The sequence below is a fragment of the Nicotiana tomentosiformis genome, chromosome 6, assembly GCF_000390325.3.
Source record: "Nicotiana tomentosiformis chromosome 6, ASM39032v3, whole genome shotgun sequence".
NCBI lineage: Eukaryota > Viridiplantae > Streptophyta > Magnoliopsida > Solanales > Solanaceae > Nicotiana > Nicotiana tomentosiformis.
Genome location: NC_090817.1, coordinates 140,234,912 through 140,306,782, shown reverse-complemented (window position 1 = coordinate 140,306,782; position 71,871 = coordinate 140,234,912). Strand labels below are relative to the sequence as shown.

At 40.0% G+C, this 71,871-nt stretch overlaps 4 protein-coding genes across 6 annotated transcripts; 2 read left to right on the top strand and 2 right to left on the bottom strand.

The window, feature by feature from the left end:
- The first annotated feature begins 13,704 nt into the window (after positions 1 to 13,704).
- LOC104113437 (protein LURP-one-related 7) lies at positions 13,705 to 17,221 on the top strand. Of its 2 annotated transcripts, none has more exons than XM_009623599.4 (3): positions 13,705 to 14,208; positions 15,605 to 15,817; positions 16,854 to 17,221. In XM_009623599.4, the coding sequence occupies exons 1-3, from the start codon at positions 13,972 to 13,974 to the stop codon at positions 16,998 to 17,000; spliced, it is 597 nt and encodes a 198-aa protein (XP_009621894.1). In that variant the 5' UTR covers positions 13,705 to 13,971; the 3' UTR covers positions 17,001 to 17,221. The 2 variants fall into 2 exon arrangements, with proteins under 2 accessions (XP_009621894.1, XP_018632274.1); XM_018776758.3 differs by having other exon boundaries at positions 13,716 to 14,208; positions 15,605 to 15,827; positions 16,854 to 17,018.
- Positions 17,222 to 17,529: 308 nt separating this feature from the next.
- On the bottom strand, positions 17,530 to 23,806 carry LOC104113438 (uncharacterized). 2 transcript variants are annotated; one of them, XM_009623600.4, is made up of 7 exons: positions 23,363 to 23,805; positions 22,825 to 22,988; positions 21,505 to 21,716; positions 20,598 to 20,852; positions 20,399 to 20,485; positions 18,585 to 18,757; positions 17,530 to 18,051 (listed from the first exon to the last, which is right to left on the bottom strand). In XM_009623600.4, exons 1-7 carry the CDS (start codon positions 23,716 to 23,718, stop codon positions 17,940 to 17,942), a joined length of 1,359 nt encoding a protein of 452 aa, XP_009621895.1. In that variant the 5' UTR covers positions 23,719 to 23,805; the 3' UTR covers positions 17,530 to 17,939. The 2 variants fall into 2 exon arrangements, with proteins under 2 accessions (XP_009621895.1, XP_070034008.1); XM_070177907.1 differs by lacking the exon at positions 20,399 to 20,485 and having other exon boundaries at positions 23,363 to 23,806.
- Positions 23,807 to 25,160: 1,354 nt separating this feature from the next.
- On the top strand, positions 25,161 to 30,012 carry LOC104113439 (U2 small nuclear ribonucleoprotein B''). The gene is made up of 5 exons (XM_009623601.4): positions 25,161 to 25,335; positions 26,643 to 26,815; positions 28,404 to 28,488; positions 29,055 to 29,137; positions 29,395 to 30,012. Exons 1-5 carry the CDS (start codon positions 25,260 to 25,262, stop codon positions 29,674 to 29,676), a joined length of 699 nt encoding a protein of 232 aa, XP_009621896.1. The 5' UTR covers positions 25,161 to 25,259; the 3' UTR covers positions 29,677 to 30,012.
- A 28,504-nt stretch (positions 30,013 to 58,516) lies between these two features.
- On the bottom strand, positions 58,517 to 59,684 carry LOC104109927 (uncharacterized). The gene is made up of 2 exons (XM_009619320.4): positions 58,924 to 59,684; positions 58,517 to 58,781 (listed from the first exon to the last, which is right to left on the bottom strand). The coding sequence occupies exons 1-2, from the start codon at positions 59,579 to 59,581 to the stop codon at positions 58,702 to 58,704; spliced, it is 738 nt and encodes a 245-aa protein (XP_009617615.1). The 5' UTR covers positions 59,582 to 59,684; the 3' UTR covers positions 58,517 to 58,701.
- Positions 59,685 to 71,871: the final 12,187 nt, after the last annotated feature.

Here is a 71,871-nt window from a genome sequence, read left to right as displayed (position 1 = left end):
GTCACCCACTATGTCACTGCAGTGAAAAGCAACGACCTCGCCAAAGAACAAGTGTCATCCATATTGCTGAAATAGCTTGGTGAAACCCTGACCGGGGGAGCGCTAACTTGGTACTCACAATTACCTGCGTGTTCCATAGAAATATTCGAGGAGATGGCCGACAAGTTCGTCACCGCCTATGCCAGGGCTAAGAAAGCAGAGGAGAGGGTGAACGACATATTCGCCATTAAACAGTCACCTGTTGAAGGACTCAGGGATTTCCTTTCCCGATTTAACTGTGTGAAAATGACTCTCCCAAATGTATTGGAGGGGATGGCGGTAGCCGTTTTCCAAAATGGGCTAAGCAGGAATGGTTCGAGGGCGACCAGAAAATCTAAGTTGACTCATGAAATACCCCCAATCTCTTGGGATGAGATACACAACGCCTACTGTGCCGAGGTAAGAGCAGACGAGGACGGCCTCAACGGACCTACCCAATGGTTGACCTCAGTCCAAATGGAGTCGAGGAAAGACCGCATAAACGATAATAGAAGAGATCACGCAGGCCCGCCGCCCAACCGGGAAAGGCACCAACCATATGTCAGAACCGCCGCCATACCATCCCCCCGTCATGGCGACGGTCCATCCAGGCCACAGACTGGGACTCACCGAAATGAAAGAGGTATGCCTCCATTACTATCTGCTCACAATTTCTGTGTTTCTTCTTCAGAAATAATCTATACCCTGGAGAAGCTCGGCCCGAAAGTGAAGTGGCCGCAAAAGATGAAGTCCGACCCAAACGCCAGAAAGTCAAATGCCCTCTGCGAATTCCACCAGGAACGAGGTCACAAGACCGAGGACTGCATCACTTTAAGGCAAGAGGTCGTGAACATGCTCCACAAAGGGCATTTGAAAGATTTGATGAGCGACCAAGGAAGGGCAAACTTTGCTCGAAGACGCGAACAACATCAGGGTCCGCCGAAGCCACTCTCCCCAGCCGCAGCATCCAAATGATCATCGAAGGAGGCGACGATGCATCGTTCATCAACGTGAAGTTCACAACCACCCATAAGCTGAAACGATCAATCACCCATGAATGGTATGACGACCTCGAAGAAAGTATCATCTTCGACGAGTCAGATACCCACAGTTTGACCTTTCCTCATTACGATGCTCTTGTTATTACTTTACGCATTTCAGATACCGGTATAAAATGCATTATGGTCGATGACGGAAGCGGCGCGTGCATTATCCACCCTCGAGTTCTCGCACAAATAAGGCTCGAAGATAGGATAGTGCCACGCTGCATCACACTAACGGGTTTTAACAATGCAGTTGAGCGGACGTCCGGAGAAATCACGCTACTCGTTCTGGCCAGTGGTATCACTTTGGAAACTACGTTCCACATTATGGATCAAGACACGGTGTACAACGCCATCATAGGACGGCCTTGGATACACCTCATGAGAGCCATCCCCTCTAGCTTATATCAGGTCGTCAAGTTTCTCACGCCGTGGGGAGTATTCAACATCTGTGGCGAGCAACGCACGACCCAAGAATGCTACCGCATCGCCCAAGACTGCACATACACGCAATAATTGAAGGGCAAAGGTGAAGATGCATAGTAATTATCGAGGTCGGGGTCAGGTGGTGACGAAGGAAAAGATGTCATCAAGGATCCCAAAGTCGTAGACGCAACGGGGTCAACTGTGGAGGACCTCGACCTCGTGCAACTCGATCAAAATGACCACAGCAAAAAGGCCTATATTGGCCACAAACTCCAAGAACCAAGTAAATTTCATCAATTCTTAGCTAACAATGCAGACTTGTTTGCTTTTTCTCATGCAGAGATGTCGGACATCCCAAATGAGATAGCAACACACAAGTTGAATGCCAACCTATTCTACCCCCCATTGCGGCAAGTTAGAAGAAAATTCAATGCCGCGATAAATGATGTTGTCCGCGAGGAGGTGGAAAAATTGCTCGAAAATGGCTCTATCATAAAGTCAAAATATCCCCAATGGGTCGCCAACGTGGTCATGGTAAAAAAGAAAAACGGGAAATAACGGATGTGCGTAGACTTCACAGATCTGAACAAAGCATGCCCGAAAGACTCATTCCCACTGCCCCATATTGACCAACTCATCAACGCAACGGCCGGGCACGAGCTATTAAGTTTCCTAGACGCCTATTCAGGTTATAACCACATCCTCATGGAGGAATAAGATCAGGAAAAAACCACTTTCATCACCCACTAGGGGACGTACTGCTACAGGGTTATGTCGTTCGGGTTGAAAATCGTCGGGGCGACATATCAGAGGCTGGTGACCAAAATGTTCAAATATCAACTCGGCAAAACCATGGAAGTATATATAGACGACATGTTGGTCAAGTCGAAAAGAAAGGAAGACCACATCGATCAGTTGAGGGAAGCCTTCGACATACTCAGGCGGTACGGCATGAAATTGAACCCCGAGAAATGCTCCTTCGGTGTAACCTCGGGAAAGTTCCTCGGCATCTTAGTATCACAGCGAGGCATCGAGGTTAACCCTGACCAAATCAAGGCTATAGAGGGAATACCAGAGAACCTGACCAGCAAGAAGCAGGTGCAGAAGTTGACCGGTAGTATAGCCGCCCTGTCAAGATTCATCTCACGATCTTCTGACAGGTGCCATAAATTTTTCGGCGTACTCAAAAAAGAAAATAGACTCCAATAAAATTCCGAGTGCGTCGATGCCTTAAAGGAACTAAAGGCATACCTGTCTTCGCCCCCGCTGCTTACTAAGGCGGAACCCGGAGAACGTCTCATCATCTACTTGGTCGTGTCCGATGTTGCGGTAAGTGCAGTCCTGGTCCAAGAAAATAAAGGTACGCAATCTCCAATCTACTATATTAGCAAAACTTTGGCCGACGCTGAAACGAGGTATCCCCACCTCGAGAAGCTGGCCCTAGCCTTGGTTGTAGCTTCACGGAAACTTAGACCTTATTTCCAGTGCCAACCCATCTCAGTGGTCACGACCTTTCCTCTTAGGAGTATCCTGCACAAACCCCGAGTTGTCAGGTAGGTTGGCCAAATGGGCCATAGAATTGAGCGAGCACGATATAACCTATTAGTCGCGAATGGCGATAAAGTCGCAAGTACTTGCCGACTTCGTCGCCGACTTCAGTGCAAAAATAATGCTCGAAGTCGAAAGGGAAGCCGCCAGTACTTCCCCCAAAATACACGACCTATGGATTCAGTACACCGATGGCACCTCTAACGCGTCAGGATCTGGACTGGGACTCGTGCTCTAGGTCCCAACAGGCAAAATAATTCCAGTCCATACGGTGCCCTAATATGACTAACAATGAGGTTGAGTATGAGGCCGTGATTGCAGGGTTAAAATTGGAACTCAAGTACGGAGCATGACGAGTAGTCCTACGATGTGACTCACAACTCGTCATCAATCAAGTCATGAGGACTTTCCAAATCAAGGAACAAAGGCTACAAAAATACCAGGCCGAGATCTGCAAACTATTACCCGAGTTTGACGAATGCTAGCTCGACCAAATACCACTAGCACAAAACATCGAAGCGGACGGCTTCTCCAAACTAGCAGCGACCACTAAAAGCATAACTGGAGAAGGGAACGTGGTTACTCTCCTCCACTCGCCAATCGACCAAATCGAGGTATGTACTATTAACCTAACTCGGGACTGGCGCAATCGTATTGTCACATACCTGCAGGATGGTGTGCTTCCAAATGACAAAAAAAAGCCAGAAAAATACGAATGCAAGCAGCAGGTATAGCGTCATCAATAACGACTTGTACAAAAGGACGTATGGCGGCCCTCTAGCAAAATTCTTAGGACCAAACCAGACACGGCGCATCCTAGAAAAGGTCCACGAAGGTCATTATGGGGCTCACACCGACAATCGAGCCCTAGTCAGATGCCTCATACGGGTAGGCTACTACTGGCCCACAATGAAAAAGGAATCCGCTGACTTCGTTAAAAAATGCGAACCATGCCAAAAATACGCCCCCATAATCCACCAAGCAGGCCTCCACTCAGTCAAATGGGGAATGGATATCGTCGGCCCCCTCCCAGCAGGACGAGGTAATGTGCGATTTCTTTTAATTTTAACTGACTATTTTTCTATGTGGGTGGAAGCAGGTACGTTCGCAAGAAGTGATCGCCTTTATATGGAGGAACGTTGTATGCCGTTTCGGCATTTTCAAAGAAATCAGTTGTGACAACGGACCTTAATTCACGGAAAAGAAGGTCGCCGAGTTCTTCGAGAAATGGCACATCAAATGAATACTCTCCACACCATATCATCCCACAGGCAACGGACAAGCGGAATCCTCCAACAAGTCGATATTGAATATCATGAAGAAGAAGCTCGAGAACGCCAAGGGACTGTGGCCGGAGTTGCTGCCGGAAGTGCTATGGGCATACCGCACTACTCCAAAGATAAGCACAGGAGAAACACCGTACTCACTAGTCTATGGGACTAATGCAGTGATACCAGTCGAGGTTGGAGAACCAAGTCTAAGGTACTCACATGAGAGTGGACCAAGCAACGACGAAAGTAGAAGGCAAGACCTTGACGAGGCCGAAGAATGAAAAGACGTGGCTTACGTAAGAATGGTAGCCCAGAAACAACAGGCAGAGCGGTACTATAACAAAAACGCCAAGGTCAGACCGCTCAAAGTCGGGGACTATGTACTCAAAGCCAAAATACATGCGAGCAAGGATCCACGGGAAGGAAAACTGGGGACCAATTGGGATGGCCCGAACAAAATTACGGCGGTAGTAAGCAAATGGTCGTTCCAGCTAGAAACAATGGAAGGAAAATTATTACCAAACAATAGGAACGTCGCCCATCTCAAATACTTCAACTTCTAAGGACAAATGTTCTCCGAGCCATACTCTTTTTCCCTCACCTGAGTTTTGTCCCAATTAGGTTTTCTCGGGGAAGTTTTTAACGAGGCGACGGAGAGGACATCTCGAAGTTAAGTACAAGTTTATTGCTCGACCTCTCAACTACTTCTCCAGGTCGACCGATGAAGGGACTAGATATGTTGGGACTTCTCCGATGTATGTATAAGAAAAACAAAAACATGTAAACTTCTCCAATGTATGTATAAGCAAAGAAAAGTATGCAAACACATTATGTTCACCAGTCTCCACCAACTTTAAACACTACACCAATCCAGGAACTCACATTCGACCTCGTTCGAATTACCTACGATTAACATTCGACCTCGCTCGAATCAACTCACATTCGACCTCGCTCGAATTAATTATGAGTAACGTTCGACCTCGCTCGAATCAACTTACATCCGACCTCATTCAAATTAATTACGAGTAACATTCGATCTCGCTCGAATTAACTCACATTCAACCTTGTTCGAATTAATTATGAGTAACATTCGACCTCGCTTGAATCAACTCACATTTGACCTCGTTCGAATTAATTACGAGTAACATTCGACCTCGCTCGCATCAACTTACATTCGACCTCATTCGAATTAATTATGAGTAACATTTGACCTCGCTCGAATCAACTCACACTTGACCTCATTCGAATTAATTATGAGTAACATTCGACCTCGTTCGAATTAAATACGAGTAACATTCGACCTCGCTCGAATCAACTTGTATCCGTCGTCATTCGAATTAAATATGAGTAACATTCGACCTCGCTTGAATTACCACACATTGACCTCGTTCGAATTAGTAAAGAATTATATTCGACCACACTCGAATTCAACTCATACTCAACCTGACTTGAGTTCAATTTACAAGTTAACTTCGTTTAAGTTAATTATGGCGGCATGGGACTTCACCCAAATTCAATCAAAGATGTACTCGACCATGTTCGAGGTAGCACATACTGACACAATTCTTCTAAAGAAATCATTTGAAGAAAAACGTTCGAAGAAAAGTAAAAGATCCAATAACGTACGGCAAAAGGTTATAATCATTCCATTCCAAAAAGTATATTACAAAGGGCCAGAAAGACGCCCACACACAAGAAAGGAAGAAGAAAACGAAGTAAAAAGTACTACTACATGCTGTCCCCACCTTCATCGCCATCGCCCTCTCCACCATCTGTGTACTCGTCATCATACCAAGCGTCCTGCTCGATCCCGTCCAGTTCGTCCTCGCCACTATCCGACATCAGCGTAGTAGGGTCGAAACCATAGGCAACTCGAGCTTCACGCGTCTTAGTACAATCACCCTCAAACTCAAGCTCAGTAACTCTCTTAGCCGCCATCAAATCCCTAAAAATGTCCAACTGGGCCTCGACATGGATCCAATTTTCATATGAATCCCGCGTCACATCGGGAAAGGAGGAAGTGTGAGAGGAGGTCGGTCGAGCCAACAACTGCACCTTCTCAGCCTTAAGAGTGGCGACCTTATCATTCAAATTGGAGATCTCCCCTTCAAGTCCGCCAATTCGCTCATCGAGCCGCGCCTCCCTAAGTGTGGCCGCCTCAGTCTCACTCGCCCGTTCGGATTGGAGGACACGAACGGCCTCCTCCATCGCCGCCACTTTGGCCAGAGTCACCTTCCTGGCTTCCTTGACCTTGCCTAATTCTATCGTCGCATCAACCAGATCGTCGCTCAAGGCATTGAACTGGGTCGAACTTTGCTCAAGCTCAGCATATAGGGATACCAGTTTGGTCTGAAGATCTGCGCATTCCGCTGCAAACCCCTGCTCACCTCAAGCTCATCCTCCTTGGCCCTAAGCGACCCCTCGAGCTCGCTGCACTTTCGAATAACCCTCACAAGCTCTTCGTCTTTTTGCTTCAACTCGTCTCTAAGAGCCTGGAAGCTTCCATCTATGCCGAGCAGAAGACATAGCGCACGATGTTTAGAGCGGTACTCACGGTACTTCGACTCCATTTTCTTGAAGATAGCCCTTCTCCTCTCTTCTCAACGGGCACACTCGATCTCCAAAATGAGGTTCTAGAAAATAGGAAACATGAGAAAAGAGTTAGTGAAAATAAAGGAGAGAAAGAGAAGATGCAAAGAGCAGTAACTAGAATACTTATCCGCGAGGCCATTCTCGATATGCCCAACGAAAGGGCGTCGTCGTCTAACGTCTGCAACGTCCTCTCCTCAGCACGAGAACACAACGAACCCAAGTCAGGGACTATGCTCTCTGTGCACTTCAACAGATCTAGGTCGAGGGGGATGATTATGCTGTGGGTGGTCCCTTCTGTCCTCACCTCCCCCCGGGTAAACACTTTGTTGTACATCCTGACCTCTTCAGGGTCGATGTTGGAACCAGATTCGTAACCATATACGGCTACGTTCTTCCCCCTCACCTCGGCAGAAGAAGGGATACCGGCATGCCCCGACGGTGATGGATCACTCGATGGCATGACCTCAACCTCCTCAGCTCGTTCATCTCTTTCCCCAATAGCATCAGGCAAGTCGACAATGTTCACATTTTCCGAAGAGGGCTGAATATCAGTGTCCAAGGACGCACCGCCCTCGGACGCAACCACAGCCTGGTCGGGACCACCCACTGTTAATCCCTTGGTCTCCGCCACCTCACCGCTAAACTCTATCTTCCGCCTCTTTATTAACGAAGCTACTTCCTCTTCGCTTGGTGACGACTCGTTCACCAAGTGCAAAATAGAAGAAGTAGAAATCCCCACCGATAGAGCCGTTGTACGGAGGCTAGGTTTACGTGTAACCGGAGTCGGGGAAGGATCCACAGTCTGAGTAAGCTCGCCTACGGCCACAGCGAGCAACGACCCTGTGGAAGCACCTGACTGGAGGAAGGCGGGGGTAGGAGCTTTCTTCTTCGTTGAAGTCATCCGACCTGATACCAAAGAAATTCAGCTGAACAAAAAAAAGAAATTATGATTAACGCAGAATCAACAAAGGCCAAATCGAAGAATCACCAGTTGCAGAAGGCCTGTGACCAAATTTCTTGTGGAATAACGACCACTCGCGAACCCCCACCGTGCAGGGCAAAATCTGGCTCACCAGTCTCGAATGTCGGCGACCAACGTGGGAGGCTCCCTTTCGGCTGCATAAAAGAAGAATAAGATCAGTAAGGTCGTCGACAAAACAAAACAAAACAAAATGAGATAAGAGATCAGTTGAAAGAGGTACTTACGAGCAAAGTTCCAAACTTCGGGGAATCCACTGGGATTCGTCACCACGTGCTCAATTTTGATGTAAAAGAAGTGAAAATTAAAACGACGGTTAGCTCTGTCGTCCATCTTCACGATAAATCCTTTGGTCCCACGATGGCGAAGATGCAACATTGTACCTCTGAGGAAGTTCGGTGCGAAGAGGTGTAGCAGGTACGAATCGAAACTCCACGGTTGGCCAGCTCAGCATACTTCGTCAGCATCAGAAAAAGTTTGTAGATGTACGGAGAGAGTTGGGCCGGGCAAACTTGGTAATATCGGTAGAATTCCTCCGCCAATGGAGGAAGAGGAAGAGAATAGCCCACCCGGAATGGATACGCATAAAAGGCGCAATACCCGAGATGGTGGATTTAAACCACGTCATTACCGGTCGGAATCAGGTCGATGTAGGCGGGAATATTGTACTTGGCCCTTAGTTCGGCCAAGCCGACTTGGTCTAGTTCGAAGAGTACGGGCTCAGGTTCTTCTGTCGCTGATTTTGAGAAATCCGACCTGGATTTATCGTTGCGAAGAATAATCTTGTCCACGGTAAGAAAGTTGTCGTCATCAGCAACGACAACAATATCGTCGTCATGAGGAGGCATCCTCACCGACAACGGCGTTGGTTCAGATAAAATATCAGAAACATGTGAGGTGGTTGCCATCTTTGGTTAATCGCAAGTATTGAGAATATGGTCTCAAAGAGAAGCAGAAATTGCTCAAACCAGAGATTGTAAAAACTAGAGGCAAGTCGAAATAAGAACGCAGGAAGGAAAAGAGAGTGATGAAGAGTGAAAGCTTAGAAAATGGGAGAATGTAAAGTTTGTCTTAAGAGGCTCTCCACCGGTATTTATAAGAGAACAATCACCCGAATCGAGAACGCCAACTGTCAGTTGTACGGGAATTGAAATGGCAGAGGCACAGGAAATGATGCGGCGCATTGGGAAGACGCGTAATGATGATTCTTACAACAATGATGTCACCCTAAGCTGACGTCACAACGAGTTGTGGTTCTTGAAGCGCCATGTTGCCACCCCGTGCAAACTCCTTTCCACTCAATCCCCTCTATCTGAATTTTCCAAGCACGACCGCTGATGTCCGCTCAGCGAGGTCAACCAAAGGACGACCTTGTTAAGCGGATGGACTAACTGTATGGGTCAAAATCATATTGAGGATCAAGTCGTGCAGAAAAGGACGATGATCAACTCGCAAATTGTTACGAGTGGCGTGGTCGTGGTCGTGGTCGACCAGTAATCTCATGAGTCGAACAACTCAACAACCAGCCGTGGTCGAGGTCGAGCATAGAACTAGAAGTAACGACTAGTGTCATATTGGGATCCTTAGAGGGAATATTCTACCGAATATCCTCTCTGTTTGTACTTTTAGGGTTCTTTGGGAATATCCCATGTAAATAGAAAGAAAGAAGGGGAAAAATGCATGTAGTATTCCATATGATAAGAACACTGGTAAAAGGATAAGCTCTCATATAAAATATAAAGAACTACTTTTAACAGAGATTTAACCTTTTTGTGAACTATTCTATTGTCATCTCCATCATATCCAAGCAAGTGTATAATATTCTATCACACTCGTGTCATTCATCATTGTGAGAGGAAGGAATCCTTCACCTTCTTCAATATTGGGTGAATCTTCCCCTCTATTTCCATTTATTTCCATTTAATGTTATTTATTGCTTGTTCTCTTTACATATTATTACATCTGGTCACATTTATTGTCCGCAGCTTCATTCAACTATATTGTTGTTCGTGTTATCCATCTTAGATCTAGGAGTATTAGCTCTAATTAGAATTGACCCACCTCAATAACTCATGATTTAGTTTAACCGGGTGATTAATATGTTTTGGTCAAACAATGGTCGCTTGAGTTGCCTCATTGATTTCGAGCTCTGTTCGTGCAACAGAGTTGGAATAATGAAAGAAACCATTAGTAGTTTTTTACTTTCGTGGAAATTTGAACCTATGGTCATTACTTTAAATGTCTTTTTTACCTGTAATGTTTATAATTTTAACATTAAAAACATTAATAAATAAAATTTTGACGCTCTCGTGTTTCAAAAGGTTTTTATTTCATAAAAGTGAGATTTGTAATATAGTTTCAGATTTATTTTTAATCTATCAAGTCACAAATATATCTGCTTTCATAAAAATTGGAATTTATGGTTTTAAAAATAAAGTAAATTGTTTGCTACAACCAATCAAAATAGTAGAGTTGTACAAAGTTTTATGTATTCAGAGAATTGACGGGTGAGATGTACTTAGTAATTTGAGTTCCAACCAAAGCAAAAAGTATAAATAATATTTCTAACTAAACCAAAAGTATAATAATTTTTCTAACCAAACTAAAATATAATTTGATGAATCAACTTTAACTTTCAAATAAATAACTCAACCATAGTATGTTTTTGTCTTTAAAAATTTAGTGGAATTTCAAAAAGAAGTTTAGACATTTATATCTGCAAAGCTTTGATTTAATTGAGTTGAATCGTCAAAAAAGGCAAAGAATCAAAGATAAGTATGAAAAATATGTCTTGTATTTACGATTCTGCTAGAGATCAAGCATAAAATTTGCCAACACTTGAAATCAACTACTAACGACAGTAGGTGCGCCAATCGATATTCGAAAACCGACTAAATCGATTGAACCATATCATATCGAACCGATTTTTAGGTTTCTTTTAAAAAAATTGTAAATTTTTATATAAATCTATAACCGTACCGATAATTAGGGTAAGTTTTTTATTTTATAAAAATAAACCGAAAAAATACCGAAATGTACCGAATAAATTTTACATGTGAAAAATATATTTATATAGTAAGTTTAAAGTAATAATGCATTAAATTTTTCTTTGGGACTTGGAATTATGAAAATTGTTACAAACCAACAAGTAATTAAACTCAAAATACTAAATCTTTAAAACCTATTATGCTACTTCTACCTAAACTAAGTTATTTCAAGTATCTTCATTAGCAAGACACAAAGTATTCTACCGATTATGAGTAGCAACCTATAATATATTGAATATGTTTCCTTTCATATAATTTAAATTTATCTTTTTGAATATTTAATCTTCTATAGACTTTATTCTTGAGTCTTAGCTTGGTTAATATCTTTCCACTCGTGTGATTTATATTTTTTTTTGCCTTTGCTTGGTTTCTTTTACGTTATTGTAGAATAGTTGATGGATCTATACTCTAGCCATCTTTCATTTTTTTAAAAATTTATCGTCCTTTAAACAATAAAAATGTCTAGAGAGTTTTGCTAAGTCCTATAAAAGAACATATATTATTGCATTTCACTTCTACTTGTGAATTTTACATGATATATAAAAATAATATCGAAAATAACCGAACTGTACCGATACCGAAGAGAAACCGACGTGATTGAGATGGTTTTGAAAAGTTTAATTTTGGTTATACATAATAGAACCGAAAAATTGATATGGTATAAATTCTATAAAATAACCGGCCGAACCGAACCATTGACACCCCTAAACGACAATGTTTATATGGACCTCAAAAATCGGGGGAAAAATAAAATAAAAATAACCAGATTTAGAGTTGGTAATTGAAAAATAGCCAAAGTTTCAGAAGTAATCGAAATTTAGTAATTTTTTCATGTAACGATAAAATCTGAACAAAAATATCCTTAAAAATTATTTTTACACATGAGCTTCTAGCATAATGAGTTCCAATATATTATGCTGGAAGTTTATATGCAGAAACTCCATATTCTGGCATATTATGCTGGAACTTTCCGTGTGTTAGAGTTCCAACATAGCATGCTAGAAGTTTATACGCATGAGCTCTATAATCCAACATATTATGCTGCAACTTTCCGTGTTTCAACAAAATAGTGGCTATTTCTCAATGACTTTATGAGCACTATTATTTTCAATTATCAGTCCGAAAACTAACTAGCCCGTGCTATTTTTGGCCAAAAAAAAAAGAAAAAAAGAAAAGAGAGATGAAGCATAACTCTACAAAATATCACGACGAGTCATCACAAAAAAATAAAAATAGCTAGCTAATATTTCTTCAATGAAATTGATTATCATGTGAAGGAAAATATACACAACTTTCGCCTTGTAATTTAATGTATTACAAGTAGGGGTGGGCATTTGGTATTTCGGTTCGGTATTTAAGAATTTCGATTCGGTATTTCGGTATTCGGTTTATCAATTGTGTATACCAAATACCGTATCAAAGTATTTCGGTACGGTTCGGTATTTCTTATTTTGGTTCGATACGGTTTCGGTTTAATAATCGTTAAATAAGCAACACTAACGAATGAAAATAATCGCTAAATTCAACACTAAGCAGTAAGCAACAGTGCACAATTCAAGGCAAGACTAACGAGTGAAAGTGTGCAAGTGCAACAGTGCACAATTCAAACTTCAAAGCTAATGCAATAACGATTAAAGAGTGCACAATTCTGTGCAACAATGCACTGTGCACAATGATTAACAAGTGCAACATCTTCACAGTGCACAATTCAAACTTCAAAGGCTCAAAGCTGCCAATTCAAAGTGCACATTACACAATTCAAAACTGCCAACAGTGCACAATTCAAAGCTACCAATTCTTCCTAAGTCACAAATAGCCACAATTCAAATCTGCCAATTTTGCCTAACTCACAAATGACCACAATTCAAGTTTAACACAGTGCAGCAAAATTAAACAAAAAATAGAGACTCTAACAGTGTAACAGTAGCAACAGAATTAACTTAATCTTAAATTATACTCCAAAATTCAATACTACAGCTACATCAAAATTCATATCCCAAAATTCAAAATAACATTCCTTCTCCAACAGTACAACTATTATTATAAAAAAACTGAAGATTGAAGAATGAAAAGTTATGAACCTGTTGAAGAGTTGAAGATTGAAAAATGAAGGTAAAAAATGAGGAAACCAGCAATCACACTTGAGAGTCGTCGGCGCCGAGGTCGTGAAGTCGCTGTGACATCGTCTGACTTGTCTCTATCGCGCCGAGGTTCTCACTTCTCTGAGTTCTCTCTCACAGTCACAGTCACAGTCACAGTCGGTCTCTATTCTCTTAAGTTAGGTTTCTGCTTCTCCCTTTCTAATTTCCTATAGTGAAGTGAAACTAGGGAAAGACCAAAGAGGGTAAGAGTTGGGCCTTATTGGGTTGGGCTGGGCACTAGGGCAGTGTAGAGAATTAGAGATACAACATATTGGGGTGAGCTGGGCAGTATAGGTCCAACATAAAATTCTTTAAAAATTCGGTATTTCGGTATACCGAATTTTCAAGATCCTAATACCGAGGACCGTATCGTTATACCGAAATACCGAAAATATAATACCGAATTATACCGAAATACCAAAACAACCGAAATCAAAATACCGAATTAATTCGGTCCGGTTCGGAATTCGATTTTTCGGATTTTATGCCCACCCCTAATTACAAGCAGCTATTGTTTCGTATAAATAATACTACTAGTAACAACTTATAATAACTATATTGGTTAATTTAGACTTTTAATCATTTAGCTTACAATTGTTTTGAGTCTTTTTCTGTTGCCAAAATATTGTTATTTAGTCTTTACCAAAACGCTTATAGCCTTATACAAGCCAAAGATGCTTGTACCGGACATCCTCTGGACCCTCCTCCACTCCAATGCCAAAAGAAATTTTAAAAAGTTAAATTCTTCCAAATATTAATTTGATTCTTATCCAACCAAAAAGCTGGCGATCGCCAGTCATTTCCACCACCATCTCCAAATTTCCAGCTCTTCAGTACAATTCTAACACAAAGTTACATCTTTTAGTGGAGTATTCTTCCATATACAAGATTTAATTAAGCTGGTTAATGGGAACTACTACCACGCCAGATGAGTGGCCGCCGAATGCGGAATTCCCATTTGATCTTTTTGTATGGAAGAAACACAAGGCTTTTTGGGATGCTGGAAATATCCAATTCACCGATTCTTTTGGCAATTTGTTCTTCAGAGTTGACCGTGGTCAATCGTCCGATTCATCAGCTCATAGTCAGAAACTAATTCTTGATGCATCTGATAATACCCTCATTCGCTTAGTTCCATTAGTTGTAAGTTTTCTTTATTGCTGCCTTTAATTTGTTGAGATCATGTTTTAGCTGCTTAATTTAGGAAGAATTAATTAATTAATTACTAAAAGGAAGCTCCTTTCTATGTGAAAATGGAAATTGAGAGTTTTAATGTTAATGGTGCTTGTTATTGACTCTATTAGGGGTCGTTTGGTTCGAAGACAAGTTATGTTGGAATTAGTTATACTTGGATTAGTTCTTATTGACTGTTTGGTATGTTATATTAATCCTCAGATTGTCAATTTTGGGATAACTTATCCTGAGATTACCATTCCACCCTCTGGCATGTATAAGTTATTCCGGTACTATTTTTATTCCAGGGATAACTTATCCCAAGAATAGTAACCAAACAAGGTATAAGGTGGTGCTAAAGTTTCATCCCAGGATTATTTTTGCTTATCCATCATACCAAACGACCCCTTAGAAGCTAATCAAGTGATCAGAAATTAAATTTACCGGGGTTATGTCAATAAACAATTGGTTTTCCCATTCGTTGTTTGTTTTCTTACTGAAAGAAGAAATCAAGTTTGTTTGGATGGGCAGATGAATTTGGATGAGTTGTAATTATCTTTATTCTGTGAATATAGCTGTCAGGATTACTGAAGATGAGTTTATTATTACAATTCTTTTTTATAACCGAGAAATCTAGCCCAACCCCGATTTTGCTCACAAGCTTCAAAAGTAGGTGGAGTATGAGCCCGCCCCTCTGCCCTGCTCTCACTTGATACCATGCTTCAGTCAGTTTCGTAACGTGTGCCTAACCCACAGTTCAAGTATTGCGTCCTTATCACCGAACCAAAGCCCTCTTGGGCTACTGAAGATCGCTTATTCTCCATTTTTAAGCTGGTCAAGTTCAGTATTGATTGGCAATAAAAAAGCTCAGTATTCATGGTCTTTTCCCCAACACTAGAACTACAATCTTTCTAGCGGTTGATATTTGTTGTTGGCGCTTGCTATTTTTTGAGCTGAACACTCAACTAAAACTTTTCAGAGGTGTCCAATCTTCTATAGACATTCTGCGGCTAGAGATGTGTGAAGAGGTCATTCGACATTCGAGGTATAACTGTATTTGGCGAATGATCTGCACGAGAGTTCCTTGTAGAAAATAATATGCAAGTTTGACACGTTAACGGGAAAGAAAGTGGTGCAAGTTAGACTTGGGAGGGTTACAAGTCACCTTTATTTTTTTATTTTTTTGTGATAACCATGTAGAAAGGTATATTCTGAGTTATTGAAGAATCTTAATGCATTGACATTATCTCTTAACTAACCAAGGAAAGAGATTTTTGTATGCTTGTTTATCTTCTTAATCTCTTTTCATTTACTACTTTGAATCTAAGATGTAGTTTGATGCTATTTCTTTCTGTCTTTCTTGTAGAAAGGATTATGGCAAGGCTTTATGGTAAATGATACTGAAGAGAAGGAGTTGATGTTCAGTGTGAATAGGACTCTAAATACATTTACTACTCTAGAGTTTGATATATTCCTTGGTGATGGACTTGGTGAAGGCAAAGAGGCTGATCTCAAGATGAAAGGTTCTGCCTTCAAGAGATCCTGCACCATCTACAAAGGCAATTCCATAGTAGCTGAGGTATATTACGGTATAAGCAACTGAACTAGTCGAGGTAGAATTATATGATACATGTGCTAGTGGGAGGTAGCAGGGACCCGGTAGAATAGTTGAGGTGCGCACAAGTTGGCACAAACACCATTGTTACAAGGGAAAAAAGAAAAAGAGCAAGTGAAACTCAAGTTTTAAGGGAGGAAAAATCACTATGACTCTCTGCCTTAAATGGGCTTGAGATGAATTACACCTCTTCTGCTAAAACCAACATAAGCTCTATTAGGAATCTTCTACACAGGATATGGCTATTTCAATGTGTTTTCTCTAGTTATGAAGAATATGTTTATAGGAGGGGAAAAAAAAGACTTTTACTGACTTTCCCTCCTATCGAAAGGTGCTTCCAACCCCCCCAAGACATCGCTCGTTTGTCCTACATAAATATTTATCTTCTCCAGAATTTATCAGGGAAAAGCTCAAATGGATTCACATCGTGCATCATACTTCATATCTTGCATTGTCAAAGAAACAACCAAGGTTCACCCTAGGGCCATATATATATATATATAGCATGATACTTCTTCGTTTTTATTTTACCCCAGCAGGCAATTTTTGGGTTGTATAATATACTTGGTTCTCATTGAATCCCTGGATTTTAAATTTCACTATAGAACTGTGTTAGGCATTAGAGTTGGCAATAAAAACACTCTGTCAACCCTAGCTTAATATTCGGCTCGACTATTTCCTATACAATGTGGTATAGTATCTAGTCATTGGTCGCATTGTGACATTTTGTCAGGTAAATGCTGTTTCCTGGTAGAGCCATATATGATAAGAGAGCTATATTTACACGAGTTGTGCTTGAAGGTGTAGGTTTCTTTGAGAAGGAGAAAGTGTAGGTTTTGACAGATCTTTAGACTATACAGTTTCTTATTGCCTTCTCAATTCTGGTTTTTGTATTATTGAGTCGTTTGTAGCATTAGCTTTCACGTAACTTTCATGTGTTTTTGTTTCATGTTTGTCATATGTCTGAGTTTTTAACCAGCTTTCTTGTACTAAAATGCAGACCAGCCTTATGCACACACTTGGATTCCGGAAGCATTTCATTCCAAGGAACAGATTTCGAGTAACCATATTTCCCGGTTTTGCTGAGCTTAGTCTGGTTGTGGCTTTGGTTGTAATATTCTTTGATAAACGGAAGTTTTGGGTATAAAAAAGGATAAATTTCTCACCTTTTATCTCTTTATGGAGAACGACTTACATGACAGAACTAAATTATGGGCCTTCAAAAAGGAAATTACTTCTTATCTTCCTCTTGTTGAGGAAGAATGGGTGTAATGTCTAACATATCAGAGGTTACCAGAGTCAAAGTTCGATTAACAATTGGGGGAAAAAATGAGCCTTCTTTAATGAATTAAAACTTCTTTATTGGTATTTTCGTGTTACACGATACCTGTTGTTCTTGGTTGTCATTGTATACTGTCTTCTAACTGTGTGCTATTAATCCAAGACCAGGAGGAGCACTGCTTATCTATATCATAGCAAGGTGGATGGTTGTGTAACAAAGAATTAAATTTTTGGGTAATTTGATGTGCTCTAACTCCTTTTTTCATTTCAACGTCAAAAATTTCATTAAATTACAATGTTAGGAGTGCGATTTTACATTTTTCCTACATAAAAATTCAAAAGATTAGCAAAAAGTTTGTTCGGATAAGAAGATATAGCATCGCGGAAACCTTGAGTAAAGAAATATCACCTTTGCGGTCCACTTTGCTATAATGCAAGTTTAAAGGATAACACCTGAACTTCAGAAGGTAAAATATGTGGTGCAGTTACAACATTATTGAATACAAACACCAGATCAGGAAAACAAGTCGTAAAAGAAAATGAAGAAGAATAGCTAGTGTGAAGATGTATATATGAATCTGTGACAATGTTCTGGATATGAAAGCTTACAAACACAGGCTATATAACTAGCCTAGAGTACAGAGCAAAATTTCCAGAAGTAAACCTGACTGTTTTCTCCAGAGAGTTGGTCAACAGAGCAGCTAGATTATTTGCTGAGAATGACCAGAATCACAGAGCATAACAGATTCAATAATTTCCCTGTTAAAATCTCAATGTTATCTCTCTAAGTTGGAGTTTGCGCTGCTCATCGCATGAAAGGAACCAGCCATCTCATTTCTGCACCATTTCCATGTGACAGATAATAGATTTTCTTCCAGTTTTCTTCTGTAAATGCCTCACGTTGGATGAGTCTTTGTCTGCCACAATCAGAATATTTCACAAAGAAAGTTAGTACTAAATGCTGATCTTCTATGCCACATAAAATTCAATGGCTCATTTTAGTTATAATCCAAATTCTAATAATGGGTCATCTGCATATTGATTTCGGATCATTTATACCTCTTTCAACTCTGACCATGGTAATCAATAGAAAATAACTTTACGCTAGCCTTCCGTAGTTGTTACTTCTTTTTCCTTTTTTTCTTCTGATAAGTAATGGTTCTAATTTTTATTAAGTAGGTCTTTCCATCGTTCTTCTTCTTCCCTTGCTTATGTTCATCCCCCCCTCCCTTTTTTTTTGGGATAATTCAATTGTTCACTCCTTTTCTCCTTGTTAATAATTCAAGTGTTCTGCTTTTTCTTTTCCCTCTTTTTTGTTAAGTTGTCTTTTCTTCAGTATTTACGTGAGTGAATGGTGAGAACAGGATCCTCAGTATTCACTCTTCTATTCTTTTTGATCGAGTATCCTTAGTATTCATTCTTTCTTAGGTTTTACAAGCTATGAGCTTACCTAAGGTAGTAATGACAAACGGCCGCAGCTTCATCCACACTATATCGTGGGAAGTTGATGCGAGCATCTGCAGGAACATCTGGTAAGTCTTTACGCAGCTTCCCTACAGCAGTTGAATGCGAGAAAGCACCCACCATCATATTGTCGTGAATCATAGACCTAAATGCATTCACCTGCATATGATGGGGCTCTATCAGTAACCACACTTAAACAAGTAAGCTACAGTAAGAAGAGAATTTTAAGAAAATGTAACAATTCATTAAGATTTTTCACAGCCATGACAAACAAAAATCAGATGCATCCTTAGTTGTTTATCAACAATTAAATCTCTTGCAGTTAACCAAGAAGTTTTAGTAGTGAAGTGTATCGAAATTATTGGAACGAGGCAATCCATAAGATTACATGTCAGAATTTCTGGCGCAACAGAATAAAGATAGCTAATTTGCTTCCAATTCTTGCTCTTACAGAATTTTAAAAAATAAACCAACATAAATTTATCAGTGCACGATAGATTTGAAGGCATATTGAGCTGAGAAAGGCTAAGAGCCTCTAAAACACTGATAAGATCCAGAACATGGAGTATTTATTTGCTGGTTCTTATTTTTGGTGAATCAGTGTAACTTAACAATAGCTAGTTAGCTACAAGATGGTGCCAGTGTGCCACCAAAAAATTGAACGTAATGTCAGGCCAACAAAGGCACCAAGCTCCAAAAAATAGACCTTGGCAATCTATTCATTGTGGTGTAGCCTCTAGCATCGAATGTACAAGCGGTTGAGAGCTGCTGTCAGCAAACCAGTCCTCCCATGACTTGGGAGAGATCTTTGCTTCACCCCTTCCGAATCAATAACATGGGGCAAAATGGGGACTTCCAAACATCATTTTTTGCTTTTCCTCAGCCATCCATTTCCTTTCAAAACATTATCCACACTAAAAGCATATCCTAATAATTCAGAATAGAAAGAGCATATAATCACATTACAAACTCTCATTTTCAATATGTTTCAACTACAAGGATGGCACTACAGGCAGTATGTCACAGAAAGATTTGCTTTCCGTCTCGAGTAAGTGCTGCATTTTCATGGTTACAGTAGTTCACTAGCTTTTACCACTTCACGATCTAAGTAAAGTTATCGAAGCTGTTCTAGTCTTTAAGACTTGTGAACTCAAGTTTTATTGATATCAGCAGCATTAAACATGCTTGAGAAAGAAAGAGAGAGTTTCTCAAGCCCTCAAATTCTATGTAATAATTTTTTTACGACAGACTTTATCAACATTGTATGCATGTGAATCAGTTGAAAAGTATGTCTAGTTAATACTCAGATAGGCAGCATAGATAAATACTTTTAGATGTCATTTCACATTACTATATGTGACAGGTGATCTTTATAAACCAGCCCAAATTATGCAAAAGATAAGTTATGACACTAGGATTTTGCATTAAAGCTTCCATGGATGCTCCAGACACAAGAACAGGATTGCTCTAGATCAAAATAATTCCATAGAGCTTAGATATTATTGAACACAATTTCCCAGATATTCCACCAAATTTTCTTCTTAACATTCAGTTTTTATATTCTCAGTGTTCCAAGCCAAAATGATCGAAAAACGTGGAATCAGAAAGAGGATGCCCACACGATATAAACTTGAACCAAGGACATCCTAGATCCAATTAAGCAGCCTAACATCTTTATATTAAACACAGTGTCTCGTTGCTCAAAAATCATAACAAACTGACCGCGAAGAAAATAAAGGCAGGAGAACTGTGTAAATAATTAATGAAGCAACATTCTAGAACACTTCAAGCGCATCTTACAGTTGCAAGTTCCTTAGCATGAATAGGTCGGCAAGACCGAACAGTTACTGGCTCCTCATACTCGCTGAACGTGAACCAACTGTTGTACTGTCGATTAACAAAAGACAAATCAGGAAAAAGGAAATTAGCCCTATCTCGGGAATGATTCAAAGGGCAGAGACAAGAGACACAATCACAGTGAAGAGAATTTTTTTCTCACTTGATCAACTGCAATAAGAACAGGCACGTCCTTCACAAGTGATAATTCTTCCCTTAAACGAATTACCACCCCAACAGCGGCGTGTGTGGAACTAAGTCCGACTTGAACCAGGTCAAGCAGAGTATAATCTTCTGGTATTTGTACCACATCAGCACCCTTCATCCATCCAACACCAGCTCCCTCTCCCAATGGAATAGGTTCAAAAATTTTGCAGGGCAACTTTTGGAGGTGATCTTTATTATACTTCAAAAAGTCCTGAATTGAGAAGAGAGCGAGGAATTAAAAGTATCCCAAAATTTGATTCTTAGACTTGTAAACAAATTCAATCAATAGAGGAAATTACACTCTCTTTAGAAACTAGTTCAAGATAATATATGGCCAATATAGTATCAAATTTATCTTGTTTGAGTATAAAAGTTATGGTAGACCTGCACATGTATTATACTTTAAGTTTTTCACAACCTTCATGTGTACGGAATATGGACAAAAAGGGAAGATATTCTTAGCACAATCAACTCAAGCACTTGATAGAGGAGATAGCGCAATAGTAAAGTCACGAGAAAACATGCAGATATTGTTCTCCATATTTGCTACATGACATTGAAGTAACAACTTTGCATTCTTTTTCCAAAGCAGCATATCAAGACCAACTGTGTGTACATAGCAGTGCCAAGTTAAACAATTTCCAAATATAGCCTACTAGAAGATCTTTTTCCACTTCCTCATGGACTTAACTAAAACCATTTCAGCATTTCGTAAGCTAATATTTGAAACAACGAGCATAGAGAAATTGGGTTCAATTTTAGTTACTTAACTATCGATAAGGTAAGATAATATTAATTACCACATGGAATTCATCTATTCAAATCATAAGTCTCGTATATTAGAAAAAATACAGCATTCTTGCCTGGAGAATATTTGCTGCTTGCACAGGAGTATCCCATAATCCTGTTTTAGGATTTTTATAGAAAAAGCCTCCATGAGTCCATTCTCGGCCTTTTGGAACGTAAAGGACTAGCCAACCTTCATCACGTGCCCAATGAACAAGCATTGCAAGGGCAATACTCTTTCCAGAACTTACAGGCCCATCTAGTACAACTTGCTTTCGAGCTTTGTGACCTGCAAGTTGAGGAACATCGTAAATTATTTCTCCTAATGGTGAGTCGCTGTTCAGATATATAAACCAGTTGAATGACGTCAGCATCACCTGTCACGAGGTCTCTGCATAGTCTTTTGACAACTTTAAGGAGGATTTCAATAAGTGGAAGAAAATATGTCCAAGGACTAGAGAAGTGAGAAAAGCAACTGAAGCTAATGTGTATAGTTTATTAAGGGAAAACATGAAATCTGGTAACTATAAGGGCAGTTTTATTCTGCAACATGATCTATGAGTCCATGACAGAGACTCAGTTTTAGCTCCGAAATGACAGAAATCAAGTATGTTTGACGCTTCAGTAAGCAGTGCAGGCAGCAAAGGAAGGGGCGTAATGGCAGTTTTAGTTATAGAATAATGCAGATATTAAGGAAAAGAAAAATTACAAGTGATCACTGTGATGTAAATTCCTACTCGTGTACTCTTTTCCAAATTTGAGGACATTGAATTTTGTTCCAACATTAAGAAAAAAGAAAAGGAAAAGCAGCCAATTTGAAAAATGTGAAAAGCAATGTGGAAAGGTAGGTTCTTGGTAGATCAAGTCATCAAACAATCTCCATACTAAAGGAACGAAAGACTTCAAAGTGAATTTTTCCATCACATAAAACCATCTTGTGCAACCATCTGCTTCTGATTTCTTAAGAAGTTTATACTGCCGAAGGTATCCTTACGAGTTGATGCTGATATCTTCAATTTAACATCTTCGGTCAGTAACCTTCCACTAAACACTTAGTACTGAAAGTAAATCAACAAAAAAAAAAAATTGGAACGGTGACAGTTTAATTAACAAACTCGCGAAAACTAAATTCGCTCAATCAATCAACTATGCCTCGATCTGAAACTAGTTGGGTTCAGCTATACAAATCCTGTGTAACCATTCTGGTCTATTTTGGTCCATTATTCAATACTAAATATTTAAAGCAAACTACGAATTCTACAAACGTAAAAGTCCATACTCTATTAATCTAAATTACGCGTCAGACCTTACAAATACAACTCTCCTCAATCATAATTCAGGTAAGACAGGTAATAAACCCTTGAACAAATGTAACACCAAAAAGACAAAGAAGGCACCTTTAGCATTAGACTGCACTGTAGGATCAACAATACTTCTAAAATTATCTCGAAGATCCAGAAAACTCTGCCGTATCAGCAATGCATCTCTCATTGAGTCACCAAATTCCTTCAACATCCCAATTGGTAATCCTTCTGCCAAAAGACTTTCCAGCTCCTCCCTCCTAAAACAACCATTTTCATTAGTACAAATATAAACCAACTTACTTACAATTTACAAAGTGAATCCAAAACTTTAATTCCACATGTAACAAGTACCACTGCACCTACTATACCTTTGTTACGAGATTTTAAGTTTTATGCACTGACTGTGTGAAAAATATTAACACAATCAGGTTACTTATTAGGTAATTACATGTAAACCTCTTCATAAGCATTAATTGGTAATATGATTAAATGGTACCTAACCTGCTATCACATGTTAAAATTCATTTACAGTGTAAAAACAATTGCAGTGTATATACTTAAATACTTGTTATAATTGGAAGCAATTTAGTATAAACACATATCAAAAGTATACAGTTTGAGCTAAATGTACCTGAATTTCATGTAAGTACACGTGTCTTTTTTGGTGAGTTGTGAAATAGAAGCTGCGGAAGTGAACAATGGACGACCATTTGGACCAATATTAAGGGATTCATCCTTCTCGTCTTCTTTGAGAGCGCGTGCACGAAGATCCTTGTTGAGCGATTCAGCGCCTTTGGCTCCTGTAGCGGCATTGTCGGGTTTTATGTCGGGTCTGAAATTGGGTTTATTCGGATGTGGGCCTTTTGCGAAAGTTCTAGAAGAAGAGAGTTTGGAAGGTGCTGAGATTGCAGCGGGTATGAGGATGTCGAAGGTGGTGGGGTGGGATTTCACCGCCGTAGCGGCTGTTCGGAGAATTGATCGGAGCATTTCTTCAGGGTTTTGGAGCTTGAGGGTTTAGGGGATGAAAGCTTCCACTGTTCAGTGGTGCTGTTGCATTTGATGGGTTTGGAAATTTGAAAATTCTAAGAGGGTATTTTGGTCATGTAACGGGAAAGTGTGGGTAAGCCCAATTTTAAGGTCCCTTTAGGAGCTGGGCCTCAGAGGCTGATAAATAATTGAAAAATTAACCCAAATAGCCGTCCACTTAGTCTTTTAAACTAAAAATAGCCGGCGAAGGTATAATATGTATATAATTTATGTATTATATATGTATACCGACTAAAAAAAATAAATATTAAATCTGGATGGCTATTTGTATAACAATCCCCTAATAATTAGCTCGAATTAGCTAAACGTTTTCGTTACAAGATGTTTATGCTTGGTCAAGTTTATGCTCTGTAAACTAGTACTGTAAAACAGGCGAAGTGCAGCAATAACCACTTTTAATCCCGCTATATAAAATATATCCATAATTTATAATATATTTAAAAATTAGCTATTTCATCAAAATTTAGGACATAGTATCCTGAATTTATGAATTACTAATTTAAAATTCAGGACATAAGATTCAAAGTTTAGTACGCGATGTCATAAAATTTGAATTTTGAGGTTTAAACTCTAGGACGTCGTGTCCTGAAGTTTGAGCAAAATTGGCTAATCTTTAAATAAATTGTAAACGATGGATATATTTTAAACATCATGCTTAAAATTGGCTACCTGGTGTCATTTCCATTGTAAAACATTTATGAAGAACTAATCCAAATATCCGCCAACCTAATCTCTTAAACTAAAAAGTGCCAGAGGTTGTATAATATATATATATATATTTGTATCTGACTGGCTATTTATGTAGCAATTCCAATATTTATATTGTCAGGTCAAGTTAACCTAAAATAAAATATAACTCTTCATGCCAAGCATCTGATATGATGACTTGAATAAATAGAATAATAATCTACTAAAACAGTTAAAATGCATTGTTAGTATTAAAGTAATTTACATTACTAGCGCATAATTTAACTCGATTGGGTTTATCAACATAAAGTTTTGTGTGATAAAATGCGACTAAAGCACCCATTGACAAATTATTTTATTGTATGGACTTTTTATGGCCATTCTTTTAATTACGTCAACATACTCCAATAACAATTATACTCAGTTACAAATAAATTGGAATCAATTATATGAGTCTTTTACTGACCATTTTACTCCATTTAATCTCATTTCATGCCACGCTTTTGCAAATACAAATAGAGAGTATTAGAAGTTCAGTATATATTGTTTGACAATTTAGCCTGTTAGGTTAAAGGGGAACATAATTTAAAAAGTGGCCTAAAAAGGGCCACTTGTGCAAATTCCTCCCTTCGATTTTTTCTACGGGCCGGTCTACAATTCAAGCCCACCCGTTCGTTCCAGACCAATAAATCCACAACCCACATTGTATTCCCTCTCTTCGAATTTTCTCGCGCACATTCACAAAATCACAAAAACAGCAGGAGGTGATACAGCTAGAGAAAGCTACTCCGGTAATGATGCTTACAGGAGACATACCACCGAATCAAACTATTTACATTAAGAACTTAAATGAGAAAGTCAAGAAAGAAGGTAGCTTTTTTCTTTTTTCTCTCACTATTTCAAGATTTAAGCTAGGGTTTAGCAAAATTATACATTTGTTAAGAAATCATCAATTGTTAAAGCTGCATAATTATTTGAACTAGTATGTTAGCGGTGGGGATAAGTGTGAGGTTTACAGAACCCCTATTTTGCCTTAAAAACACAAATTTCTGCAGTATTGGAATAGAATGTGTTAGGGGACACCAACTGTGTGCGAACTAACTAGAACTCGGTAATATAAGAATATTGTACACTCTAAACTAAGACTTACTATTTGATAGTTTTACGGTGAATGCAATACAAACTGCCACTGACTTCTCGTTATTACAATGTTAATATATTACTTTAGTAGTTGCATCAGTTGAAAGACAATGCATTTTGATCAAATTATGCTCAATGAATTTGCCGTCTCTTGACTACAAGATTTAAAAACTTGCGGTTCTCCAAACTGTAATGTGTTTTATTATCCTTGGATGATATCAAAGCATGTAGTTATGGTTTGCTTCGATAATCTGGTATTGCTGAACAAGTTTGGCCGTTGTTAAATTGAATATTTTGGTATTTACAGGTTCTTTGGCTTTAAAATGTGTGATAAGTAGTTTATATGTGCTTCTTGCCCTTTTGTTCTCATTGTTCTTTTCTACTTGATTTGTAACATTCACGAATCCTGCATGAAATTCTCTTTTTTTTTTCTTCTCAAAGTCCTTTCATGAACATCAGGCAAAATACTCTTTCATCCAGCTTTCTGGTGATCATTTTCTTTTTAATTTTTAAAATTTTCGTCACAAAGCCTATATTATAATCTCTGCGCTGAGGGTTAAACTTGGCAAGAAAAGATATGTAATTATCAAGGAGAAAGCTTCAAGAATTTGCTCTGTTAGTGCTCTATCGAGTAATGAAACTTATAACTCTTATGTAATACTGCATCAAGAAATGGTCTTCTAATTACATCAGATTGGTTGTCTATTTTTCTTTCGCTCGTTATGCTTTCAAATGCTATTTTCTGTTTGTTTATGGTGTGCCCGGAGTTTTTTATGTATACTGATGTGGAGCTATTTTGAACCGATTCTCTTTTCTAATTACTGAAAATGCCAAACATCCTCTGGCTTGTCTTTGTATGTTAGAATTAATAAAGAATACAATTATTAGTTTTACGTTTATCTCCTTCCATCAATTTTCCTTTAATTTTTTTTTTATTTGTTCTTACATTGTTTTTTTAGTGGGTATTACTACAGCTGTTTCCAGAAGGGTGGGTGTATGACCTTTGCTTTATGCTAATGATTTCTTCTTTTTTGCAGAGCTAAAGAGGTCTCTTTATTGCTTGTTCTCTCAGTATGGGAGGATTGTGGATATAGTGGCGCTGAAGACTCCCAAACTTAGAGGACAAGCATGGGTTGTGTTCAGTGAGGTAACTGCTGCCAGTAATGCTGTGAGGCAAATGCAAAACTTCCCGTTTTACGACAAACCTATGGTGAGAGTAATGACAATTGGGACTGTAGTCTGTTCTCTATTGTGCATGTTTTCAGCACTCACATGGCTGTTGTGGCATAACTGTTCAGAAATGTCCTGCTTCATTCTTTCCTTATTTTCTCTAGCTATCTCCTGAAGTATCTGATGAGCCTGAATGATTAATCTCCTTGAGAAGCATATGCTAATGTTATGTTTATATGATCCTTATCAACTTGTAATGTGCTTTGTGGCATCCTTTGTCCTATCAGAAAAAGCGACTACTCTTGTGTACTGTACTATAGTCTTCTAAAATGTCTCTTTTCAGCTTGGACCGCCCTTTCTGGTTTTATAATGTGTCCCTAAATAATGTAGTCTATCAAAATATGGAATTTGGAAATATATTTCTGAATCCACTTTATGCTTAGAAGATTAAAGCATTTCAATTTCTTGCTAAATACCTGTGCATCATCAAAAAGGTATACCAAGTTGGAATGGAGGAGCTATACTCTAAAAAATAGTTTTTGTCAAAAAGGTATGCTAATTTTTTTAAAAGAATGTGGTAGTCCTCAACAACCCCCCCGACAACCATACCCAGGAGCCAAACCTTTTTTAACTTTGTTTCAATTGTGACTCTTATTCCCAATCGCATGGTTGGAGGTGGAGGGCCCTTCCCACTTGGCTATCCCACCCTTTTCTATGTTAGCCAAAGATTGTTTGATTGATCTTTTAATTTGTTTTTCTCCTGATTATGGTTGTGGACCTGTGGTGGCACAACTAAGTGAAAATATTGCTGCTTGCCTATATGTTGATGGACTTTGACCTTAGATCTTTCCATGAATGATGTCTCTAATTAGAAAAATCAGATACATGTATGCTTGTGTTTTATGTGGAGGGGATTTACCTACCAGTTAGAATGGGAAAGTTTGCTGTTGATACTTTGGCATTAATTTTGAATTTCTCAGGAATCTGGACATCTATAAGCTCTACATAGATAGGAAAATGAAAATATGGACTAAGCTCCACAACAATCTGCTTAACCTTACAAGCAAAAGAAGACATAGGAACTGTTTAATAGGGTAATAAGAGAATATCAGATTAATTAGGTGTAACCTGAGGTTTATCAACAATTGTTCAAAAGGAAAAGGTAGGTGGAGGTTGTGAAATAATTATACGGAGTAAAGCTCTGTACCTGTTCCTCATTTTTGTGTAAATCCTTATGACCATATGCTTGATTGGAAAGAAATTTACTCACTTTTGTAGAATAATAGAAGTCTCAAATATGCATCCCTTTAGAATAGTTTATCCGGAAAGCTGTCTCAACTTGTTGCGTGGTTTTAATATTCAATGTTTTGGAGCATGTCCTAACTGTCTCTGTGCTTGGTGCTTGTACGGTCACAAAGTCTGTCCTCTAGTTGCCTCTCAAAAACCTGTATACAAGTGCACAGGAGACACTTTATGGACTCCTATCCTTAGAAAGATAGGCCTTTTTTTGTTTTAATTTTCTCCGGGACTATATGTTTGTATAATATGCTTTGGGTTTGCTGTTGATCACTTTATATGGTGTAGAGCAGTAGAAGGATGTCAGTGACTAAGCTTTTGATATAATGCAGCGGTTACAATATGCTAAAACAAAGTCAGATTGTATTGCTAAGGCAGAGGGGACCTATGACAAGAAAAAGAAACAAGAGGAAAAAGGTGAAATCATTCTATTGTACATTATTCATCTGCTCCATCTTCTGTTAAGCTTCTCATTGGTCCCAAACTGCATGTTATGGCAACTCATCTTTGGAAATGTCAAAAATTGAACCCTGTATTCCAAGAAGAGCACTCTTTGCTGAAGCTAAGAGCAGTCATCCAAGCTAAACAGACATTAATTGATATAATTGATTAATTTCTATTCCTTTAACATTTGCCTTCTTGCAAAATTCCTTTGTTACAATTCAGCTAGACTGAATATTTTATAGTTCAACTTAAGGATTTTAACAGAATAGTAATAGATGCATAATCACTGAGTAGCACCTGTCAAATTGCATATGATCTTGTCAACATCCGCTTACTATTTCTTCATCATTTTGGGTGCCATTGTTATGAGTACTGTATTAACCCACTTGCACGATCTTCATTTTGTCACAATCTTCAACTCAGTTTTTGAGCCTGAACCACGTGTATTTGCCTTGCATGCATAGCTTTTTAAAATGCTCTTGGCAGTTAATATTATTGACTATTGGTGATCTGGACTAACTTGACATATAAATGTGTAGTGGAAAAAAGGAAACGTACTGAAGAGACTCCGCAAACTGGTGCAGCTAATGGCCCAAGAGCTGACAGTAATGGAGGCCCAGCTGTAAGTTCGTTGCAACTTTTGCTTCTTTTCTTTGACTTAGTTGTACCTAAAGACTGCCTTCCCTTTGTCCACAACTATGCGGAACATCATCGGTGTGAAACTTAAAAACAGTGTGACTGCATTTATGATGACCCCAAAATACTGTGCTCATGACAAATTTTATATGTTACAATTAATCTCTTTTCGTTCAATACTAGTTCTGATCATGTTTATTACAATTATTTCAGTAATTGCATATTGTTGAACAACTTTTGCAGGCTGCTTCTCGCCAAGGAAGGCCAAGTGCACAAGAAACAGTTGCAGAACCAAATAATATTCTCTTTATACAGAATCTGCCCCACGAGACAACAAGTATGATGCTTGAAGTGCTCTTCAAACAGTATCCAGGTTTTAGGGAAGTTCGAATGATTGAAGCGAAGCCAGGTATTGCATTCGTGGAATTTGACGATGATGTCCAGTCTTCGGTCGCCATGCAGGCCCTTCAAGGCTTCAAAATTACCCCCCAAAATCCCATGGCTATCACCTATGCCAAGAAATGAGCAATCTTAATTCCAGGCCACGCTATATGTCTTGGTGAGAAAATGCAGCAACTCAAGATCTTTAGTTTTCTAGTGGGATTATCTGTTCACGCCATAGGTCATGCGGGGAAGATGTAGAAGGCATGTATTATACGCTTGAGCAAGCTTCTTTTAAACGTGGAAGTTTTATGGGTGTTTGCAGCCCAGTAAAGATGCCTTGCTATTCATATTTTTTAAACAATTTGATTTTGTGTACTAGTGCTGCTGAATCCTAAGAAGAGGTGTTTGATAATTGATTGGATCTGCTCGGATGAGGTTCTTCGAAATTGAACCAACTATAGGTTGGGTTTAACTGTACTCGTAGTGTAAACTTTTTTTTTATACCATCAGGTTAAGTTGATCTATTAACATATAACTTTACATAGCGAAAGTGATGTGGTAGTTTAGAAAATATAGTAATGATACGCTTTAATCGGTTAGATTGTGCTTTAAAGATGTCTATTACATAAATCCATTTAGATTTTCTTTACTACTGCAGTCTGCAAAAAAACACAAAGAGTGCAGACTTAGAATATAATGTAGGATCCTTAGAATTAGCATCAAATGTTGGTTGCTTCAAATTATTTTAAGATCAATCTCTCTACTGCACGCGTGAATATGAAACTTAATTAATTTTTTCAAAATATCTTGTTGAATATGAAAATCTCTCGACTATATAAACCTATTTTTGTTTAGATTTTTCAATAATTCACATATTAGTTCTTTGGTTTATTCACCCTTTTATCCGGTCTTCTGGTTTATGAAGTTTTAATCTCCTATTTTTAAGTACAAGTAGAAGAAAATTATAATGTGCCTATGCATCTCGATTACAGTTCTTTTTGTTTGACCTCGATATTTACTTTTCTCACATCTCTTTTATCTAAACTATGTCTGAGATATCGTCTATGCTTGCCAATAATAGTCTGTTTGGCCAAGCTTCTCCGATCCTAGAAACACATTTTTTGAAAAAATTACTTTTTTTTCAAGTTGAAGTATTTGACCAAGCTTTTGGAAGAAAAAAAGTGTTTTTGAGGAGAAGCAGAAAAAAATAGTTTCTCTTCAAAAGTATTTTTTTGAAAAAACTTATGAGAAAAATACACTTAGAAGTAGTTTTTAAAAGCTTGACCAAACACTAATTGCTGCTCAGAAGTGCTTTTCAGATTAATTAGCCAAACACAAATTGTTTCTCAACAAAAGTACTATTGAGAAAAAACACATCTCAAGATAAGCTGATTTTTGCAGCTTGGCCAAACGGACTAAGTTGTCTTGTCGATGATGATAATTTAAGAAAAATCTGTAAAACTTACTACATGGTTAAATTAAAATATATCATTGTTCCTTACTAGTTGAAGTATGATAATTTTTAGTTGTTCAATTTCTGTTTCACAAAATCATGGTAGTACCTACGAAAAATATTTTCAATTAACTTTTGGCGTTCTTTTCAAAAACATGTGAATTTCTTTTTATTTTTTTAAAAACCAAATATCATTTTAGAAAAAAAGTTTGTCAATGTTTGCAAAAGCTAAATCTTATACTGGATCTCTGCGCAACACATGTTATTCTTGCCATCTTGGGGAAAAAATCTATCAGAATAATTGGTTTAGATGCACTCTTATAATCTTACTTGTCCATCATCCATCTTGTGATTCGCATAACGAAATGATCTTTTATATCCGGTTATAATTTGAATTGAAAAAATGATTCAGTAAAAAGTTTATATTATTAACTTACTGCTATCATGTGTTATGTTTTATCACTATTTTATGAAAATTGTAATTAATCATATATCTGATTTCCCGTATGTTGAAAAACTAATTCAAAGTTGTAGTAGGAAACTTTAGTTATTTAAGATTTGATTTATTTAATTCATATCTAAATAGGATTTGTATTTAGAATTAATATAGGAATAAACTTTCATGTTTCTAGTTGACATAGGTTTTGTACTATTATAAATAAGGGTATTACTAGCTTATTTTACGTGTGAAGATCAGTGGAGGAAATAAAGAATTGTAGAGAGCTTTCAGAGATATATAATGAAATATTTTTCCTTCAAATTGGTATCAGAGCTTCTATGATCTTGGGAGAGAATCAAGTACCTTCCGCTGCCGGCGGGCGGAGCTAGCCAATGTGTGCCGTCCGTCTGGCCAAAAAATATGTTGGCAAAATTATAGATTGTTGTCAACAGAATTAAACTATTCGATGAAAAATTTCAAAATAGATTCAAGAAAAAAACAAGTTTAAAGAGATGCAAACAAAAATGACACAAGAGGAAGAAACTCTTCTTTAAAAGTTGGAGAGAGGTTTAAATAAGTTGGATGTTGATTACATGCTTCGGTGACAAAGTGCATCAACGGGTGTTGAAGACAAGTATTTTAACAAAATTGGGTGTTGATGACAAAGTGCATCAACGGTTGGTAACAAAGTGCATCAATGGGAGTTGAAGACAGGTATTTCGACAAAATTGGGTGTTGGTGACAAAGTGCATCAACACGAGTTGGAGATAGATGCTTCAACAGAATTGGGTGTTGGTGAAAAAGTGCATCAACGTGAGTTGAAGATAGGCGCTTCAACAGAATTGAGTATTGGTGACAAAGTGCATCAACGAGGGTTGGAGACATATGCTTCAACAAAAGTAGATTTTGGAGAAAAGTGCTCCAAGACAACAATACAAACAAGTCAGACATATACAACTTTGAATTGCGGGAGAATGTTGAAAAACTAATTCAAAGTTGTAGGAAACCTTAGTTATTTAGGATTTGATTTATTTAATTCATGTCTAAATAGGATTTGTAGTCAGAACTAATATAGGAATAAACTTTCACGTTGCTAGTTGACATAAGTTTCGTACTATTATAAATATGGGTATTACTAACTTATTTTACGTGTGGAGATTTGTGAGAATTGTAGAGATCTTTCACATAGTTACAATAAAATATTTTTTCTTCACCGTCGTTTGACCTTAACTTTTGTTAGGAGAAAAATTAGCTTATACGTAAAATAAGACACTAGTGGAGACAAAAATATTTCAATTTATCTCTTAACAATACTTACTAAGTTGATACGCTTAATGTAATATAATCATTTTCCAAAGGTTGCCAAATCTCTTCTTTTTTATGTTACTAGTCAATAATTCTTAGAAATTTACATGTAAATAATCTGATTGTGAGTGAAGCAGTTTAAACGGTCTATTTTTATATACTAATTGCTAAATCATCATTTAGCCGTCATCGAAAAATCAATACATAGACCAATTATTTAGCTGACCCAATAATGTCATCAAATTATTTTAACAAGTCAAACCCTAAATTAAATTCGCTCAGCCACTTCAGGAACATCAACCAATAATTTTTCGCATATAATTTTATTTACCCAAGATTAAATATTGATCTTAATCTCTAAACTATGATGGCTCTGATACCAATTGTAAGATTATTAATTCGCAGCCATAACACAGATTAAGACACAAACATCAATATAATATAGAGTTAAAGTTTAAGGAAGAATACCGTTCAACTCCATTGACAAAGTAACGACAGTGATCGATGATTAAGCCTGAGATCAACTTCCACTATCCACTAGCTACGCGTTCATACGGTCCGGAGAACTTGACTAATGGGATGTCTACCGTTCCCACGTATTCAAGAGGCAAAATGTGGTAGGGTTTTCTAAGAGCTAGAGAAATGGAGGCTGGCCCCTATTTATAAAATGTGCCTACCCATCACAGATAAATTGTTATTGGACCTCACATATCTACACACAATATTTAATATTAAGCCTTTTATTTATTTACTACTTAGGCTACGTCACTATTCTTCGAGGCTATATCCAATTAACGTAAGTCTAAATTCCAACAACTTCACTTGTTGTTTCAACAGTAGAGATACAACTATCAACAATTACTTCAGCAATGAAGGTGCAACTACCAACAATAGATCTGCAGTTATTCGCAACTCTCCATCAATGGAGATCCAGCTACCAACATCCACTGTTATTCCACAAGTACCGTCCCCGATTCCGCAACCATCTATCTTGTCTCAGGCTTAAGATAATTGGCAAACAATAGATGAAATGTATTTTACTAATGTGTCTCCCCTACTTATTGGTTTAAAAATGAGTTAACTTTAGTAGCCAACAAAAACTGCTTCTTATTACTAATGAAAAGTTTGTGCTTCTTGAGAAGGGAAGTCCTACTGTGTCATTCTTAAGGTCTCTTTTTTTTCTTGGAAGATCAATGTCGGTGATTTTGCGTCGTAGGAACCTAGTTGGACTTCCATTTTCTGATGTCCTCGACTTGCTACATTATCTAGGAGGAAAGGATTCTAGAATATTCCTTGATTGGCTAGCCTTGGGAAAATTTGTAAGTCTCTTATAATTGTCACATTGTCTTACATGTGGAAAGTTTTTGGGGAGAAATATATACTTCTTATAGGCATTGCTGAGGATGATATATATGATTTCCATTTCTCTGTGTTCACTTTGAAAAAAATTTACTTTTGTTGCTCTCTCTAATTTTATTTTTCTCTTGCGTTTGTTCTCTACACATCATTTTTTTGTATAAATTATTTGCGCTCTTGTATTGTTCTCTACAGTTTCCACCATTCTCTATTCCTTTTTTATTTTTTTATTCTCACGAAACCTTATTATGAACAAGGCTAGTCTTTATAAAAATATAAAGGACAAATATCTGTATTTGCCGATTTTTTTCATAAACGTATAATTTCCCATTTCAAAAAAGAAGCTACGCATATTTTTCACTTGTCGCCAAAAAAGCTCTTTAAAATTTTATCATAGAGCAATGACTCGAATCAATGCATCCAAAGGACAAAAAAGGTCACTAGCCTCATCCTCTTTTGGCTTCCGTCTACTTACTAGATCCTACAAGTTATTGGTTACATGAACAGTTACACCGCTATCTAACTACCAGAAATTTAAAAGAACATTAACAAAACTGATTTTAAAGCAGACAAAAACCAAAAAATTACCCGATTTCTTTTTAAGAGGACAACCACCATTTTATGACTTACGTGTTTGCAATCACAACACTTGATTTCTTTCTTAATCATAGCTTGAGGACCAATAGGATTATGAGACTGGCCTTGGTTTCCACCAGACTTATTAGCATGACCACTATAACTACCTGGATTATGACACTGACCATGTTTCTTGCAATAAATTGTCCATATACTTTTTATATACATGAGAATCCAAGACTTTACGTGTCATCCTTTGGGTGAAAACATAATATCTCATCTTCATAAATTAATTTAGTGTCACTAGTGTCAAAAGGTAAATAACGTCCAATACTAATGTACATCTTTTAAGGACAATTTAGATGTGGTATAGTGAAAATATTTTAATGACTCAAATAAATACATAATCTCACATGTATAATATTAAGAACTTTTCAGCGACTGCAAATAAATAGACCATTTTTGTGAAACTATTTATTAATCACAAGTTCTTAGTTATACATGTTAATACATGTGATAAAATAACACCCATATGCTTAAACTCTCCTATTTATTTGTCACGACCCAATTTTTTCTCCGTCTGGGTATCGTGATGGCACCTAGTCTTAGGGACTAGGTAAGCCTAACAATAATTAAAATAACATTATTTAAATAGAATCTCTTAAAACTCCCAAAATCGGTAGTACAAGTCATAAGCTCTACAGAGTGTTTGCTAGAAAACTTCTAAATACAACTGTCTAGAAATAAGAATAAACAGTGCAAAATGAAAAATTGAAGGTGACTCTGAAGCCTGCGAACGCAGCAGCAGGTTACCTTGAGTCTCCACAGTAACAGTCCACGCAGATAGCTAACGAACAAGTACCTGGATCTGCACAAAAAAAATACAAAAGAGTAGTATGAGCACACCACAGCGGTGCCCAATAAGTATCAAGACTAACCTCGGTGAAGTAGTGATGAGGACTAGTCAAGACACCCACTGGTCTAATAAACTGAACAAGTATAAGTATAAGGATGACAGAACATGACATCTATCTAAGGACCCCGAGATATGGCTAACGACATAGCAACTGCAATAAGGAAGGAAAAACAACAAGTAACAGCGGAACACCAGAATAAGACACAGAAGAATGAACGAAAACACAACCCAAATCCAGAAATCACAATACAGTAAAGACAAGTAGTAACTCAGCAGCTGCAATAGTTTTCACATCAGGTCTCAGCCAACAACCCCAATAAATTAGTCAAAATCCTTCAAGTGTAAACTTTCACCCGTAAGTTTTTTTTTTAAATTGAGGTCTTTAGAATATAATCCTTTCCAATAAGAAATTATTTTTGAAATATACTTCCTTCAAACGTAGTTCTTTCAAGATAAAACCTTTCAAATATAAACTTTTCAAATAATTAGCCTTCAAACATATTTCTTTCAAGATAAATACTTTTCAAGTATAATCCTTTCAAATAAATATCTTCAAATATAGTTCCTTCGAGTAAATACTTTTCAAATATAAACTTTTCAAATTATTAGCCTTCAAACATAGTTCTTTCAAGATAAATACTTTTCAAATATAAACTTTTCAAATCACATCCTTCGAGTATAAGTCACCTTGTGACACCTGAGCATGGAAGATTTTCAGCCCCGAACACAGATATAACCACAGTAGGGAATCTACCTGAATACCGTCCCGTAATCTCAAAATAAATATGCAGTGCTGGGGGATCTCCCGGAATACGTCCGTAGTCCCAATTTAAATATGCAGTGCAGGGGAATCTCCCGGAATATGTCCGTAGTCCCAAAGTAAATATGCAAGACACGGAGATCTCTCGGAATACGTCCGTAGTCCCGATTTAAATATGCAGTGCTGGAGGATCTCCCAGAATACGTCCATAGTCCCAATTTAAATATGCAGCGCAAACAACAGAGATAACAATTATAACACGACAGAAACCTCGTAAATCACCACAACGAGTACAAAAGCAACAATGACAGAAATGCAAAGTACGGCGAGCAAATCAACTCAAGAATTTAAATCACAAGAACGATATAACTCATTCACAAGATATAACCACAGTAAAGAATGTTAGGCGTAAGGAGAACAACTTAACAAGGAAAAACAAAACAAAAATGTAGCAACGATTCCACAATATTCAAGTCAATAATAAGAAGCCAACATGAGTCAAATGGTTCCAAATAATGGCAAGTCAACTAAGATATAGGTTATCTAAACTCCTTTTGAGGTTGAGCAATTACGAGAAAAATTCAACAATTCAAATAAGGATAAGCAGCGGAAGATAATCATAACTCCAATTAAGATAAAAAAAATTGTAGGGTGAGAAAATAATGATTTCAATTAAAGATAAGCAGTTATGAAAAAAATATATAGCACGACGATAGAAGAGGTAAAATCTTTGGTTAAGTCGAATAAGGGTCAAATAGACGGTAAGAGTGAATCCTAAAGCAATTATCTCTAGTCAAAGCATGTAGAGGTGAAACTAACGAATAGGAATTCAAAAAAAGATCAGAAACAACATTATACACAGTGAATATAAGGACATAAGAACCCTAAAAGGCTAACTTTCCACAAATAGGTCCGAGCACGCATCCGTCACCTCGCGTACACAGACTACAATCAACATAGATAACTCAAATCCTAAGGGGTAGTTCCCCCACACAAGGTTAGGTAAGATACTTACCTCGAGTCAAGCTCAATAAATCCATAATAATGCCCTTTTCACGAATATCCGGCTCTGGATGGCCCAAATCTAGCCAAAAGAAATTACATATCATAATTATAACAATAATAGACTCATCTAATTAACGAAATCAACATTTTAACGAAAATTCCGAAATTAACTCAACATCGCTCGTGGGGCCCACTTCTCGGAATCGGGTAAAAATCACAAAATATGAATACTCATTCACTCACGAGTCCAACCATATAAGAATTACTCAAATCCGACCACAAATCCCCTTTCAAAACTCGAAATCTTCATTGAAGAAGTTCTTCCAATTGTTTCCAATATCAACCCCAAAAATCCGAAACTAAATGGAGAAAATAACTATAGATTAATGGAATACAACCAAAAACAAGTTAGGAATCATTACCCCAAAGTTTCCTCTGAAAATCCCTCGAAAAATTGCCAAATTCCGAGCTCTCAAGTCCAAAAAATGAAGAATGAACCCAAATCCTCGGATTCCTCTTTTCTGCCCAGGCGTGACCGCACCTGCGCATAATTAGCCGCATCTGCGCGACCATATCTGCGCATGTCCAATCGCACCTGCGCTTCCTCTCGCTTCTGCTCGCCAAAAATCCGCTTCCGCGGAGCCGCTGATGCGCACACTTTCTCCGCACCTGTGGAGACTGTCAAGTCCAGCTCTTCTCGCACCTGCGCCTCAATCTTCGCATCTGCGGGCATCGGAGATGCGGAATTTTCCTCGCACCTGCGACCCCTGGCACTCCTAAATTTTTCCGCTTCTGCGCTTGCCTCTCCGCATGTGCGCTCTCGCACCTGCGGTCTCTTCTTCGCAGGTGCGAAAATACCAGAAGCCTGAAGACTTAGCAGTAACACAAATCAAATTTTTAATCCGTTAAGCACCCGAAACTCATCCGAGGCCCCGGGACCTCAACCAAACATACCAACCAATCCTAATACACTATACGAACTTAGTCGAGCCTTAAAGTCACATCAAACAACGTCGAAACCACAAATCACACCATGAATCGAACTTATAAATTTCAAATCTTTAATCTTCTAAAACTCGTGCCGAAACCTATCAAATCAACCCGGAATGACGTCAAATTTTGCAGGCAAGTCCCAAATAACATAACGGAGCTGCTCCAGCTCTCGGAATCGCATTCCGACCCCGATATCAAAAAGTCCACTTCTGGTCCAAATCTTCAAAAATTCAACTTTCGCCATTTCAAGCCTAAATCAGCTACAAACCTCAGATTTACAGTCCGGACACGCCCCTAAGTCCAAAATCACCCTACGGAGCTAATGGAACTTACAAAACTCTATTCCGGAGTCGTCTTCACATAGTTCCGACTACGGTCAAAAATCTTAAGACTTAAGCTTCCGTTTTAGGGACTAAGTGTCTCAAATCACTCTGAATCAACCGGTAACTGAATTCAACCACACACGCAAGTCAATACACATAATATGAAGCTGTATGCCACCGAACGAGACTTAAATTCTCAAAACGACCGGACGAGTCGTTACATCCTTCCCATCTTAAACAAATGTTCGTCCTCGAACGTGCTAAGCATCACCTCGAAGTCTTGAAATAACTAAAAGCACATGTTCAACATACACCCGTGGGTGACCCCACATCACCCCAATCCACATAAGCCTGACGACACCATCTCAACTATAATTTACCCTTTCTGCCAACACCGATAAGCCTTAGAGTAAAGAATTCTCACCTTTTATTTATCTTCAAAAGACCCGATTCTAAATCCATAACCGACATCAGTCTCAACCAGCTGTAACAACTCATGCCTACACCCACAAGGTACGACCACACAACAAAACACCACACATAGGCCCATGATAACATTTCTGATCACAATAGCTGCCCGTAATCAAAACCAGCACCGGCAATTAGACCCATATCCATTAGCAATCCATTTCAAACCTCCACAATGCTGATAATGATGCAAGAAGCACGAAGACTTCATAACTATACACCCAATTCAATAAATCACAACTAACACCATCGGGCACACATCCCGCAAGCCAAAACTCAAGAAGCACATAACGAAATAGACTAAGTATGTAAAGGGAAATATATAAGATAAATATCAAACAAGCCCGACAGGCACAACTTTCTAACAATACCCTACTACGAATCAATTCAAAAGGAAAAATCAAAGTACATGAACAAATCATAAGGATCTCATCCTGGTATCACCCTCCACCGCGGCACGCAACCTGGTTCAAACATAACAAATCACATGGAGTCGCGAGGGTCTCGCCCTCAACTATGAATCACAAGTCGAATACATATCATACCAATGAAAATATTCCACTAAATCAATTCTGCCAATAAAATCTCAACACTTGCTAAATTCTCACCCCGGTAGAGTATCAAGTCACAAATCGTAACCAATTTACTCAGGAATCGCATCAACCTGCCATAATGGACAACATGAATTCACTTCTAGTATCGAAACTTTATAATGAATATAAACAAATGATAGACATGGGCTACCACTCATAGAGTCTCCCAACAGGGGTAAACACTTAAACATAATACTAAGTCATGAACTCACCCATAGGTAGGACAACAAATAGGGGAACTTGCCCCGATAAGCAGAACCGAATCAAAATACGAATAGTGCCCCTCTGTAACAAATCAAAAGCATACCTGTATGACATCATCTGGCGCAGTGGAATCAAGCCTACTATATGAAACACATCAACAGGTCGGGCCTTCCCCTCTTGGGCACCCTCTACTCGCCTGAATACTCCGCTGTAACACACCTGTCCGGAGTCTAGGATAATCTCTCACCCTGTGGCTGGTATTTCCACACTCGAAGCAACCTCTCTGCTGATGTGGCTGTGGGAACTGTGCGGTACGTGTACTCTGAGACCCATGAGCACCTGAAATACGGTGCGAAGCCTGAAGTGCAGACTGAACTGGCTGACCCACAAAACCTCTACCATGTCGTACCCTGCCTCCAAAATAAGGACCAGTAGATCTCTCCGGTCTACTAGGCCTCCTCACCTCCCTGTCCTCTCTCTCCTGATCTCGCCTGTACTCTCTCTCGTGGCCTCGACTATCTTCTCTCTCCTGGTCCCACATGCCCTCTACTCGGCGGGCGATCCCTACCACCTGCTGAAACGAAACATCTGACTCTAACTCACGAGCCATGCTGAACCGAATATCATGTCTGAGTCCCTCAATAAATATGCGGACACGCTCTTTAACTGTGGCGACTAAAGCAGGTGCATGCCTGGCCAAATCACTGAATCTCACGGCATACTCTGGCGTAGTTGCTCAAACTCCGCGTGCCATGCATCTTGAAGGAGCTGAGGTACAAACTCTCTCAGGAACATCTCTGAAAACTGAACCCATGTAAGTGAAGCTAACTCGGCCGGGCTACCCAACTCATATGCCCGCCACCACCTGTAGGCCACTCCCCTAAGCTGGAGCGTAGTAAAAGCAACCCCGCTCGTCTCTACAATACCCATAGTACGGAGAATGCGGTGACACTTCTCCAGAAAACCCTGTGCAATCTCTGAAGCCAAACCACTAAATGTAGGAGGGTCATATTTCTTGAACCTTACAAGTCTAAGCTGCTCTTCCTCAGATGCTACTGCCCTGACCACGGGCTGAACTGGGACCACAGGCTGTGTCGCCATGATACCTGGAGCCTGACCAACATGAACTCGCTGCTCTGGGGTGTGGGCGGCAGGAGTCTGGGTTCCTCCCCCGGTCTGTGAAGTAGTTGGTGCAACCGGAATCAACCCCGCCTGAGCCAATGTACCAAACATGCTCAGGAACTGTACTAAGGTCTCCTGAAGTCCGAGGGTAACAGTAGGCGCCTCCGGTACCTGCTCCCCAATTGGAACTAATGGCGGCTCCTCAACTGCTGCTCTGGTAGGTGCTCTGATTGCGACACTTGCTCCTCGTCGGCCTCTGCCTCTGCCTCTAGCGATACTTGCTCCAGGAGCAACGTCGTCTATAACTGTAGCTCGTGTCCTCACCATCTGTGAGAGAATGGAATGATAGAAGTTCAAATTCTGAGATCAATAAGCTGGCACGATAGGAATGAAAGAAGTGAGATTGTCCTAAAAGTTCTGTAGCCTCTCGAAGATAAGTACATACGTCTCCGTACCGATCCGCAAGACTCTACCAAACTCGCTTATGACTCGTAGCACCTATGAACCTAGAGCTCTGATACCAACTTGTCACGACCCAATTTTCCCTCCGTCTGGGTATCGTGATGGCACCTAGTCTTAGGGATTAGGTAAGCCTAATAATAATTAAAACAACATTGTTTAAATAGAATCTCTTAAAATTCCCAAAACCAGTAGTACAAATCATAAGCTCTACAGAATGTTTTCTAAAAAACTTCTAAATACAATTGTCTAGAAATAAGAATAAACAGTGCAAAACGAAAAGTTGAAGGTGACTCTGAAGCCTGCGAACGCAGCAACAGGTTTACCTTGAGTCTCCACAGTAACAGTCCACACAGATAGCTAACGAACAAGTACCTGGATCTGCATAAAAAAATGTGCAAAAGAGTAGCATGAGCACACCACAGCGGTGCCCAGTAAGTATCAAGACTAACCTCGGTAAAGTAGTGACGAGGACTAGTCAAGACACCCACTGGTCTAATAAACTGAACAAGTATAAGTATATGGATGACAGAACATGACATCTATCTAAGGACCCCGAGATATGGCCAATGACATAGCAACTGCAATAAGGAAGGAAAAACAGCAAGTAACAGCGGAACACCAGAATAAGACACAGAAGAATGAACGAAAACACAACCCAAATCCAGAAATCACAATACAGTAAAGACAAGTAGTAACTCAGCAGCTGCAATAGTTTTCACATCAGGTCTCAGCCAACAACCCCAATAAATTAGTCAAAATCATTCAAGTGTAAACTCACCCGTATGTTTTTTTTTTAAAATTGAGGTCTTTAGAATATAATCCTTTCCAATAAGAAATTATTTTTGAAATATACTTCCTTCAAACGTAGTTCTTTCAAGATAAAACCTTTCAAATATAAACTTTTCAAATAATTAGCCTTCAAACATAGTTCTTTCAAGATAAATACTTTTCAAGTATAATCCTTTCAAATAAATATCTTCAAATATAGTTCCTTCGAGATAAATACTTTTCAAATATAAACTTTTCAAATAATTAGCCTTCAAACATAGTTCTTTCAAGATAAATACTTTTCAAATATAAACTTTTCAAATCATATCCTTCGAGTATAAGTCACCATGTGACACCTAAGTATGGAAGATTTGCAGCCCCGAATACAGATATAACCACAGTGGGGAATTTACCGGAATACCGTCCCATAATCCCAAAATAAATATGCAGTGCTGGGGGATCTCCCGGAATACGTCCGTAGTCCCAATTTAAATATGCAGTGCAGGGGGATCTCCCGGAATACGTCTGTAGTCCCAATTTAAATATGCAGCGCAAACAACAGAGATAACAACTATAACACGGCAGAAACCTCGTAAATCACCACAACGAGTACAAAAGCAACAATGACAGAAATGCAAAGTACGACGAGCAAATCAACTCAAGAATTTAAATCACAAGAACGGTATAACTCATTCACAAGAAATAACCACAGTAAAGAATGTTAGGCACAAGGAGAACAACTTAACAAGGGAAAACAAAACAAAAATGTAGCAACGATTCCACAATATTCAAGTCAACAATAAGAAGCCAATACGAGTCAAATAGTTCCAAATAATGGCAAGTCAACTAAGATATAGGTTATCTAAACTCCTTTTGAGGTTGAGCAATTACGAGAAAAATTCAACAATTCAAATAAGGATAAGCAGCGGAAGATAATCATAACTCCAATTAAAATAAAAAAATTGTAGGGTGAGAAAGTAATGATTTCAATTAAAGATAAGCAGTTATGAAAAAAAATATAGCACGACGATAGAAGAGGTAAAATCTTTGGTTAAGTCGAATAAGGGTCAAATAGACAATAAGAGTGAATCCTAAAGCAATTATCTCTAGTCAAAGCATGTAGAGGTGAAACTAGCAAATAGGAATTCAAAAAAAGATCAAAAACAACATCATACACAGTGAATATAAGGACATAAGAACCCTAAAAGGCCAACTTTCCACAAATAGGTCTGAGCACGCATTCGTCACCTCGCGTACACAGACTACAATCAACATAGATAACTCAAATCCTAAGGGGTAGTTCCCCCACACAAGGTTAGGCAAGATACTTATCTCGAGTAAAGCTCAATAAATCCGTAAGAATGTTCTTTTCACGAATATCCGGCTCTGGATGGCCCAAATCTAGCCAAAATAAATTACATATCATAATTACAACAATAATAAACTCATCTAATTAACGAAATCAACATTTTAACGAAAATGTCGAAATTAACTCAACATCGCTCGTGGGGCCCACTTCTCAGAATCGGGTAAAAATAATAAAATATGAACACCCATTCACTCACGAGTCCAACCATATAAGAATTACTCAAATCCGACCATAAATCCCCTTTCAAAACTCAAAATCTTCATTGAAGAAGTTCTTCCAATTTTTCCCAATTTCAACCCCAAAAATTCGAAACTAAATGGAGAAAACAACTATAGATTAATGGAATACAATCAAAAACGAGTTAGGAATCATTACCCCAAAGTTTCCTTTGAAAATCCCTCGAAATATCGCCAAATTCCGAGCTCTCAATTCCAAAAAACGAAGAATGAACCCAAACCCTCGGATTTCTCTTTTCTGCCCAGGCGTGACCGCACCTGCGCATAATTAGCCGCATCTGCGCGACTGCAGGTGTGCATGTCCAACCGCACCTGCGCTTCCTCTCGCTTCTGCGCGCCAAAAATCCGCTTCTGCGGAGCCGCTGATGCGCACAATTTCTCCGCACCTGCGGAGACTGTCAAGTCCAGTTCTTCTCGTACCTGCACCTCAATATTTGCATTTGAGGGCATCGCAGATGCGGAATTTTCCTCGCACCTGCAACCCCTGGCACTTATCCATTTTTCCGCTTTTGCGCTTGCCTCTCCGCACGTGCGCTCTCGCACCTGCGGTCTCTTCTTCGCAGGTGCGAAAATACCAGAAGCCTGAAGACTTAGCACATATAGTGGAGACCATAGGGTGAACAAACCAAGACGTAATCCCGTACAAGGCAATAAAAGAAATGATCGAGGCCAAGGATCTCGGGGGCTGATGAGCAGAAATGGGTTCGACATGCATACTAGACCTAAGGAAGCACCACGGTTATCGGAGTATAACTTCAGCATCGATGCATCCGCCATCGTGTCAGCTATCGAATGCATCAAAGATACTAAATGGCCTCGACCTATGCAGACCGATTCTGCCCCGAGAAATCCCAATGAAATGTGTGAATATCATGGCACTCGCGGCCACAGAACGGAAGATTGCAGGCAACTAAGAGAGGAGGCAGCCCAGTTATTCAATAAAGGGCACCTTCGAGAATTTTTAAGCGACAAGGCTAAAAATTATTTCAAAAATAGGGATTTGGGTAGGCAAAACGAACAGGAAGAACCAAAACACGTCATCCACATGATCATCGGTGGCATCGATATCCCTCAAGGGCCGGTGCCTAAACGCACTAAGATATCAGTTACGAGAGAGAAGCGATCTCGAGCTCAGGATTACGCACCCATAGGAACCCTGTCCTTTAATAATGAAGATGTGGAAAGAGTCATACAACCTCACAATGATGCACTGGTAATATTTGTACTTATTAATAAAACTAAAGTTAAGCGTATGTTAATTGATCCAGGTAGCTCGGCCAACATTATTAGATCAAAGGTCGTAGAACAGCTCGTTCTACAGGACCAGGTCATACTCGCAATCCTGGTTCTAAGCGGATTCAATATGGCATGTGAAACTACCCAAGGCGAAATCATTCTGGCAATAAACATGGCCGGAACCATCCAAGAAACGAAGTTTCACGTAATCGAAGGCGATATGAGGTACAATGCCCTTTTTGGAAGGCCATGGATCCACAATATGAGAGTTGTACCTTCGACCCTACACCAGGTTCTGAAATTCCCAACATCGAAGGAAGTCAAAACAATTTACGGAGAATAACCGACCGCAAGAGAAATGTTTGCCAATGAAGAAGCAACGCCGATATCTTCACTATCATTGGCAAAAGAATCAGGTTTGAAGGAGGAACAAAATGACAAATAGCAATCACAAACATCAGCTTCGACCCAATTAGAGAATCAGAAGACTGATGAAGATAATGAACATGGGGTCCCTCGATCCTTCATGGTCCCCGATGATTCCGATGCTACTCAATCAGCGGTCGAAGAACTGGAGCAAGTCATACTGATCGAGTATCTTCCCGAACGAAAGGTATACCTGGGCACGGGGTTAAATCCTGAGCTCAGGAGAAAGCTTATTCAATTTCTTATAACTAACATAGACTGTTTCGCTTGGTCCCATCTTGACATGACAGTGATCCCACCGGGAATTACCACTCATAAGCTAAGCTTGGACCCAAATTTCCACATGGTAAAATAAAAAAGAAGGCCCCAGTTCGAGGTCAAACATGCCTTCATCAAAGACGAGGTAATCAAACTTCTTAAAATAGGGTCCATTCGGGAAGTAAAGTACCCCGAATGGCTAGCAAATGTGGTGGTAGTCCCTAAAAAGGGAAAAAAACTTAGAATGTGTATAGATTATAAAGACAAGAACAAAGCATGTCCTAAGGATTCTTTTCCTTTGCCTAATATCGATTTATGATCGATGCCACGACCAGCCACGAGACTCTCAATTTTCTCGATGCCTATTCCGGGTACAACCAAATATAGATGAACCCGGAAGATCAGGAAAAGACCTCGTTTATCACTAAGTACGGGACTTACTGTTATAATGCAATGCCATTCGGTCTAAAAAATGCTAGTGCAACTTATCAACGCTTAGTAAATCAAATGTTCGAATAGCAAATAGGAAAATCAATGGAAGTTTATATTGATTACATGTTAGTTAAATCCCTACGAGCAGAGGACTATTTAAAGCATTTGTAGGAAACTTTCGACATATTGAGGGAATACAATATGAATCTCAACCCCGAAAAATGTGCATTCGGGGTTGGTTCGGGCAAATTTCTCGGTTTCATGGTCTCAAATCGAGGAATCGAGATTAACCCCTATAAAATCAAAGCTATCAAGGACATCACAGTGGTAGATAATGTAAAGGCCGTACAGAGGCTAACAGGACGGATAGCTGCCCTGGGACGATTCATCTCGAGATCCTCGAATACGAGCCACCAATTTTTCTCTCTGGTTAAGAAGAAAAGCAATTTTGCGTGGACTCCGGAATGTCAGCAGGCTCTGGAAGAACTAAAACGGTACTTATCGAGCTCGCCGTTGCCTCATACCCCGAGGGCAGATGAAAAGATTTATTCGGAGATAGCGGTAAGTGAAGTCCTAGTTCGAGAAGAACGAGGTACGCAATTCCCTATTTATTATGTCAGTCGAACTTTAGGCGAAGCCGAAACTAGATATCCACACTTTGAAAAAATAGCGCTTGATTTAATAAGTGCCTCTAGAAAATTAAAACCATATTTCCAGTTCCATCCGATACATGTTGTAACAACTAATCCTTTACGAAATATTTTACACAAACCTGAGCTTTCAGGTCGATTGGCCAAATGGGCCATAGAGATCGGCAGGTACGACATCGAGTATCGACCTCAAACCGCTATTAAATCTCAAATTTTAGCGAATTTTGTGGCCGACTTTACGCCGGCCCTCGTACCCGAAATTGAAAAGGAATTACTAATAAAATCGGGTACCACTTCTGTAGTCTGGACCCTCTTTATGGACGGTGCCTCGAACGCAAAAGGGTCCGGGCTAGGCATCATACTAAAATCACCAACAGGTAATGTAGTTAGACAGTCTATTAAAACTACAAAATTAACTAACAACGAGGCCGAGTATGAGGCCGTAATTACAGGTCTCGAATTAGCTAAAAGTTTGGGAGCCGAGGTCGTGGAGGCTAAATGTGATTCCCTCCTCGTGGTAAATCAAGTCAACTAGACCTTTGAAGTCCGAGAAGATCGAATGCAGAGGTACTTGAATATATTATAAGTGACTCTACATCGATTTAAGGAATGGACTTTGCAACATGTGCTTCGAAAACAGAACAGTGAGGCCGACGCTCTTGCAAACTTAGGATCTTCGGTCGAGGATGACGAACTCAACTCGAGGACTGTCGTACAACTCATGAAATCGGTAATCGAAGAAGGCCATGCTAAGATAAACTCCACAAGCCTAACCTGGGATTGGAGAAACAAATATATAGAGTACTTCAAGAACGAGAAACATCCATAGAATCCAAAGGAATCGAGGGCTCTACGCACAAAAGTTGCACGGTTCACCTTATCCAATGATGGAACGCTGTTTAGAAAGATGTTCGATGGCCCACTGGCAATATGTTTGGGACCGGGAGATACCGACTACATCCTACGTGAGATTCATGAGGGCACTTGTGGGAATCATTCCGGTGCAGATTCATTAGTCTACAAAATAATCAGAGCATGATATTATTGGATCGATATGGACAAAGATGCAAGGGAGTTCGTTCGAAAATGTGACAAATGTCAAAGACATGCGCCCATGATTCATCAACCCGGGGAACTTCTCCATTCGGTCCTATCTCCTTGGCCTTTCATGAAATGGGGAATGGACATCGTCGGCCCCCTCCCATCGGCCCCAGGTAAGGCTCAGTTTATTTTGTTTATGACTGATTATTTCTCTAAATGGGTTGAAGCACATGCTTTCGAGAAAGTCAGAGAAAAGGAGGTAATAGACTTCATTTGGGACCACATCATATGTCGGTTCGGGATTCCATCCGAGATTGTATGCGATAATGGAAAGCAATTCATTGGAAGCAAAGTAACTAAATTTCTCGAAGACCACAAAATCAAAAGGATCCTTTCAACACCTTACCATCCCTGCGGGAACAGACAAGCTAAATCGACAAACAAAACCACCATCCAAAATCTTAAGAAAAGATTAATCGACGCTAAAGGTAAATGGAGAGAGATACTACCCGAGGTCCTGTGGGCATACTGAAACACATCAAAAATCCAGTACCGGAGCAACACCATTCTCGTTGGTTTATGGCACTGGAGCTCTTATCCCTGTTGAGGTAGGAGAACCTAGTGTTAGATTTCGGTATGCGACAAATGAGTCGAATAACGAAACAATGAACACGAGCCTTGAATTATTGGATGAAAAATGAGAAGCGACTCTCGTCCGATTAGCCGCCCAAAAATAGCAGATCAAAAGATACTATAATCGAAGAACCAATCTTCGTCATTTTAAGATCGGGGACTTAGTGCTGAGGAAAGTTACCCTCAACACCCAAAATTCGAACGAAAGAAAACTGGGTCCGAACTGGGAAGGACCATATCAGGTTCTTGAAATCGTCGGTAATGGATCCTACAAGCTCGGTGTAATAAACGGCAAACAGCTACCAAGCAAATGGAATGTGTCGCACCTAAAACGATACTACTGTTAAGGTACAACCTCCTATGTTCATTTATATTTCAAAATTAACCCTTGTAGGTGTTCGAACAGAAACAAGAATGGATTATTCAACTCGAAGCCTTTAGGCCTGAAAGCACGCGTTTCACTCTTTTTCCCTTTGACCGATTTTGTCCCAAATGAGTTTTTTGGCAAGGTTTTTAATAAGACAACCATTGATCGTGCTAACTTAGTACAATTCAACAGTATCTGAGGCCTCTTTACAATCGACCTCGAATACTGGAGGGGGGGCATTTACCCTAAAAAATATCAAGTAAGTTCGATTATCAAGTTCGATGCAAGGAAGTTACTTCATAACAACAGGGTTTTGATAGGAAAAGTTGTAAGAGCCAAATGGTCAAAACAAACCATGCTCGTGTAGTTTGCTCGATCCCTGATACAAAACATGAACACATGTATAATGACATAAAGAGAAATTTCTTCTTTGCCGATACCTCATGTCTCAGAATCCATCCTCTATTTCATGATCTATTATGCAAACATGCTTAAGGGCCGACCATTACCCCATAAACTGGGGACTGCCAACCAAAAAATCAACGAGATCAAGCCCCACACTAAGCCTACGGGCTACATTACTTCGAGTTCGAGCAATCACTCACTCGACTATAAGGCATACGGGCTATCTTACTTCGAGTTCGAGCAATCACTCACTCGAATATTAAGCCTACGGGCTACCTTACTTTGAGTTCGAGCAATCACTCGACTATTAAGCCTACGGGCTACCTTATTTAGAGTTCGAGCAACCACTCACTCGACTATTAAGCCTACGGGCTAGATTACTTCGAGTTCGAGCAATCACTCACTCAACTATAAGGCATACGGGCTACCTTACTTCGAGTTCGAGCAATCACTCACTCGACTATTAAGCCTACGGGCTACCTTACTTTGAGTTCGAGCAATCACTCGACTATTAAGCCTACGGGCTACCTTATTTAGAGTTCGAGCAACCCCTCACTCGACTATTAAACCTACGGGCTGCATTACTTCGAGTTCGAGCAATCACTCACTCGACCAATAAAGCCTAAGGTCTACTCTTATTTCGAGTTCGAGCAATCACTCATTCGACTACTAAGCCTACGGGCTACCTTACTTCGAGTTCGAGCAATCACTCACTCGACCAAAAAATCCTAAGGGCTACTCTTATTTTGAGTTCGAGCAATCATTCACTCGACTACTAAGCCTACGGGCTACATTACTTCGAGTTCGAGCAATCACTCACTCGACCAATAAAGCCTAAGGTCTACTCTTATTTCGAGTTTGAGCAATCACTCACTCGACTACTAAGCCTACGGGCTACATTACTTCGAGTTCGAGCAATCAATCACTCGACCGATAAAGCCTAAGGGCTACTCTTATTTTGAGTTCGAGAAATCACTCACTCGACTACTAAGCCTACGGGCTACCTTACTTTGAGTTCGAGCAATCACTCACTCGACCAATAAATCCTAAAGGATAACAATTACTTCGAGTTCGAGCAATCACTCGACCAATAAAGCCTACGGGCTAAAAATTACTTCGAGTTCGAGCAATCACTCTACTATTAAGCCTACGGGCTACATTACTTCGAGTTCGAGCAATCACTCACTCGACTGATAAAGCCTAAGGGAAGCTTTTATTTCGAGTTTGAGCAATCACTCACTCGACTATTAAGTACGGGCTACCTTACTCCGGGTTCGAGCAATAATTCACTTGACCAATAAGCCTAAGGGCTAACAATTACTTCGAGTTCGAGCAAAGCACTCACTCGATCATAAAGCCTACGGGCTACATTACTTCAAGTTTCAGCAATCAGTCACTCGACCATAAATACTAAAGGCTACTCTTACTTCGAGTTTGAGCAAGCACTCACTCGATTATACAGGCTACAAGGTCCGAATTTGATCAAATTGCCTAAAACCTCGAACTTATGAAAACTTTCATAAGGCATGAATGAAACAAAATCTTCACAAGACAGAAAATAAAATGGAGATAAGTCGGGAAAGGAAAATATATTTATATATATATGAGAGTATTTACAACGTCCGATCAGGACACTACCCAAAAAAAATCAAAATGGGAAAAACCCTAATTATATCCGGGGCAGTCTCTTCTCCATCGGGCTCCTCCCCGCTCTCAGACCCACTCCTGCTCGCATCATCATCATCATCATCATCATCATCAGAAGCTAAGGCTCCAGCATTGGCTTCAAGCTCTTTAGCCCTTTTTATCTCTTCTGTAAGATCAAAACCTCGAGCATGGATCTCCTCGAGGGTTTTTCTCCGAGATTGGAATTTGGAGAGTTCCGCAACCCAATGTGCTCGAGTTTTAGCGATCTCGGTTGCCTCTCTCGCTTGTACCTAAGCAACTTCAGAATCAGCCTGATAGACAGCCACGAATGCATCCGCATCGGCCTTTGCTTTTTCAGCTTTAGATTTAACCTTGGCAAGTTCGGAAGCCAACTGAGCCTCGAGCTCCTCTATTTTTCTTGCTTAAACCGAGATCCTCTCCTTCATGCCTTGAAGTTGACTTTCGGCCGATGATAATTGGGCTCGAGCAGTATCCTTTTCTGCAGTGAGGCGGTCCATGCCATATTTCCATCCCAAGGTCTCCGCCCTTATCGTATTGACCTCCTCACGAAGCTTCCCAATCACCTCAAGCTTCTGCTGCAGCTGTGAGATCGAAATATTAGCCACCGTTCCAGAATCGAGCCCATGGGTTTGTAAGATTATCATTACTCGCTCGGTCAGGTCGGTCTGGTCTTGATGAGCCTTGGCCAACTCGGCTCGAAGGTCCCTGATTTCCTCTTCCCTTTGCCCGCAGAGGAGTTTAAGGATGTTTCTCTCCTCCATGACCCTTCGGAGGTCGGCCTCGTACCGACTCAACTCGGCTCGAGACCGAGAACATGCTTCTCGATGAACCGCTGAGGCCTACGAAGAAAGAAGAAAAGAAGTTAGAAAATAAAAACAAACATAAAAGTGGTACCAACGAAGGGAGTTAAAGCTTACCCGATTCAGAGCTTGTTGCACTTCGTAGAAAAGGCCTGACACATCACTAGGGCCAGCAACATCCTGGACACCAGTAAACAAATCATGGAAAGGGTCCTCTCCCTCATGAGATCGTCCTACCTCGAGGGTCCCCAAAGTTTGTGCTTCCCGAATCGCCCCTTCAGAAAAAGCAGGGAGAGTAGGCGAATCTCCGATTACTATTGCCCCAAGTGAGTCGCTTGGGGCATTCTCCTCAGTTCATAGAGCTTCAGGACCGGCCCCTTCAGATATTCCCACCGTTTCTTGACTTCGGTGGGAGGCATCCTCGATCTCTAACGATTCGGGGACTCTGCATGAATCCTTCTCCGATATCCCCTAAGTTCGAGGCGGAGCTTCATAAACCCTATCGATCCAGCAACCCTTTGGGGCATCGATGGTTTTCTTCACTCGGTCGACCAGTATGGAGCCGTCATTTTTTTCTTCTTTTTCGTCTTTATCCCTTAGACACCGAACAGATTCTTCGGTCAAAGGGATGCTTTTCCTCCTCGGCTTAAAAGCCGTCCTTGTCTTAAGTTCTGGATCCTCGGAAGTAGAGGCCCTTTTTCTCTTATTACCCTTCGTCGATTTCGGAACCGGGGCCGAAGTCTCTTCCTCACCAGACGGGGGCCTCATAACCGCATCTTTGCCCAGGCGTACGCACAAGAAAATTGGTTAAGTATATGGAAAACATTCTGTTTGAACCATCAAAGACATGGGAAAGAGGCTTACCATAATTTTTGGCCTCCCATCGGCCCTTTGACAAATCACGCCACGAGCGCTCGGCGTATGTAGAGGTCAAAGCCAGGTCCCGTACCCAGCTCTTAAGGTTAGGAACTACACCGGGCATCCAAGGGACCATTACATCGCAAAAGTGGATATCGGTGAGATAGAAACGAAGAGGAAAAATAATAGGAGATAACAGTAGAATTACACTTACACTTCATGTTCCATTCCTCGGGAAATGGCATCTTCTCAGCCGGAATTAGGTCTGAAGTCTTCACTCGAACGAACATGCCCATCCAGCCTCGATCCTTGTCCTCATCCATGCTCGAGAACAACACCTTGGTAGCCCAGTGCTGGAGTTTTATTAACCCACCTCGGTAGAGGCGGGGGATGTACAATCTAATGAGGTGGTCGTGGGTGAAACGCATCCCCTCAATTTTGTTCACGAAGAAGCGGATCAGAATAACGATCCGCCAAAAAGAAGGATGGATTTTGTCACGACCCAATTTCACTTAAAGGTCGTGATGGCGCCCAACACTACAGCTAGGCAAGCCAACTAATACATTAAACATATATCAATTATTTTAAGAATAATTTTCTAAGTAATTTTATTCTTTTACTAGCAATATTAAAGAAAATAGAAAAGATATCAATTAATTTAAATCCAAGAAAAATAATCAACTCCCAATTCTACCAATGTGTGTGCCAAGACCTGGTGTCACAAGTGTATGAGCATCTAGTAGATTATACAAAAATCTCAAACACTGTCTGAAATAAAATAGACAGAATACAAATACAAGAAGAGGCACTAGTAGCTGCATAACGGCTCAGAAAGGCAGCTCACCACTACGCCTCTGGATAACGTGGATGTGCAATAATAGGTCCTCCACTAGTACCTGTCTTAGATCTTGCACAAAAAGTGCAGCAAGTGTAGCATGCGTACGTAAACAACGTGTACCCAGTAAGTATCAAGCCTAATCTCGAAGAGGTAGAGACGAGAGGTCAACTTTGACACTCACTAAGGGTCAATAATAATAATTGAAATAAAAATAGAGTATTTAGATTAACATGATTCATAAAATTTATAATAATTCTTACTTAACAACAGAAGTAATTAAATTCCTCCGAATGCAACAAATCCCAATATATTAATTAAATTCATAAGCTGCAATTAAACATCAAGGTATCGTACAATTATTATTATTATTAGGCACGATTTCTGCCGAGGTCATACGGCACGTTCTAAAGTATCGTGTACACTGCTGAGGGATGTGCGGCGCGATCCATAGATACATCTATACTGTCGAGGTGTTCGGCCCGCTTCCACAAGAAAGGAGGACATTTTTCTATGTACCTCCGGAATGAGAGTATATTTATTATAAGATAAATTCGAGAGGATGAATAATTTCTTTTAACAATTAATTACTTTTAAACAGAAATTAAACATATGAGGTTTCCATCTTTTCCTATCTTTCCCTAACAATTTACAATATATATAATAATTTAATTAAATAAAGGATACAATTTACACAATTAATTCATGCTTTGAGTCCTAAACTACCCGGACTTTAGCATTTATAGTAGCTACGCACGGACTCTCGTCACCTCTTGCGTACGTAGCCCCCCACAATTAGCAACAATTATTAATTTAATTTCCTATGGGGTAATTTCTCCCTCACAGGATTAAATAAAAGACTTACCTCAATTTGCTCCAATTTAATCCAATAGTAGGCCTTTTCTTCGATTATCCAACTCTGAATGGCTCGAATCTAGCCAAAATAAATTCGATACAATCACTAAAAATTATAGGAATCAATTTCATAAGAAAATACTATATTTTTCAATAAAATCCTAAATTAACTCAAAAATCATCTGTGGGGCACACATCTCGGAATCCGGTGAAAGTTATGAAATATGAACGCTCGTTCAATCACGAGTATACCCATATCAAAATTACTAAATTTCGATAACAATTCAGCCCTCAAATCCTCAAATCTATCCAAGAAGGTTTTTTTAAACTTTTCCAACTTAATTCACCAATTACATGATAAAAACAGTGATGGGTTCGGGTAATTTAACCAATATTGAGTTAAGAACACTTACCCTGTTGTTTTCTCTGAAAATCTCTAAAAAATCGCCTAAATTCGAGCTCCAAATCATTAAAAATGGAAGTCCCATTTTTTGAACTTAACATTCTGCCCAGACCCTCTCTTCTTCGCGAACGCGACCCTTGTCTCGCGTTCGCGAAGCACAAAAATGTGCTGCCCAACTTTCCTCTTTGCGAACGCGAGGCTCCTCTTCGCGAACGCGATGCACTGCCAAACTTGGCCTTCGCGAACGCGATACATCCTTCGCAAACGCGATACCTCCTTCGTGAACGCGAAGCTTTAATGCCCAATACCCCGCCTGGCCTCGTCCTTCTACGCGAACGCGAAAGCCTTCACGCATTTGCGATGCACACTACCATCACCCTTCGCGAATGCGGTCCATTCTTCACGAACGCGAAGAGAAAATATCGCCTGACCCAGTTTTCCCTTCGCGAACGCGAAGAAGGAAACCAGAGCTGGACACCAAAAATCCTTCAGCTGTTTCCCAAGTCTGAAATGATCCGTTAACCTTTCGAAACTCACCCGAGGCCCTAGAGACCTCAACCAAATACACAAACAAGTCCTAAAATATCATACGGACTTAGTCGAAACCTCAAATCACATCAAATAATGCTAAAATCACAAATCACAACCCAATTCAAGATTAATGAAACTTAAGAATTTTCAACTTCTACATTCAATGTCGAAACCTATCAAATCAAGTCCGATTGACCTACGATTTTACACATAAGTCATAAATGGCATAACAGAGCTATAAAAATTTTCGAAACTGTATTCTGACTCTGATATCAAAAAGTCAACTCTTCGGTCAAACTTCCAAACTTAAATTCCTATTTTATCCATTTCAAGCCTAATTAAACTCCGGACTTCCAAATAAAATTTCGAACTCGCTCCTAAGTCCAAAATTACCATACGGAGCTGTTGGAATAATCAAAATTCTATTCCATGATCGTTTTCTAAAAATGTTGACCAAAGTGAAATTTAACATTTTAAGGCCAACTTAAGGAACCAAGTGTTCCGATTTTAATCCGAACGCTTTCAAATCCCAAACCAACCATCCCCGCAAGTCATAAATTAATTAAAGCACACACGGAGAGTTTTATTTTAGGGAACGGGGTTCTAAAAGTCAAAATGACCGGTTGAGTCATTACAAATTTGGCCTGGGGTTATTTGGTATTGGCGGCAAAAATCGATAACAACAGGGTCGAGGGGTCCAATGTGAAAGGTTAAGTATACACACTTAAAAACCCTTTCACATAAGTAGTAATATCTTTTTCGAGAGCCGGGATTATCACTTCTTTTTCCTCCCAGTTACAATCTTTCCTCAGCTGCTCGAGGTATCCCTTAGTTATCGAGCACATATACATCGATACTGGTTCACATCGACCAGGAACTGACGAGGCTTTATCGATCTTAAAATAAGAAGTAAGAACACACTCTGTGGCTCCACCGGTGTTTTGTCGCCGGCAGGCCGCAAAGAAGAAGCACTTTCTTTTTGGGGAACGATTTTCGACGTTTTCGCCATTTGAATTTAAAGATTGAAAATAGAAGGAGATGACAAAGATTTGGTGTTTTAAAGGGGAGATTTTGCAGTAAAAATCACATATCACAAAATGAAGAACTCAGAAGATGCGAGAAATGACTTAGAAAATTTGGAAATTAGAGATGTAAAAGTGATAAATGGTAAAATGAGGGGCTATTTATAGATTGGGCAATGACGGTTCAATATCAGCAGTGGTCGGCCATCGTCTGACATGCATTAAATGCCTTGGTAAACTGAACCGACGGGATAACTATCACGTACGTCATGGTCGGGCTCGATGCAAACATCAGTGTATATCTAATAGCTCCGTTGGAAAATCATGTCGTTTTTCGCCACATCCTTCTCGAGAAATGAGGGGACTATCTGTATACGGTCAAAACCGATTTCGACCTTCGTACGACTGGTCAAGATGGGAACATAATGGACGGAAGAGCGTCTTTATAATATCAAGATGAGATCTGAAGCCAGGTTACCGAGCTTCGAGTTTCAGGGACTGATCAGTACCGAGCTCAAAATCATTATCGAGTTCGAATCCAAATCGAACTATGATACGAAGCGACGTTATCGAGCTTAAGAGCCAAAGACCGACCAATACTGAGCCCGAATCAATACCGGGCCCCGAGTCAATATCGAGCTCTAAATTTGGAGATCGATTAACATCAAGCCCGATCAAGATCGAGCTAAGGGACAAGAGCCGTTACAACCGTACTGAGGGAGAGAATCTCGGCGGGAATTAGGGAAAAGCAAATTTATCATGGGTTCTCCACTATGTATTTTTAATTATATCCAAAATAGGATCCATCCACTATAAGAAGGATGACTATTATTTCTGTAGCCATCCAACCATTAAGGCATTGATACACCATAACTCAGATACTGTTGAGACACTCCCATATTGAGAGATTATTCTTTTTAAGTTTTATACATTAATTCATCTTGTTTATCCATAAATCATCCTGCATTCAACTTTGTTTGTATTTTATTCTTTACAGTTAATACAAGATATTCCTACTTACTTTTACGGTTTGTGCCAAGTTATATCACGTACCCTTAGAACTACGTACAAATTCAACTCTATCCATTTTTCGAGTAAAGAGTAATATACTTGCATTTTTATTTTGGACAGATTTTTCCGGTTGAAGTAATACATGGTATAAGTTATAACTCTTTCCTCTTCCAGTCTAGAAATCTAAGAATAATTCAAGATGTCAGAGCTAGAAACTTAAAACCTACGAACCTTCTAGAGTGAGAATTAACTTATATACATTCAAAATGTGAAGGAAATTTTTTTTTTACGCTATTAATGTTATTTAATACTCCTATGTTTTAGCAATTAAACGTTACACTATGAAAGGAAAGAAATAATGAAATAATATTATCCGTTAAAAGAGGGTTTTGATGCAAAAATATAAATAATGGTTTCCGCTTCCAAAGGCCTAAGCCACATTGAATTTCTTTTTAGTCTATGGATGTCTGAAAGTTATATATGGAAATTTATTACTTAACTGTGGTTAATACCTTGTTTTAGTTAATTAAATCTAGACCATTAATTTTAAAAAGGTAAAGGTGTCTCCTATTCAAGTAAGAACTTAGGGAAACGGAGGTAATAGGAAATGGAGAGGAGTGAAATCGGACCATGCTTGATTCTTACGCCGCCAAATTTATTAAAGCTGAAATTCTTCTAAGCTTCTAAATCCTTTTCATCCACCTTAATTTAGATTTTGTGAAAAGATATATTCGATCTGGGTGTGCGCTGTAAGTATGGCTTACATAATTTTATTCTAAATATAATGACAATTTAAGTAAAAAATAAAAACATCACATCACCTTAGCCCGTAAGATTATTAAGTAGGAAAGGAAAATAAAGCTTTTTTCGCATTTGGACATGTCAGTCAATTCAATAATTATAGAGGTGATCCGACCGCCCATGACCCATTTTTGTATTATAGTAAGTTGTAAGCTGAGTATTATATTCTAAAATTGACTTAGCCTTTACCTTGGTATGTTTGGAAAGTCCTGTTGGGATTAGATTCAAGTGATTACTATACTTATATTGTTTGGCTAATTTGTCTGATTAAGTAGTTAAAATTATTTACTGGCTCAACGCAAATTGATTGTAATTGAAGGAGTGCTTTCTAATTCTAAAAACAAATGGAGTTAAGGAATTGATAGTAAGACAATGTAAAACCCACTATTCCTAAATGACATCAACTGCAAATGAAATATGTTTTGTAGTTAGAGTTATTACAGACCATCAAAAACTAAACTTATAGAAAGAGTTCTCAAAAACCAAACATTTGTCTATTAAGACAATTAAATTATAGTATATACTCCTCTCCACCCAGTAGATATTATGCTGCACTAGTAATGTTCCTTGTCAAATGTCCAAATTTTTAAGCACCTGTTTGACCAGCAACATCTCCATCTGTTGGAGCAGCACCTTCTGTTCGCCCACCATCTGTAGGTGGCCCAGCTGTTGGCCCAGCTCATGTACAAGAGTGCAAACAATTTAGACATATATAACAACAATGAGTAAAGAACAATAAAATTAAAGACAAGGACAAAAGAAATTTCTTTTTAAAAGAAAAACAAAGAGAAATAAAAATCATATATACCACGCTCAATAACCCCTATCTGAAGCATATATTTCTCCCCAGAAACTTTCCACAAGTAAGACAATTGGATAGTCATAGGGGGAGGAAAGAATTTTCCCAAGGCTGGCCAAGTAAGGTCTACTCCACAACTAGGTCCTCCCGGATGATGTAGCAAGCCCGGGAACCCTATAAATGGAAGTCCAGCTGTTTTCGTGCTACGCAAAACCACCGGCATCGAGCTTCCTCGAAAAAAAGGAGACCTTATGAATGATGCAAGGGGACTTCCCTTCTCAAGAATCGAAAACATATCATGAGTAATGTGAAGCAGATTTTGCTGGCCTGGTGAAGTCAACTCCATTTCACACCAATAAACAGGGCCAACAGCATCAGCAAACTGCGTTTCATCTGTTGTTTGCCAATTGTCTGAAGCGCGAGACAAGGGAGACGGCTGCTTAATAACAGGGGCTGTTGGTAGCTGCGTAATAACAGGGGCTGTTGGTAGCTGGGCCACGATTCCTGGAGTTGGAGTATTAGTTGTTGTTACTTGCAGATCCATTGTTGAAACAAGTGGAGTTGCAGCTACTTGTTGCTGAAGTGAAGGAGGCCCAAAAGTGACAGTAGTTCGCCTAACTGTGCAAGAAATAAATAAAATATTAAATCTAATGGAAGAGATAAGCATCAGTATGATAAACAATCATGAGTTCGTAGGGTTCTTGGAATAATTGTGCGGCAGTCAATAATTGTGTCTATGAATGGCACAATTCAATAAAAACTACATACATACAGTGAACTATATATATATATATATATATATATATATATATATATATATATATATATATATGTGTGTGTGTGGGGGGGGGGGGGGGGGGGGGGTAGGGAATAGCTGGTACTGTGAAGGAATGTTCGCCAATACCTAATGGACCAGCCATTAAAACAAATCATTGTTATAAAACATTCTAGTAATATAGTTAATATGTCATTGAAAAATGGGGTAATGTAAATGTATCCACCACCATTTTTCCTACTAGTTTTTGCTTTTAGACATACAGTAGAATTGTTTGTCAGTGTGGCTATATATTATGTCTGTGCGTCAGCTTGCAGTAACACCGACCAGCACCTCCTCTATTTTCCATATATTTGTTGTAAAATCTTGTGCTTGGTCTATGAATGTCTAGCTAGCCAGCATGATATCACTTAATCTATTGTTTATCTAGTTCTGTTCGAGTGTTAGCTAGCGCCAACACCAACAGTCCAACTCCAACATCATTCGTGTTTTACCATGTTATACTGGTCACTTGTTTTGGAATGAAGTTTATATTCTTTCTTTTAAAAAATCAAATATAATAAAAGAGATGGCTCCAGAAAACACTAAGAATCTAATATATTGACTTATGACTACCTGAGGCAAGCAGGTGTGATTTAGCTTGTTCCAGCTTTCCTACGATTTCGAAAACCTGATTTGGTTGAACAATTCCTTCCTGGACGTGATCCAACAGCTGGTCCACCAAAAATTTCACTAGGCCCGTGTTTTCCATCTAACAACGTCCAAATACAAGAAGAGAAGCTAAATATTAAAGATCATAACTTTAACTCAATAAAACTCCATCAGTATGTATTGAAGTAAGATAAAAGATGGAGGATCAAAGTTTAAACAAAGCAGTATAAGAACCTAGCTACATATTCATGGAAAAACAAATTCATGCTAGTATACAACTACATATTCATGGAAAAACAAATATAAAAGATATAAGATCGACCTGTTACGACTTCCTTGAGCGTGAGCTGCTTAAGACTAGGATTGTTATTGTGTACGGTCAAAACCGATTTGAGTCTGTACGGAGTGGTCGAGACGATAATGTTTCGATCAAAGGATATCTGCATGACAAGCTCGGTCAAGGTCCGAAGTAAGGGCGCCGAGCTTCGAGCTCTAAGACCGATCAATAACAAGTTCGGTATCATTATCGAGCTCATATCCAAATCGAACTACGGGGCAAAGCGGAGATTATCGAAGATGCATAGACCGACCAACACTCAGCCCGAATACCGAGACCCCAAGTCAAATTAATTCCATATGAATTTACTAATTTTTCGGATTAAAATCCGAAATTCATCTAAAAGAATCATCAGTGGGGCCCACGTCTCGAATCTCGGAAAAACGTACGAAATCCAAACACCCATTCCGAGATGAGTCCAACCATACAAAACTTATCAAATTCCTATGTCAAATGAACCTTCAAATCTTAAATTAAAGTCTTTGAAGATTTCTACCATTTTCAACCCAATCTTTACCCATTTGAACTCAAATATCTTTCCACAAACCTTATTGGTATAAGCATATATAAATAATACTCTTACACCCAAGAATCATACTCCTAATCAACCATCTTCTCCCAAAATTCGAAATTGAAAAACTAGGGTATGAAACCTTACCTCTTAGATGAAGAACTTAAGAGATTTATTGTTGGATTTCAAGGCTTGAGCAAGATTTGATGAACAAGACACTTGAGCTTCTTCCTCTCTCTAGAACACTCTCACTTCTCTCTAAAGATATTAGATCAAAAATGACTTAACCTCGCTCCCTACCCGGCCTTGAGGGGTATTAAATGAGCTCCTACATGCGCGGCCGCGCACCTGGGCAAGTGACCTGTAATGACCTAGCCAGTCGTTTCAAGAGTTATAGCCCCGTTTCCCCCATTCCTACTTCTTTATGTGTTATTTAGCTGTATTGTGTTGTATCGGGTTGGTTGGTTCGGGTCTGGAGTGGTTTCGGAGTGGAATGAGACACTTAGTCTCTTATTTAGAACCTTAAGTTGGAAAAGTCAACCAGATGTTGACCTATGTGTAAACGATCTCGAAAAATAATTATGAAGGTTCCATTAGCTCTGTTAAGTGATTTTGGACTTTGGAGTGCGTCCGGAATGTGATTTGGAGGGGACTTCAGACACCGAAGGCACCACCAGGCCAGTCGGTTGCAGCTGCACAGGATTATGTGATTCCTGCTATGCCTGGGGATGATCAGCGTAGGTTGGAGAGGTTTGGGAGACTCCAGCCACCACCTTTCAGTGGCACAGAGAGAGAGGATGCTCAGGACTTCTTGGACAAGTGTTAGAGGATACTCCATACTGCTGGTATTCTGGAGACTTGTGGGGTCTTATTCACTACTTTTCAATTCTCCGGCGCTGCACTCAGATGGTGGGAGACTTACGAGAGGCGTAGGTCCGTTGGTGCAACACCCCTTACTTGGCAGCAGTTCTCCGTTGTTTTTTTTGGAGAAGTTCGTACCTCGATCCAGCAGAGAGGAGCTGCGCAGACAGTTTGAGCGACTTCGCCAGGGTGATATGTCTGTGACACAGTATGAGATGCAGTTCTCCGAGTTGGTCTGTCATGCGATCTGGTTGTTTCCCACGGACAGGGAGAGGATCATGAGGTTTATTGATGGTCTCACTTTTCAGCTACAGTTGCTTATGACCAGAGAGAGGGTGTCTGGTGCTACCTTTGATGAGGTTGTCGACATTCCTCGACAGATTAAGATGGTTCGCGGTCAGGAGAGGGTTGAGAGATTGGCCAAGAGGCCTCGTGGATAGGATGGATTTAGCGGTGCTCCTTTTGGGGGTCAGTTTCAGCACGGTATAGGTCGTCATTTCAGACAGGCGTAGTCATCTCGGCCATTTCACCGTGGTGCATCATCTGGCCATGGTTCTCACAGTTCTCATCAAGGCCACTCGTCACTTAGTGCCCTTCCAGCTCAGAGTTCGTCCCGTGCTCCACCAGTTCAGGGCTCCTCTATGCCAGGTTCTTCTACTGGTTATCCTGGTGCTCTGGGCTCCCTTCAGTTCCCGCCACCAGCACCAGAGAGTTGTTTTGAGTGTGGGGAGTTTGGGCATATATGGAGGCAGTGTCCTCGTCATCATGGAGGTCTATCTCAGCAGAGGAGTCAGCCTTCGACTTCAGCACCAGTTACTTTACCACCCGCCCAGCCAGTTCGGCGTGGAGGTCAGTCAGCTAGGGGTCGCCCTAGAGGAGGAGGCAGATCAGAGGGTGGGTAGGCCCGTTTCTATGCCCTCCCTGCCAGACCAGATGCTATTGCTTCAGATGTTGTAATTACAGGTATTGTCTTAGTTTGTCACAGAGATGCCTTAGTATTATTCGACCCTAATTCCACGTATTCATATGTTTTCTCGTATTTTGCCCATTTTCTGGATATGCCTCGTGAGTCTCTAGTTTCATCTGTTTATGTATCTACTCCTATGGGCGATACTATTATTGTGGACCGCGTATATCGGTCATGTGTGGTGACTATTGGGGGTCTGGAGACCCAAGTGGACCTTTTGCTGCTTAGTATGGTTTACTTTGGTGTGACATTGGGTATGGATTAGTTATCTCCATGTCATGCTGTTCTAGATTGTCATGCTAAGACCGTGACGTTGGCTATGCCGGGAATTTCGAGGGTTGAGTGGAGCGGTTCTATAGATTTTGTACCAAGTAGGGTGATTTCATATTTGAAGGCTCAGCGCATGGTTGAGAAAGGTTGCCTATCTTATTTGGCTTTTGTGAAGGATGTTAGTGCAGAGACTCCTGTCATTGATTCTGTTCCGGTGGTACGTGATTTTCCGGATGTGTTTCCTGTAGACCTGTCGGGCATGCTGCCTAACAGGGATATTGACTTCGGTATTGATATGGTGCCGGACACTCAGCCCATTTCTATTCCACCGTATCGTATGGCACCGGTGGAGTTGAAGGAATTGAAAGAACAACTTCAAGAACTCTTTGATAAGGGGTTTATTCGACCTAGTGTGTCCCCTTGGGGTGTACTGGTTCTATTTGTGAAGAAGAAGGATGGTTCCATAAGGATGTGCATTGATTACAAGCAGTTGAACAAGGTCACAGTCAAGAACAAGTATCCTTTGCCTCGTATTGATGATTTATTTGACCAGCTTCAGGGAGCGAGGGTGTTCTCCAAGATTGATTTGAGGTCTGGTTATCACCAGCTGAAGATTTGGGATTCGGATATTCTTAAGACCGCTTTCAGGACCCGATATGGCCATTATGAGCTCTTAGTGATGTCTTTTGGGCTGAACAATGCCCCAGCAGCATTCATGCATTTGATGAACAGTGTATTCCAGCCCTATTTAGACTCATTCGTTGTTGTATTCATTGATGACATCCTGGTGTACTCTCATAGCCAGGAGGAGGACGCTCAACATTTGCGGATTGTAGTACAGAGATTGAGGGAGGAGAAGCTTTATGCAAAGTTCTCCAAGTGTGAGTCTTAGCTCAGTTCAGTAGCATTCTTGGGACACGTGGTGTCCAGTGAGGGTATTCAGGTGGATCCGAAGAAGATAAAGGCATTGCAGAGTTGTCCTAGACCATCCTCAGCCATGGAGATTAGAAGTTTCCTTGGTTTGGCGAGTTATTACCGTCACTTTGTGGAGGGATTTTCATCTATTGCATCACCCTTGATCAAATTGACCCAAAAGGGTGCTCCATTCAGGCGGTCGGATGAATGTGAGGAGAGCTTTCAGAAGCTCAAGACTGCTTTGACCACAGCTCTAGTGTTAGTTCTGTCATCAGCTTCAGGTTCTTATACCGTGTATTATGATGCCTCGAGGATAGGCATTGGTTGTGTTTTGATGTAGGAGGGTAGGGTGATTGCTTATGCCTCACGCCAATTGAAGACCCATGAGAAGAACTATCCTGTCCATGATCTTGAGTTGGCAGCCATTGTTCATGCCTTGAAGATTTGGCGTCATTATTTGTATGGGGTTCATTGTGAGATCTATACTGATCACCGGAGTTTGCAGCATATGTTTAAGCAGAAGGATCTTAATTTGCGTCAGCAGAGATGGTTGGAGCTTCTTAAGGACTATGATATCACTATTTTTGTACCATCCGGGGAAGGCCAATGTGGTGGCCGATGCTTTGAGTCGCCGAGCGGAGAATTTGGGGAGTTTAGCATATCTTCCAGTAGCAGAGAGTCCTTTGGCATTGGATGTTCAGGCCTTAGTGGGCCAGCTTGTGAGATTGGAAATTTCGGAGCCTAGTCAGGTATTGGCTTGTGTAGTCTCCAAGTCTTCTCTTTATGACCGTATCAGGGAGAGTCAGTATGATGACCCCCACTTACTCGTTCTCCAGGACAGGGTTCAGAGAGGTGATGCTAGGGATGTGACTATTGGTCATGACGGCGTGTTGAGGATGCAGGGCCGAATATGTGTGCCTAATGTAGATGGGCTTCGAGAGTTGATTCTTGAGGAGGATTTGATTCTTCGAGAGTTGATTCTTCGGGTGCCGCGAAGATGTACCAGGATTTGAGGCAGCACTATTGGTGGAGGCGGATGAAGAAGGATATAGTTGGGTTTGTGGCTCGGTGTCTCAACTGTCAGCAAGTTAAGTGTGAACATCAAAAACTGGGTGGCTTGCTTCAGATATTAGAAATCCTAGAGTGGAAGTGGGAGCGGATCACCATGGACTTCGTAGTTAGGCTCCTACGGACTTCGAGGAAGTTCGATGCTAATTGAGTGATTATGGATCGGCTGACCAAGTTCGCGCACTTTATTCCAGTTGGTACTACATACACTTCAGAGCGGTTGGCTGAGATTTACATCCGAGAGATTGTTCTCCTGCATGGTGTCCCAGTTTCTATCATTTCAGACAGGGGCACTCAGTTTACATCGCAGTTTTGGAGGGCAGTTCAATGAGAGTTGGGTGCTCAAGTTGAGTTGAGCACAACTTTTCACCCTCAGACGGACGGGCAGTCCGAGCGCACTATTCAGATATTGGAGGACATGTTGCGCGCTTGTATCATTGACTTTGGGGGTTCATGGGACCAGTTCTTGCCACTCGCGGAGTTTGCATATAATAACCGTTATCAATCGAGTATTCAGATGGCTCCGTACAAGGCTTTATATAGGAGGAGGTGTAGATCTCCAGTTGGATGGTTTGAGCCAGGTGAGGCTAGGATCTTGGGTACAGACTTAGTCCAGGATGCATTAGATAAGGTGAAATTAATTGAGGAGCGGCTTCGCATGGCACAGTCTAGGCAGAAGAGCTATGCAGACAGGAAGGTCGGTGATGTATCTTTCATGATTGGGGAGAAGGTTTTGTTGAAGGTGTCACCCATGAAGGGTGTTATGAGATTTGGGAAGAGGGACAAGTTGAGCCCCCGGTTCATTGGGCCTTTTGAGGTGCTTCAGAGGATAGGGGAGGTGGCTTATAAGCTTGCCTTGCCACCTGGCTTGTCGAGTGTGCACCCAGTGTTTCATGTTTCCATGCTCCGAAGGTATATTGGAGATTCGTCCCATGTTTTGGACTTCAGCACGGTTCAGTTGGAGGGTTATATGACTTATGATGTGGAGCCGGTGGCCATTTTGGATCGGCAGATTCGGAAGTTGAGGTCAAAGGATATAGCTTCAGTGAAGGTGTAGTGGAGAGGTCAGCCTGTGGAGGAGGCCACCTGGGAGACCGAGAGGAAGATGCGGAGCAGATATCCACGCTTATTTGAGACTCCAGGTATGTTTCTAGATCCGTTCGAGGACGAACGGTTATTTAAGAGGGGGAAGATGTAACGACCCGGCCGGTCGTTTCGAGAGTTATAGCCCTGTTTCCCCCATTCCTACTTCTTTATGTGTTATTTAGCTGTATTGTGTTGTATCGAGTTGGTTGGTTCGGGTCCGGAGTGGTTTTGGAGTGGAATGAGACACCGAATCTCTTATTTAGAACCTTAAGTTGGAAAAGTCAACAGGATGTTGATCTATGTGTAAACAATCTCGAAAAATAATTAAAAAGGTTCCATTAGCTCTGTTAGGTGATTGTGGACTTAGGAGTGCGTCCGGAATATGATTTGGAGGTCCGTGGTAGAATTAGGCTTGAATTGGCAAAATTAGAAATTTGGTGATTTTTGGTCGGTAGTGAAAAATTTGATATCGGGGTTAGAATGGAATTTCGGAAGTTGGAGTAGGTTCGTAGTGTCATTTTTGACGTGTGTGCAAAATTTGAAGTCATTCGGATGTAGTCTGGTTGGTTTCGGCATCGGATGTCGAATTTGGAAGTTTAGAAGTTCTTAGGCTTGAATCTGAGGGTAATTTGGTGATTTGATGTTATTTTGAGTGATTCAAAGGTTCGACTAAGTTTTTATGTTGATATATGACTTGTTGGTATTTTTGGTTGAGGTCCCGAGGGCCTCGGGGTGATTTCGGGTGATTAACGGAACAAGTTTGGATATTGGAGGATTGCTGAAGTTGGAACTCAGCTGTCATAATCGCACCTGCGGATGTCTCATTGAAGGTGCGAGCCCGCAAAAGCGAGCGGGATGTCGCAGATGCAAGATTGGAGGAGCTGGGCAGAAGGCACAGGTGCGATGAAGTTCCCGCACCTGCGAGGCTGCAGAAGCGCACAAGAAGTCGCAGGTGCGGACAATGTCGAGGTAGGCTGGGTCCGAAGGTGCGTAGGATAGGTCACATATGCGAGTCCGCAGATGCGGATAGGTGACGCGGAAGCGGAAGTGAGGAAGTCGGGCAGTGGCCGCAGGTGCGAGGTATTTTCCGCACCTGCGTGGTCGCAGATGCAGAAATGGAGCGCAGGTGCGGAGTCTGGGCGTTTAAGTGACTTGCGCAGGTGCAGTTGTTTAGACCGCATGTGCGGTGGCGCAGAAGCGAGAAATTGTCCGCAGGTGCGAAAAGCCTGGGCAGAAACCATAAATAGAACCCTTCACGATTTTGGTTCATTTTCACCATTTTCAAGTCAGTTTTTGGAGCATTTGGAGTGATTTCTGAAGGGTTATTCAAGGGCTATCAGTGAGGTAAGTTGCTTGAGCCCTAATACTCGTACGTATGGTGATTTCCCATTGTTTAATCATGTAATTAGTGAAAATGAGGGGGTAGGGCTTCGGATTTTGGAGAGTTTAATTTAAGGGTTTGAGGGACCAAACGATGTCAGATTTTGATAAATTTTGTATGTATGGACTCGTGAGTAGATGAGCTTCCTAGTTTTGTAAATGTTTTCGGATTTTGAGACATGGACCCGGGGGCTGGGTTGAGCCAATTTCGGATTTTGGGCTAATTTGATAGTTTTTCTTGTGGAATTCATTCCATTAGCGTATATTGATGGTGTTGTACTGATTGTGAATAGATGCAGAGCATTTGGAGGCCGAGTCGAGAGGCAAGAGCATTGTGGGGTAGAGATTTGACCGGTTTGAGGTAAGTAACGATTGTAAATCTAGTCCTGAGGGTATGAAACCCCGGATTTCGTCTCATTCTACTATTTTGAGGTGGCGCACATGCTAGGTGACAGGCATGTGGGCATGCACTGTTGGGCATTGTGACTTGGCACGTACCGTAGCAACTGTAAAGTTTCATATTTTGTTGAAACTATATAATACTTACATGTTTTAGAAAGAGTTTCTGTAAATTAGGCTGAATGCCATGTTTTGGGCCTTGTGCCAGTGCTGTTTGCACCCTTAGGGGCCTTTTCTTACAATCCTCTCACTGTTTTCGATTGAAAATCTATACTCAGTCATGGTTATACCTGCTTACTGCATAACTCAGTTTTATTACTCTGTTTTGATGCATATAAATGTTGTTTTGGGCTGAGTACCCTATTTTTACTGAGAGCCAGAGTAGCTTGAGAGGTTTAAGACTGAGTGAGGCCGAGGGCCTGATTTGTGACGATATTTATGGGATCGGGATTCATGCTGCAACATGTTTGATATAGGCCGAGGTCCTAAGTGATTTATACCATGATTTGGCTTGATATAGCGCTTGGGCTAAAGGAGCCCCTCCGGAGTCTGTACACACACCCAGTGTGCGTAGGTACCTACTGAGTGCGAGTGCCGAGTGTCGAGTACCGAGTGCTAAGTGACTGGGAGGCATGAGTGATTGTGAGGTATGCCCGAGTGGCATGAGTGATTGTGAGGTATGCCCGAGTGGCATGAATGACTGTGAGGTATGCCCGAGAGGCATGAGTGACTGTGAGATTTGCCCGAGGGGCTGGATATGAGTGATGTTTTGCCCGAGGGGCTGTTTATGATTTCATCATTTCTTTCTCACCTTTGCATTTAGCCTCTGTTTGAAAACTGTTGAAAAATAGCTTTAAATGATTTTACTGGAACTGGGTTTAAACGAGATGTTTTGATTCAAATCCTGATTTTAAAAGCATGTGGTATTTTATTGAGATTTCATAATATGAACTTTTTATTCTTTATTGCTCGTCACTACTGCTCAGTCTTTATTTATTGTTGTTACTTACTGAGTTGGCATACTCACGTTACTCCTTGCACCTTGTGTGCAGATCCAGGTGTAGCTGGACACGGTAGCAGTTGTTGATTATTCTAGTTGAAGATTTTCTCGGGGATAGCAAGGTAGCTGCTTGGCGATCGCAGTGATCGCAACCCCTGCTCTTCTCTCTCTTATCTTCCTTTAGTTGTATTTAGCTATTTTCCAGACTATGTTAGTCTTGATATTGTCAGACAAATGGTAGTAGATGCTCATGACTAGTGACACCCCGATGTCGGGCTTTTCTTTTCCGCACTTTTGTTTTGATTTGAACTCCTTTACGAAGGTTTTTATGTTAAATAGCCTTGAGATCTTCTTGAAATAAAAATATCAATTATTTTAGAAAATGAGTCAGCTTGCCTAGTTCTACGATAGGCGCCATCACGACAAGGGTTAGTTTGGGTCGTGATATGACCGAGCATCCGGCCGCGCACCTGAGGCACAAAGTCTCAAATATGCGCGGCCGCGCATCTGGGCGCGCATATGACACAAGTCTAGTAAAAGGGCCATAACTTTCTGTATATATATCCAAATGACAAACGGTTTGAAGCGTTAAAAACTAGACTCAAAGATCTTTCATTTGATAGGCTGTCCATCACATAACTACCTATATATATATATATATATATGTAGATATGATCATCCAAAGTTTGGTCTTGTGCATACTCATTTGGAACTTTAGTCTATTATGAAATGTTCCAAGTTGGCTTAGACTTAGGACTTTCCTTAGAGCACATATCACTTATAGTATGCCTCGTACACTTATTATCATATCCAATAGGTGTCCATCATGTTAATAGTCCTCGAATGAGAGGTAGAGTCTGTCCCCAAAGATATAACATAACTTATCTCTTCTTTCGCACATTTCAATTTTCCCGAATTTAACTAACTCCCAATATTTCCAAATATTTCGCTAGAGTTTCCTTTGTAACTGGGCCTATCCACTTGCCAGAGAATCCCAGAAACCAATCCTAACAACACATACATAATCCAATCAACGTAACATAACATGAAAACAATACTAATAGTGGCCTCATAAGCAATATATTTCTAGAAAATGAACGACATTAACATCAACTATTCAGGTGATACGTAACTCATAACAGGTAAGCTCCCAACATCTTCATAAAACACATAAATGAATGTTTAAATTAAAGATGACATTTTTGGGTCATCACACAGCCCGATCCCATAAATATCTTCACAAATCAGGCCCTTGACCTCACTCAGTCATAAACCTCTCAAGCCACTCGGGCTCTCAGTAAAACAGGGTATTCAGCCCAAAACAACATTTATATGCATCAAAATAGAGTAATAAAAACTGAGTTATGTAGTAAACAGGTATAACCATGACTGAGTATAAATTTTCAATCGAAAATAGTTAGGGGATAGTAAGAAAATGCCCCAAAGGGTCTTAACAGCATTGGCACAAGGCCCAAACATGGAATTCAGCCCAATTTACAGAAACTCATTTTTAAAACTCATAAGTGTCATATAGTTTCAACAAAATATGTAAATATACAGTTGCTACGGGACGGACCAAGTCACAACCCCCAACGGTGCACACCCACACGCCCGTCACCTAGCATGTGCGTCACCTCAAAATAGTAAAATGATACGAAATCTGGGGTTTCATACCCTCAGGACCAGATTTACAATCGTTACTTACCTCAAACCGGTCAAATCTCTACACCGCGATGCTCTTGCTTCTCGACTCGACCTCCAAATGCTCCGAATCTATTCACAATCAGTATAATACCATCAATATACGCTAATGGAATGAATTCCACAAGAAAAACTACCAATTTAGATCAAAAACCCGAAATTGGCTCAAACCCGGCCCCCGGGCCCACGACTTAGAATCGGGTAAAAGTCATAAATTACGAACACACATTCACTCACGAGTCCAACCATACTAGTTTCACTCAAATCCGACTTCGAATCGACATTCAAATCCCAAAAATTCATTTTATGAAGTTTCTACAATTTTTCCCAAATTTCCACCTCAAAGTACTAATCAGATGATGAAATCATTGATATATTCATGTATATTAACCAAATTCGAGTTAGAATCACTTACCCCAATGAATTTCTTGAAAAACCCATAAAAAATCGCCACAAACTGAGCTCCCTAGGTCCAAAATGTGAAATAATGCCCTAAACCCAATTTATATAGTGCACCCTTTGAACTCCCACTATGCGGTCCACGAAATTCCAAGCGCGCCCGCGCCTCCCAGTTCCTGCGGTCGTGAAATAAATGGTGCGGCTGCACTTTTTGGTTGCTTCACTGCCAGGCTTTAGTATTTTGGCCATAACTTTCTCTACATATGGCCAAATGATGACCGGTTTACCTTTGCGGAAACTAGACATGAAGGTCTATAACTTTTGTTTTTAAATCATCTCAAAATTCCTTATAGATCAAAAGATATAGGCTTCCGAAGTCGGACTAGCGGATCTGCAGAACTTTTCCCCCGAGTGCGGCCGCGGCAGAATTATGCGGTCCGCGAAATTCTGCTGAGGTCTGCGAAATTCAAAGCACCAGAACCATACCTGAGTTCCAAAAATGCCCGGACTCGCTCAAACTCACCCCGAAACACACCCGAGGCCTCCAGAACATCAACCAAAGGTACCATCAAGTCCTAAAATACCATGCAACTCAATCGAGCTCTCGAATCACATCAAACAATAACAAAAACATGAA

What these genes read in the sequence shown, in the direction of transcription:
- LOC104113437 (XM_009623599.4), top strand. Translation starts at nt 13,972, where the DNA reads ATGGGAACTACTACCACGCCAGATGAGTGGCCGCCGAATGCGGAATTC. An exon ending in TTCGCTTAGTTCCATTAGTT is followed by an intron (nt 14,209 to 15,604) that starts GTAAGTTTTCTT and finishes TCTTTCTTGTAG; the next exon opens with AAAGGATTATGGCAAGGCTT. An exon ending in GCAATTCCATAGTAGCTGAG is followed by an intron (nt 15,818 to 16,853) that starts GTATATTACGGT and finishes ACTAAAATGCAG; the next exon opens with ACCAGCCTTATGCACACACT.
- LOC104113438 (XM_009623600.4), bottom strand. Translation starts at nt 23,718, where the DNA reads ATGCTCCGATCAATTCTCCGAACAGCCGCTACGGCGGTGAAATCCCAC. An exon ending in TGTACTTACATGAAATTCAG is followed by an intron (nt 22,989 to 23,362) that starts GTACATTTAGCT and finishes TGGTTGTTTTAG; the next exon opens with GAGGGAGGAGCTGGAAAGTC. An exon ending in GTTTGTCATTACTACCTTAG is followed by an intron (nt 18,052 to 18,584) that starts GTAAGCTCATAG and finishes TGATTGTGGCAG; the next exon opens with ACAAAGACTCATCCAACGTG.
- LOC104113439 (XM_009623601.4), top strand. Translation starts at nt 25,260, where the DNA reads ATGATGCTTACAGGAGACATACCACCGAATCAAACTATTTACATTAAG. An exon ending in TGAGAAAGTCAAGAAAGAAG is followed by an intron (nt 25,336 to 26,642) that starts GTAGCTTTTTTC and finishes TCTTTTTTGCAG; the next exon opens with AGCTAAAGAGGTCTCTTTAT. An exon ending in ACAGTAATGGAGGCCCAGCT is followed by an intron (nt 29,138 to 29,394) that starts GTAAGTTCGTTG and finishes CAACTTTTGCAG; the next exon opens with GCTGCTTCTCGCCAAGGAAG.
- LOC104109927 (XM_009619320.4), bottom strand. Translation starts at nt 59,581, where the DNA reads ATGCTTATCTCTTCCATTAGATTTAATATTTTATTTATTTCTTGCACA. An exon ending in GATAGGGGTTATTGAGCGTG is followed by an intron (nt 58,782 to 58,923) that starts GTATATATGATT and finishes CTGGGCCAACAG; the next exon opens with CTGGGCCACCTACAGATGGT.